Source organism: Xenopus laevis, chromosome 2S (genome assembly GCF_017654675.1).
Source record: "Xenopus laevis strain J_2021 chromosome 2S, Xenopus_laevis_v10.1, whole genome shotgun sequence".
Classification (NCBI taxonomy): Eukaryota; Metazoa; Chordata; class Amphibia; order Anura; family Pipidae; genus Xenopus; species Xenopus laevis.
In genome coordinates, this window is record NC_054374.1 from 100,060,678 (window position 1) to 100,128,979 (window position 68,302).

The 68,302-nt window shown below is 38.8% G+C and overlaps 2 protein-coding genes across 3 annotated transcripts; both read left to right on the top strand.

The window, feature by feature from the left end:
• The first annotated feature begins 1,805 nt into the window (after window positions 1-1,805).
• On the top strand, window positions 1,806-6,380 carry tasl.S (TLR adaptor interacting with endolysosomal SLC15A4 S homeolog). The gene is made up of 2 exons (XM_018249742.2): window positions 1,806-1,919; window positions 4,746-6,380. The coding sequence occupies exon 2, from the start codon at window positions 4,748-4,750 to the stop codon at window positions 5,639-5,641; it is 894 nt and encodes a 297-aa protein (XP_018105231.1). The 5' UTR covers window positions 1,806-1,919; window positions 4,746-4,747; the 3' UTR covers window positions 5,642-6,380.
• Window positions 6,381-17,405: 11,025 nt separating this feature from the next.
• Window positions 17,406-54,685, top strand: prrg1.S (proline rich Gla (G-carboxyglutamic acid) 1 S homeolog). Of its 2 annotated transcripts, XM_018249743.2 has the most exons (5): window positions 17,406-17,562; window positions 24,571-24,618; window positions 48,597-48,699; window positions 50,905-51,065; window positions 53,627-54,685. In XM_018249743.2, exons 3-5 carry the CDS (start codon window positions 48,615-48,617, stop codon window positions 54,140-54,142), a joined length of 762 nt encoding a protein of 253 aa, XP_018105232.1. In that variant the 5' UTR covers window positions 17,406-17,562; window positions 24,571-24,618; window positions 48,597-48,614; the 3' UTR covers window positions 54,143-54,685. The 2 variants fall into 2 exon arrangements, with proteins under 2 accessions (XP_018105232.1, XP_018105233.1); XM_018249744.2 differs by lacking the exon at window positions 48,597-48,699.
• The last annotated feature ends 13,617 nt before the right edge of the window (window positions 54,686-68,302 follow it).

Sequence of the window (68,302 nt, forward strand, 5' to 3'; positions counted from 1 at the left end):
ATACGCATTTGTGTCTGGGGTCTTAGGGTATCAGTGGCTTGCTTACATTTATTGACACTGAATCTCATTTGCCACTTAGCTGCCCAGATTGCCAGTTTGTCAAGATTCTGTTGCAAGGATGCTGAATCCTGGATGGAATCAATTGGGCTGGATAGTTTTGTGTCATCTGCAAACACTGATTCATTACTTACAATACCCTCCCCTAAGTCATTAATGAACAAGTTTAATAAAAGTGGACCCATTACAGAACCCTTGTATACCATTTACAACATACTGTACATACATAAAAGAATGCTTAATGTACATAAAAGGAGAACTTTTTAGTTGTATATAGTGCATCATTACTAAGGATCCTGAAAACTGTTGCATAAGAAGAGGATGTACTATACTGATAAAACACAAAACCTTTTATGTCAGCAAAATATCTCTGCTGACCTCTGCAAAACTGATTTGTTTTGTCTGGGTCTTGTGGGAATTCTTATTCTGGACAACCCTTGCCCGTCTGCTGCTCTAACAGTGTTGAGGTGAGTTTGGCTTTACCCTTTTAGCCCACACTTTTTAACTTATCACTCCGAAATCACTGCATTTTATGTTCTCTCTACCATATGCTTTTTCTATATTTCCCATTGGCACCCACTGCTTATACTAGGGATGCACCGAATTCACTATTTGGGATTCGGCCGAATCCCCGAATTCTTCGTGAAAGATTCGGCCAAATACCGAACCGAATCCAAACCCTAATTTGCATATGCAAATTAGGAGTAGGAAAGGAAAAAGTGGGAAAAATTCTACTTTTGTGACGAAAAGTCATGTGATTTCCCTGCCTACCCCTAATTTACATATGCAAATTAGGATTTGGTTCGGACTGACACAAGGATTCGGCCGAATCCGAATCCTGCTGATAAAGGCCGAATCCTGGCCGAATTCAGTGCATCCCTAGCTTATCCAGTATATCTCTCTGCCCTTTCATTCTGCAAACTAGAATTCCAACCCAGAAACTCAGCTTAAACTGAATGAACCTGAAAACCATTGCGTTTAGGTTACTTAAGACAAAGGAAGGGTAAACATTAGGGTAACTTACTGGAATGACTACAATAATGCACTGTATTTGCAGTGGTCCAGGTCTTTTTTTAATTTGTGGATGCTGGGCTTATTTTTTTCTACCCCACCAAAAGTCTTCTCTCACCTTATGTCAATTGCATTAGCAAATCCTGAGTAAGACGTGTTTCACAGAGCAGGGGGCCCTGTACTTTACTGCTTTAATCAAGTAGAAAGTACAGGGTTTCCACAAACAACTTTTTGTGCATCAGTAATGAAACGCAAGTGAGGCACAAATTGCTTGAGATAGCGCATCATTTGCAGTTGGGGCAAATGTTTGCACAAATTTTCCACCTTACAGAGGCAGACAAAAAAGCGGGAGCACAAAACTGCATTTTGCCCAATGTTTATAAATAAGCCCCCATCTGACATGCAATATAGTTTTTGAAAGAATGCATTGGTAAGTGAATATCACAATGTCTCTCTGTCTCCTCTTTGAAATGATTTTGGTCAAGGTTGGGTTGTGTGACTTTATGCAATATTATATCTGCTCCTTTATATACTTAATATGCTATATTATTACCGTACATCTTCCAAACCTGTAGATACTTGAATCTCATTTCTTTAAGCAAAAGAATACAGTGGCACATCACTCAGTTTCAGTTTAGAGAAAAAGAGGAAGTATCACTTTTTTTTTGCATTTTTTTTGTCATGTAATCAGTGTGGGCTTATAAACCTTGCTTCACGAACAGCCCTTCCAGTTTGAAGGTGCAGAAAAGAAAGACTGGCTGTGCTCTTTGGATTACACATACCATTTGGACATCTGTCTATAATTCTTTGGTGATCCCAACTGAAAAGCTACATTGTCCTAAAACAAGCAGGTAAGACATTTTGTGCTACTGTGTTTTGTTGTTTTTAAATGTTGATACTGCTATATGCAATATCTTTATGATACGCACTGATGATTTTATCTTGTGATGACTTCTATGCCATCTAATGGTTCAGTTTTACTGTTTATCAAAGGGAAACCACCTACTGGGGAAATTCATATAAGTAATTTTAGCCCAAAATTGGAGTAAAATGTTTACACCAAAAAAATGATCACACCAAATTTCACTCTATGGCAAAATATATTTTAATTTAAAAAGTTACAGTTTTTTCACCACTTTAACCCCATCTGTCTGAATTTGATTAAACAAGAGAAAAAAAGGAGGTAATAAAACAAAAAAGTTACACCAAATTGTTGTACATTGTTCTAAAATTTTACATGATTTGTAGATGTTCCACTGTATATGTAAAATGCAGAAAAGAATGACAATGTAGCAAAAGGTAAATCAAATACTGGATTAATTTAAACCAAAAAGGGCATGTGTTAGTTAGGGTCCATGTTTTCATGGACCAAAAGCATTTGGAGTAAATATAATTTACTACAGGAAGATACCTATGCAAGCCTAACACATTTTTTGTTAAAAAAAAAAACACTAAGGGACAGATTTATCAAAATGTGAGTTTAGAGCTTAGTAAATTAAAACTCACCCGTGTTCTATTCATTCCTAGGGGATTTTTAGAATCGTATTTATCAAATGGTGAGTTTCACCCATTAATAGAACACAGCTGAGTTTTTATTAAGCTCTAAAATCACATTTTGATAAATCTGCCCCTTAGTTATAGCTTCTATGTGCCTTAATCAAGGATAAGCTTGTATCTGGTTCCTTGTGATAAATGTATGTTTTAAGAATGGTTACTGGTTGTTTTTGTATGTACACCCATTTATTATACAGCTCTGCAAAATATGTTGTATATATTGTTTGGCTCCAGACATATTACTACTTTCTCCCTGCTTTAAAGGAATTGCTCAGTGTAAAAATAAAAACGAGGTAAATAGATAGGCTGTATAAAATAAAAAAATGTTTCTAATATAGTTAGTTAGTCAGAAATGTAATGAATAAAGGCTGGAGTGACTGGATGTGTAACATAATAGGCAGAACACTACTTCCTACTTTTCACCTTGGTTTCCACGGATTGTTTACCAGACAGTAACCAATCAGCGACTTGAGGGGGCCCACATGGGTCATAACTGTTGCTTTTGAATCTGAGCTGAATGCTGAGGATCAATTGCAAACTCACAGAACAGTTATGTCCCATGTGCTTCTCCTTCAAGTTGCTGACTAGAGCTGAAAAGCAGGAAGTAGTGTTCTGGCTATTATGTTAGACATCCAGTCACTCCAGCCTTTATACATTACATTTTTGGCTAACTAACTATACTAGAAACATTTTTTATTTTGCACAGCCTATCTATTTACCCAATTTTTATTTTTACACTGACCTGTTCCTTTAACCTCTTGCCTGTTTGTGAACTTGCCTCTCTGCCCGCTACTTGTTACATTAGCCTGCTGCATCCTCCTTTGTTATTTAACCCACTTGCTTCAACTGCACATTGTCTTAAAGTGTCGTCAAGTCATGCCAATCTTCGGTACAGGTTACTCGGCAGGGAAGCTCCTACAGACTACGTCAACTATTAGTGCTCCTGTTTGGAGAACAACAGTTGGACCTGGGGATTTCTCTAACTGTGTCCTCTGTCATATTTTTAGTATTTCCTATGGCTACCTTACAGCTATCTACACTTGAACATGTACAGTAAAACTGCACAATTATACCTTATACTATTGTGCTCATAAAGGGGCTGCAAGAAAGCCTTGGGAAATATAAGTAAGATGGTGGCACTAAACTAAAGAAATCTCCATACCAGTGCAACAGGTGCACCAGTCCGGTAAAACAAATAGTTAATGATTGATTACAGTGGGGGAGATACCTTACATATTGGTACCACGCAGGACATTGCCTTTTAATTGTCCCTTAATTTCACATATAATTTAGATGAACATATAAAGAGCATTTTAACAAGAAAAATGCAATTGACAAGTACTCCACATTTATTTATAAATATCACTTTTATCACACAAATTTCTTTGGAGCAGGCACTCAATGAAGGCAAACTTCCACCAGGCACCGGTCAGTTTAAGGTAAAAGGAGTTTATTGTGCCACAGCGTATCCCATAATACATTTGATAAGCATTTATAAACAACTACAGAATAGTTATCCTGTTCCATAGAAAAAAGCTACTTTTAGCAACTTTGTTATATACAATATTGAACATTATGTGTTCTCCAGTATTAGTTCAGATTCTCAAGTAGAGTAAAAATTGTCCCAGTGGTTACCATTTCAGATTATGCAAGTCTTCATTGCATAATTATTTTGAAAGTAGCTCAAGTAAAACTGTTTCCCCTATTTTTATTTCAATGCAAGCAGGTGGCCAAAACGTATGCATTTTCTTTTCTGCAGAACCGAAACTCTGTGGTAGCCTTAAGATAGTTCGACTGGAATGATAATGTTTCATGTTCAACTGATTGCTTCTAAGGCTTCTTAGTGCAGGGGATCTTTATGCTGGCACACTTCTCTAGTATCCATCCGTGTAGGCTAGAACATCACAGATGGCACCTGTAGCACATATTTTACATGGCCCCAGGCCTCATTTCTTGCAAGCTACTTGGTGGGGGGGGGGGGCTAACAGAATAAGAACAGTTGAAAGGATTGTTACCTGCCAGCCTGTAACAATGGCTTTTTATACCTTCATCAAAGTTAGAAATTAAAAAAAAGATTCATAAACTGTGAATTGATGATGCTGATCCTCTTTGTGCTATAACAGGTATGCTCTCTGAGGGATATCTTTATGGAATTCAGCAATGGTATGAGGATGACATGAATACAATCAGTCATAACAGGACAACAGATGCATCAAATGAACAAATGAGTGCTATGTGCAGTTTAAATTACGCTTCCAAATGTGAAACAAGAAGCAGGAGATTTTTCAGCAAGCTTGCTTTCAAAGGAAGGTGCACCCCTACTGTCCAGTCAAAGAGAATTTTACCAAATACAGAACCGGCAAGTGAATTGGAGCGAGGAATTGACAACCTGCTGTCTGAAAGGGAAACATCGCCCTCCTTAGCAATAACCGACTATTCAAACCCAAGCAAAGAAGCATTTTTGGTTCCATCCTCCTGCAAAGATATGTGTACAGACTATAATGATCTGCACATAGCAGGCGACCAAGTAAGGGCTATGAACTCTGAACTCAGTGACTTGACTTGCACGCGCAGCTTTGATTTTTGTGAAGGTCCATTTTTAGAGTCATCCCAAATACCTCCAACTATGGAATCAATAAATACAGCAAATGACATGGCAAAAAAGCCAAGCAAAGGTGACTTTTCTTGTTGGAAAGCAGGCAGTATTAAGGATAAAAGTATTATGCAACATCAGCAGCCACTCTCTAACTCCGTGTTAAACGAGTACTTGGAACGCAAGGTTATTGAACTTTACAAGCAATACATAATGGATATGAGCAGCAATACAACTGGTATTATGGCTTCAGAACTTGTTATGAACAATGTACAGCAGATTAGCATGCAGATTTCAAGGGAGCAAAATATGGAAACTACTAAGGCCAAAGACATGGTCATTAGTTTTTTGCTTAGAATAGCAAGTGAGAAGCAGTCCAATGTTGTCAGTACCCCAAATTTACAAATCTCTTCTGATGAAGCTTGAAGATATTGTGCTCTTGGGGCTCTGACCTCTGGCTTGTTTGAATGCATAGCAAATGGCTGCAACACCCAGCAAGGGGCTATAGTTGTAAATGTGACCAGAATGTGTTTTCAAATTGAAGGGCCAGTAACACCAACAAATAAAAAGGTTCTGTATATAAATCGTGAAAATAATAATGAGAATAAATACAATCCAGTTTCTCTTCACTAATATAAGCTGCTGTGTAGCTATAGGGCTGACAATCAAGTTCCAGTAGAGTTGTAGGGATCACATTTGCATAGTAGATACGTAACAGATAAGCTTTTAGAATATAATGGGTTAGTATTTAAGTGGCAATTAAAGGTCAAATACATCATTCTTGGATATCTTAGATGCCCCCTTCAAAGCAGTTTATTTGAAGGCTGGAAAGATTAGAATACCTTCAAAAATTATCTGCATTGACTACAATTCACCATTGTTCTAGTGATAATTTGAATAGATTGTTCACCAATTCTGAAACATTTGGTTTTCATTTTTTATTATCTGTGTTTTTTACATTTTTTGATCAGCACCTCTCAGATTGCTGAACAAATATATATACATGGTGTCCACTTACTAAAGTGCTTAAAAATCTACAGTTTGTAGATCCTATATATAGTCTATAAACTGATGAATGACGCTGCTTATTTTTGTGCACCTTAAAGGGATACTGTCATGGGGAAATTTTTTTTTAAAAAAATTAATCAGTTAATAGTGCTGCTCCAGCAGAATTCTGCACTGAAATCCATAAGAGCAAGCAGATTTTTTTATATTCAGTTTTGAAATCTGACATGCCGCTAGACATGTTGTCAATTTCCCAGCTGCCCCAAGTCATTGCTGGAGTAGCACTATTAACTGATGCGTTTTGAAAAAAAACATGTTTTCCGATGACAGGATCCCTTTAATTACCCACCTGTTTACTAAAGTGTAGCAGATCTATAGAGAGCTCCAATGAAGTCATTTTTAAAAAAGTTTATTTTTAGGGAATGTTTCACTAATCCTTTATGCCTACTTTAATTAATGCCAGTTTATATCACTAATTAATTATGTTCATATATTATTATCAATACATTTACGTCTAATGCATTTACAAGTATCATTCATCTGCCAATGGACTCATCAATGTTAGCTGGCCCTCTATGTAATGTCAGACATGATTTCACACAACCTCATTCTCTGGGTAGTGATAGAAATTGACAACAATTTTAGGTGGTTAATTCAGACTTTAGGCTTAAAACACTGCAATTAAGTTTTTTTAGAGGTATCTCAATATAGTAAACAGATACCAATGCTTCAAATATCCTTTCTTCAGATATTTTCAATTAACTCCTAATTATTTTGCATATTTGTATAACTAAATAAAGTGTATATAATATTAAGTATTGTCAGACATCTGTTTCCCTTGCATTCCACTTTGTTACCAGATTCTCTGTGCTAATCCTGTAAAGTGATAAAATCATTCATTAGTGTCATGGTTTCTCAAACTATGAAGTCAGTCTCACTAGTGAGGTTCACTTGCATTGTTGGTGAGGCCTGTCTAAATGGATATTATGGTTTCCATTTCTTTATTACTTACTCTGAATACAGAACAGGCAACAATACAATACAGCCCATTTCATTAGAAAAAAAGCTGTACATTTTTGGACAGAGGAAATAAACTGGACCTCTCATAGGAAACAAAAAGAACTGGGAATAAATAGACTTAATGCTGACATTGACCTGGGCAGAAACAAACCCAGAAACAAGCACTACTGCCCCCATGTGTAGGGGCCTGCAGAAAGGCATAACAAAGCGTTTTTAAGTATCTCCTGTGCCCACGGTGCATCATGACTTAAGCTAAGAGATTTTTTGGGAAAATTCTTAATAATGCAGGGCTTAACATTCATATTAACCCATTTCATATCTGAAACAACACTTAATATCAGAAGCGACACAACAAACAACTGGAGGATGTTGCTGATTGGGCACTGATAATATGCAAGAAATATATCCATTCATATATACCTGCATACACATATAGACCAGTGTATATAAACCTATATGTGTTGGGTTTCTGTTAAATAGGGCCTGCAAATGTTTAGTATATACATCAGTTATGAATTTTTTCCATTTTGGTTAATTCAGAAATACATTCTGAACCTTTTTTTCCTTAAAGGGGTTGTTCACCTTTAAATAAACTTTTAGTATGATGTAGAGATTGATATTCTGAGACAATTTGTAATTGGTTTTCATATTTTTATTATTTGTTTTTGTGTTATTTAGCTTTTTATTCAGCAGCTCTCCAATTTGCAATTTCAGCCATCTGGTTGCTAGGGTCCAAATTACTCTAGCACCCATGCATTCATTTGAATATGAATAGAATGACTGGAATATGAATAGGAGAGGGCCTGAATAGAAAGATGAGTAATAAAAAGTAGCAATAATAATACATTTGTAGCCTTACAGAGCATTTGTTTTTTAGAAGGGGTCACTGACTACCATTTGAAAGGTGGAAAGAGTCAGAAGAAGAATGCAAACAATTTAAAAACTATAAAAAATAAATAATGAAGACTAACTGAAAAGTTGCTTAGAATTTTCATTCTATTACATACTAAAAGTTAATGTAAAGGTGAATCACTACAGATTGCTACCCTCTTTTTCTTTTTTTTGTCTGTAAAGGGAATAATCACTCCATGTGTTTTCGCTCCATGAGGGGATCATGTCCGCCATCTTTACCCATAGCGTGTCTCCGTGCGTATCCTTCCTGTTCAACTGCGCATGTGCAAACTTTCACGTCCGTATTAACTGTATAACTGTGCTTGTTCTGGAGAGAGAGACAGCTTCAGGGAACAAAAGCATGCTCATGAAAGGAATGATTTGCTCATGTGCCAAAACTAAATACAAGCTATTGCGCATGCATTAGTGTGTTGGTTTTGAGAGCAGCGCAGTGACTTCTGGGTAGTGTTCCTTCTATACTTCAAGCTGTTGGGAAATCATTGGCTAGGGATCTTTTAAATAGGGGAACATTTCAGTAAAATTAATACACTGATAGCCTATAATGAGGTAAGCCTTTCCCTGGACTACTTATTATATTTAGCATTTTCTTGTCCTTTAAAGACTTATGAAAAGTAATGGCTTTCATTAACTTGGCAGGTTTCTACTGAAGGAGTGTTTAATTGCATGTCCCACTAGCCATGTGTCAAGAGGAATAATGGAAAATTCACAAATTAAAGTGTAGAGCCATATAATGGCCACACGGGGTCAGTATAACAGCATCATACATGAATGTAACAAAATTATGGCATATTTGCATCAGCCCTTTATACATGTGTAAAAGTTAATAAAAGACGGAAACCCTTACATGTGACAGCTTACCCAGCAGGTTTCATTAATATGGATCAGGCATTTTCAAACTGGTCAGACAGGTTGTCAAGATGGCGCCATAGTATACAAATTCCATCCAATGGACAGCACTCCTTTTTCCATAAAACCGTCTTTATTTTTCTTAGGACAGCAACATGCAACGTTTCGAGCGGCACTCCACTCTTTATCAAGCATAAATCACAATGTTAACACCTGGACTTAAATACCCTGGGGCACAGTGCCCCCTGGTGTCATCACACATTATAGCAAACATATGTCGACATCATAATTGTTACAAAAAATATATGTTTCTCTTCAATAATGGTTACAAAATATCAATAAACATGTATACATAATTTCCTGTTCTATTACAGATTCATTTATCTTAGTTGAAAATAGACCAACTTATCTGTAGCATGTCCAATACAGATTGCAACCCAACCTGGGTAAGGAAATTTAAAATGTCCACATAACGACCTATAAAAATAAAATCAACTTCAAGTTAAAATCATTTCAATAAAAATGGATGAAGATCATATTCATGGTTCAGACCGTTAGGGGCTAGTGTACCCAACCTTCTGATCCACTGGGCCTCCCTTTGTAATAGTTCTTTATCACGGTCTCCCCCACGTCTCTTTCTTGAGACTGTATCCAATATTTGAAATCGCAGTTGACTTATAGTGTGACCACTTTCATTAAAGTGCTTAGCTAATGGCTGGTTCAACCCATTTCTAATTGCAGATTTATGTTCAGTTAGCCTATCACGTATACACCGAATGGTTTTACCCACGTAAATTTTCCCACAGGGGCACTTAATACCGTACACCACATACGTGGATGCACAGGTAAAGAAACCCCTAATGGGAATGCGTGTACCTCTCAATGGATGGTAGATCCATTCTCCCTTTAGGACATTATTACAATGGCTGCAACCACAACATGGGAACGTCCCATTTTTTCTTGGTGCCAGTAAAGTTTGTGAATGTTTTATAGAAGGGCCCAAATCTGCTTTAACCAATTGTGTTCCTATTGTTTCAGCCCTTGTATAAGACATCACTGGTGGGGATTTAAAGATATCTTTATTAGGGAAATTCCTGGTTAGTAGACTCCAATCCTTACGTATAATCTTTGAAATGTCTCCACTCAACATATTGTACTGATTAACAAATGGAATCCTTTTAAAGTTCTGTCTACTCCTGTTGCTTTTTTCTCTTTTTCCTATGACACTTATTACAGGTCGCTCACCAGGATTATTTGGTAATTCTCTACTTTCCTGATCACCGCATCCTTTTTCTATAACTTTGGTGGGATATCCTCTAGCTTTAAACCTTTCCTTCATCTCCACTACCCTCTCTAATTGCTGTTCTTCATTTTTAACTATTCTTTTTACACGTAGTATCTGAGATTTAGGAAGGGATTTTTTCACATGCGGGGGATGAAAGGAATCATATCTTAACAGCGTGTTCTTATCTGTTTGTTTTACATATAGGTCTGTGTCCAGGCCTCCCTGTGGAGTAGTTTTAACCAATACATCTAAAAAGGGGATACTGACTTGATCACTGTGTGTAGTAAATTTAATTGTAGGAGTACATCCATTTAGTTCCTCTACAAAATCTATAAGGTCCGAATGTCGCCCCGTCCATATAGTGAAAATATCGTCTATGTAGCGATACCAGCATTTACAATGCTGCTGAAATTTTTGGTTGGTATAAACAAAATAATTTTCAAAGACGTCCATAAATAAGTTCGCATAGGACGGGGCGACATTCGAACCCATAGCCGTACCCCTAATCTGCAGGAAGAAATCATCCTGGAACATGAAATAATTCCTACCAAGTACTATCTGTAACAAAGTAAGCAGAAACTTTTTTTGAGCCCCATCAAGCGTATCATCTCTATCCAGATGATGTCTGATCGCCTCCACACCCCCATCATGTGGGATGGAGGTGTAGAGGCTCTCGACATCCAAAGTGACCAAGATGGCGTCAACAGGAAGATCATTGATCAGGTCAATTTTATTTAAAAAATCCCCAGTATCTCTAATATATGACCTTGTGTTGAATACATACTCCCTAAGTACTCTATCCAAAAATTTAGCAAGAGGACAAAACACAGAATTAACCCCAGCTACAATTGGCCTACCTGGGGGTTTGTCCAAACTTTTATGAATCTTAGGGAGTATGTACAACACAGGTGTGATTGGATTTGTTTGTATCAAATATATTGCCAATCTATTATCAATGATCTCCAACTGTCTGGCCTGCTCCACACATTCTTTAATCGCCTTCTGGATACTAAAGAGGGGGTTGGTGGTTAACCTTTGGTATGTGCTAGTATCATTAAGCATCTCTAATATTGTATCGATATAAAATTTTTTATCCATGACAACCACCGCTCCCCCCTTGTCTGCTGGTTTAATTACAATATCTTTACGATTTCGCAAAGATGAGAGTGCCAATCTTTCATCTTTAGAAATATTTTCTTTCGGTAGACCAATTTCACTTTTTTTAAATTTTTCCTCAAGTGCAATCATTTCATCTTTTACCCCCTGTATATAAGTTTCTACTACATGGTTAGTTTTAGCAGGCATATATGTACTTGTATTGTATAATCGCCAATCCTGTAAATAAAAAGTATTACAATAATCATTTATTTTTATATCCCTAGTATCATCAATATCATTTAATTCAGCAGATAATCGTATCCTCCTAAAGAAAGCTTCCAAATTTATGTCAATCTGAAAAAAATCTGGATAAGTAGTTATAGCAAAGCCCAGTCCCTTAGACAGTACCTTAATCTCAGTGTCCATAAGCTGTACTGAGGAAATATTCACCACCGCATTTTCCTCCTGCGGTATGGATGCCGTTTTTTGTCGGTGCTTTTTGCCTCCCCTCCTTCGTTTGCTCGGTCTGAGCCAATGCTTTCTTGCGAGCCATATAAAAAAGAAGACGCAGAGGAAGAATTGGATAATTCCAGGTCAGCGCGCTGTTCATGGCGTGTCCCCTCTGTCTGAGGTCCCGGTCTCCAATTGGGATCATGTAAGTTCCTCCTCCGCTCACCCGTTTGTGGGATCCACCTGTACACGCGGTTCTCCGTGTAGTCAGCCTCATCGCGGAGGAATTTCCCCCGTTTCCGTGACTCCAGCTTGAGTCGGAAGAGGCGCAGACTTTCGTCGAGTTTGGACTGTGCAGTCTGAAACTGCTCCGCCGCAACTGTAGCTTTCACTTTGCGTTCCGCTTCCTCAGCTCTAAGTGCCACTGTCGGCATCTCTTGTTGCAGCCGCTCCATAATCAGCAGCATTATATCAAAAGAGCATTTGTTGAGGATTGCTTCCCAGCGGTTTTTAAAGGTAATATCATCTGCAAACATCGTCGGTCTTAGATGGCACCTTAGTCCTCTCGGTATTCGGTGAACCTTATAGTACTCAGCCAAGGTTCGTAGGTGCAAATCAAAGGCAATTTTCTGCATATGGGTTTTTTCAATCAAACGGAACAAACCAGCATTATCTTGTTCAGTCAAGAAATCTCTTGTGCCAGTAATAGAGTTAATTATACGTGCTGCCTCCATATCTGAGTATGCAAAAGTCATTTTAATAATATTTCTTTTAAAAGGGGCTCGAGGTGCAGGTCAAGGTGAATAAATTCGTATAGAAAACAAATCAGACCGCACTCACATTTCTGCCCAAATTTTCAATATTGGGTGCGCGTCCAGTAGCCCATTCACATTGGCTGCTCCAGAGTATACAAATTCCATCCAATGGACAGCACTCCTTTTTCCATAAAACCGTCTTTATTTTTCTTAGGACAGCAACATGCAACGTTTCGAGCGGCACTCCACTCTTTATCAAGCATAAATCACAATGTTAACACCTGGACTTAAATACCCTATTGGATACAGTCTCAAGAAAGAGACGTGGGGGAGACCGTGATAAAGAACTATTACAAAGGGAGGCCCAGTGGATCAGAAGGTTGGGTACACTAGCCCCTAACGGTCTGAACCATGAATATGATCTTCATCCATTTTTATTGAAATGATTTTAACTTGAAGTTGATTTTATTTTTATAGGTCGTTATGTGGACATTTTAAATTTCCTTACCCAGGTTGGGTTGCAATCTGTATTGGACATGCTACAGATAAGTTGGTCTATTTTCAACTAAGATAAATGAATCTGTAATAGAACAGGAAATTATGTATACATGTTTATTGATATTTTGTAACCATTATTGAAGAGAAACATATATTTTTTGTAACAATTATGATGTCGACATATGTTTGCTATAATGTGTGATGACACCAGGGGGCACTGTGCCCCAGGGTATTTAAGTCCAGGTGTTAACATTGTGATTTATGCTTGATAAAGAGTGGAGTGCCGCTCGAAACGTTGCATGTTGCTGTCCTAAGAAAAATAAAGACGGTTTTATGGAAAAAGGAGTGCTGTCCATTGGATGGAATTTGTATACTCTGGAGCAGCCAATGTGAATGGGCTACTGGACGCGCACCCAATATTGAAAATTTGGGCAGAAATGTGAGTGCGGTCTGATTTGTTTTCTATACGAAGATGGCGCCATACACAGGACAATAAGCTGCCAACTTGGTCTGGAATAGCCAAATTGGCAGTTTTTAGTGGCCCCTTTATAGCCAACTTAAGCTGCCCATAGACGCAAGGATTCAGTCGTACAAATCTTCGTTTTTTTTGGATTGTATGTGGAATGTCTCGACATTTTTCGTGCCATGGCGATCAGTCGTTTAGGCGATCAGACAGGTTAAAATATTTGTCGCCTTACAATAAGATCTCTGCATGTATTGATTATCTGAGAATATCAATGGGTGACTGTCACTGTTATTTGTAGACAATAACTTTTGTACAATTGCTGTTTGTCAATTAATGGCCAAAACATTGTCTGATTTGTTCTTTTTCCTACTTATTTAATCTGAATAGTTACTTGTAGATCGGCAGACTGAAATGAACGATCGTTCGCCATGTAAAGTATAAAAAGTGCACGTCTATGGCCAGCTTAAAGGGGTTGTTCACGTTCCAAGCGCTTTTTTCAGCTTAGATGTTTTCAGATTGTTCACCACAAATAAAGATTTTTTTTAATTGCTTTCCATTTTTCACTGTTTTGTTCAAAATTGTTTAAAAAAAAAGTTTAAAGTTTAATGCTCATGTTAGTGATGTTTAAAACCCGACCCGAACCCGCTCTCCCTCCACCGGCAACCAGGTGCCCCGTCGATGACGTCACAAAAGGGGCGGGCGAGCAAGCGCGGCTATAAAACCAGTACCCGCAAATGGGGGTGCGAGGTCGGCCCGAACCCGATCCACCAACAGGTTCCGCGTGGATTGGGCCAACCCGCACATCACTAAATCATGTCTGTGGTGTCTGTCTGGTCAGTGATCCAGGAGCATTCTGAAGTGTTACAATTGGATACATTTAGAGGCAGATTTACTGACACCAGAAAATAACCTTTTTTTACATCCATCATAACATTATCTTTGAATGCTATTTATAATTTTGCCATAAAAGTATTTGCCTGATGCTTTTTCCATTGCCTTTCTCACCCCTCATGTTCCTCTATGAGAAGGCTGCCATATTTGTGCAGCACTAGTCTGTTAGCATTAAAAACTCTAACTGACAAGTTGAGAAGTGACAGTTAGGTTGGAAAAACATCCAGGTTTAGGAAATTCAAGTAACAATTACTTACAGAAGCAGAACGATCAGCAAAAAAATAATAGGGATGATCAGCTGTGAATATGCTGTAAGGATAAATTTGAGGTAGAGGACAGGTGAATCCGACATGTAAATGCCTGTATTACCAGATAAAAATGAGAGATCTTTTAGCTATATCTATGTAAGTGAATTTCTCAGATAGCACCTTTCATGCCTTTTTCACTACTTTTTTTTACAGTGTGGCAACACTAACTATGAATACCTGTGAGGATTTGATATTTTAGAGTCAGACATAGGCTGAGACTCAAAGTCATATTTTCTTATACCTAGAGCACTTGTGCATGTGTTGTCCCTCAAAATGTTTTACTGGTCTACTCAAAAATGAATGGGCTGCAAGTTATCTGACCAATATGTTCGCTGACAAGTCTGTTTAGCCAACTTCTGTAAAACACAATTCGAATGGAGTTTTAAGCCACAATGAAAACGATAATCCATCCTGTAAAGCAACTTCACTAAGGATAGAATGATGGGAGGTTACTTTTTATGTCTAATTGTAGCATATTTCATCTGCTCATATTTGGACATTTATTATTGTATGAGACATTGGATACTTTGCTATTGTCTTCAGAAAAAAAAACTGGCCTATAACTGGCCTAACGTGTTATTATGGCCCAGGGCTACTGGAGAACTTGCCAACCAAAATGTGCTATAATAGTAAACAGAAGAGTAACTCACTGTGATGGATTTGGGGTTTTGCATTTAATGGTGATCTACAAAGCAAGAATGTGGTTAATTATAAAGGGAGGAACGTAAATACAGAGGTAATTTTATTGATATATTTGGTTAAGAAAACAGTCAACTTATGGTGAAGTCAAATGATAATGCGGAGTGTGTGTTTTTTTTTAAACTATGTTAAAACAGCCATAAAGCTCTTTATACCAATTTTAAAGCAAAATGAAAGTGACTACCAGGTATTGGATTATCCAAGGGACTGCTTTTACCTTAGTGTCACTTTAATGAAAGCCTACTGTTTTTTCTATGAAGGAGGATTCATGACATGGCACAGGAAAGGAGAGGAAAGGAGGTCTGATCATTTGAAGAATTTCCCCATGTAGTTCGCTGTATTGTTTACAATGAATCTCTTGATCTTAATGCATGCAGTAAAGACATGAGATTGTTCTGTATAAGTTTTACACTTTTGAAGTGCATACTCTCATTATCTGCTTAAAAAGAATACCTAAGGGATGATTCATTACAAGGGAACAATGTGCAAAGTTCAATACAAAAAAACTAGACTTTTTTTTTAAACCTACAATCCAACTGCCCCTGGAATTTGTACCTGCCGGTGACAGGTGCTCCCATAATGGATAGCCAACTATTGCCCCTATCTTAAGCACCACTGCATACAGATAGCACCAAGGGCATGTGTAGAGTACTGGGCTTCTTTGAACACTGTGAAAGCAAAATAATGCTGCATCTGATTATATACAGACCCAGCAATATTCATACTACAGATCAACAGGCCAGAATACATACAGAATAAACTAAAAGACCATAGACTGTGGGATTTGTATATTTTAAATTATGTTATAATAAATACTTTTGTAATTTAAAAAAAAAGTGTTTTAGGAGTGCAGAATATATTTCTATTCTTGAGGCAACTATGGTGCTGAGAATTATTTTGGGTTGACAGTTGTTCCAAGGTTTGATCGACGTGCGAATGGCATATTGTGTGTCTTTATGTGTCAGGTCCAGATTAGGATTTAAAACAGCCCCTGGCATCTCAAGTACAAAGAGGCCCAAACAGCTCCCCACCAATCCACTAAATAGTGACTGTCTATTGAATCTTACGGCATTCCCTCTGGTATCTACCAAAACCCACAAATTGATAGTCCAGGCTTGTTATGGGTGCATGTGTACAGGGCACTGTGTGGCCATATGTATGGGTATAGGATCCATTACCCACAAGCAAGCTCCAAATTACAGAAATGCAGTCTCCCATAGACTCCATTAAATGCAAATAATCCCAATTACAAAATGTAGGCTCTATTAGCCTGTACCTTTGGTTGGGATATTTTTGCCCAACAACTGCACCAGCAATCATGTCATTGCAGAGAGAGCTGGAGTACAGAACCACAATTTTATCTGCCTGATGGCTCCCACCTTCTGTTAGTCAATGGCCTCTAATCAAAACTTCTTTTCTTTATTCTACTTGCTCTTTGCTTTTCACTTCTCTTTAAAGGACTTGTTTTCCATTCATTATTTATCACCATGTTGCCTCCTCCAATCCTTCTCTGGCTATTTATCCTTTTCTCCTTTTGGTAGCCTTTAGTTCTGTTCCCTGCCTTTTGATTTTAATGATTTTATTGTCTTCTACATTGTCTTACTCTTCCACTGTCCTCTTCCGTTCTATTTATCCCCTACTTATATACCAGAACCCCATTTTATTTTCCTCTTACTGTATTATTTTAACCCCCTCTCTGCCTGTGTTTTCTTTCCAGGGTTGTCAGGCTGAGCTGAAGCTATATATATGCTATGTTCCAGTCTGCCCCTCTGGGTTACGATAGAGAGCGCAACTGCACCGCCTTCACCAGAAAAAAAAAAACGCTTATAATAATATTTGTTAACAAAATAATATGAAGAGATAACATTTTAGGGGGCGGTCGAAGCCCGCGATCGTAGACGCTAAACTCAATAAAGATTTCATAGCTTGAATAGTTGTGGCACTTTACCGCGGTGGATGACGGGAAATGTAGTTCCCCTCTGTAATCTCTCCTCCCATCGGGGAATGTGTAGGATTCATTTCTCATGGATTGAGCAGCGGTAGCACCGAGAGGAGAAGTCTCCTGCTGGAACAGCTCTGTGACCCGCTTACTGGGAATAACGGAGCCCCTCCAGGTAATGTAAGGCCAAATCTTGCCTGCGCTTATTTACTATCTCTGGCGCAGCCTACAGGCTGAGCACTTCTTACATGGTTTTACCCTATTGCCTGTATCCAATTCCTAGCGTCCGGCATTGTTAGGGTTTGCTTTTATTATACTTTCTTATAACAGCAGGGACTCTCTATCCTACTCATGAATTCCGAATTCCCCTCTGATCGGCCAATATTCCTCTCTGTTCCATTGTGACTGGCAGTGTTTCCAATGAGCTGTAACATAAAACTTTATCTGCTCGTGCAGTCTTATCCTATACAGGGTAGGGGGCTATAGAAATATATCCATGGCCTCTATGCTTTTCATTATAGCCACACATACATAAATGTAATACACAGTAGACCATTTACTGTCTGTATAGCTCCATTAACACATGTGCCCCCTGCATCATTGCTTTAAATATAGGCATCCCGTGACTTTGTTTCATGTAATACATCTTTCTAATAACCAGATAAAGGGAATCTTCACCCAAACCATTTGGTTCATTTAAAAAGATAATAATTTAAAGCAACTTTCCAATATATTTTTAACTCAAAATATATTGAAATAATGTTTTCTTTCATCATGCAAAAAATATAAGGATTCCAGATACTAGTGATGAGCGAATTATTTTGCTCATCACTACCATAGACCTGTAATAGCCAGTAAAAAGTATATATCATATAGGCATTACTATTAATAAGGAAGAAAAATATCAAGAATTTAACATTATATATCCAGAAAATGGAAGCAACATTATTATCAGCTTGGCATTAGCGTTTGCTTTTATATGTTTATAATATATATTTTATCAAATATCATACCTTACACGTTTTTGTTTTTTTTCATGTCTCATTTTATAACAGAGGTGTTGTGCATGCTGGGAATTATGTGTGCTACAACAGCTGGTTTTATCACAGAACATTTCTTGGGGTGGTGGGGTGTCCAACAGTCATTAGTGTAAAAATATAACATTCACAAATAAATAACAATCTAATTTTGAATAATACATTTAATAATATATTTTTCTATTACAGTTCATAGTTATTCTATAGTTTTTGTCATGTAATAATGTTCTTTGTCTTGGGCAAAATTTTGTGTGTTTTGCCAGAACGTGGGTTTAGTGAAACTCCTTGCGCAACTGTGTCACCTCTAAAAGCAACTAATAAAATTGTGTTCTGTTGTCCCTTCTCCACCTTGCTAAACAGTTAAATATTGATCATGTGGAGCTCCTGATGACAGATCTGGCGCATGAGCGTCCCAATGCCGGACATCATTGGCTGAGTAAATCCACAGCAGGGATTTATCTGACTCCTAATGACTTGTGTCCTAGCCGGTTTTACCAGAGCTTAGGATAGTGCTTAAAGACGGCTAGTAATTCTCTAGGAGAAAGATCAGCCCATTACATGCTTGTGGAATTCACACTGGAAATACATTTTCTGCTTCAGAAAGAGCAACTGCATGCCTGCGATGCACAGATAATTTGAGGATACAAAATTGTTTTCATTCAGGGGACCAGAACAAATTTGTTCAGGTTAAGTTGCCACAGACACAAAAGAGACTCAGGCTTTATATGGGTGAATTGTAATCAGCATCAGCTAACTTATTGTCCTCTCTGCACCGAAAGCTGCCAGTTGGCACGTATTATTAGTGATGACTTGCAGGATTCTAAGCACATCAGAATGGAAGTTCTACTTTGATTATGCGGCTCCTGGCGATCCCAGCTTTGCGTGTTTTTATGACGTGTATGTATTCTGGTTTTTAGGAAATCTGGTAACCAGACAGTTAAAACCTTTTGAGACTGATGGCAGGACACATAGTTACATAAAGTTACATAGTTAAATCTGTTTGAAAAAAGACAAAGTCCATCAAGTTCAACCCTTTCAAATGAAAACCCAGCATCCATACACACACCCCTCCATACCCTCACATAAATTATGTATATGCATATCTATATTAACTATAGAATTTATTATCACAATAGCCTTTGATATGTCTGTCCAAGAAATCATCCAAACCACTCTTAAAAGCATTAACAGAATCAGCCATCACAACATCACTGTGACGTACCACCTACGCTGCTTCAAATGAAAGTTCTTTTCTTCTAGTCTTAAGGGGTGGCCTCTGGTACGGTGATCCTCTTTATCGGTAAATGTCCCCTGCTATTTGTCTATAATGTCCTCTACATATGTATTTGTAAAGTGTAATCATGTTCCCTCGCAAATGCCTTTTTTCCAGAGAAAACAACCCAAATCTGGACAGTCTAACCTTATACTGTAATTTGTAAACTCTCTCCAGCTCATTTATATCCATCTTAAGGGAAAACTGCACTGCATACCCTAGGGGAGGCCGCACTAAGGTCCTATAAAGAGGCAAAATTAAGCTTTCATCCCTTGCGTTAATGCCCTTTTTAATGCAAGACAGAACTTTATTTGCTTTAGTTGCCACAGAATGACACTGCCCAGAATTAGAGCCCTGCGGTACTCCACTAACAACACTGGTCCAATTAGAAAATGTTCCATTTAGCACCACTCTTTGTGGACTATCTTTTAGCCAGTTCTCTATCCAGGTACAAATACTATGTTCCAGGCCAATGTTCTAGACACAATAGAACAACTTGTAGAAGAAGGGTTCTTTTACTTAGCCTTAGGTGTAGGTATAAGTGTCCTGTGTGGTATGGGACCTGTTATACTCAATTTTGGGGGCCTTGGGTTTTACATAATTTGCACCTTCATACCTTAAGCTTGCTAAAAATCATTTAAACTTTAATTAAACCCAATAGAATTATTTTCCCCGCCATTAAGGTTACATTATATCTTCGATGGGATCAGGTACAAGGGACTCGTTTTATATTACGCAGAAATAGTAAAAAATTTTGTAAAAAATTAAAATCAATAACAATGGAGTCCATAATTTGGGGCTTTCTGGTTAAAGGGTTTCCGGAAACAGATCCTAAATCTTTATTTGTTTCTTGTGCTTAATCTTGATGGCTGGGGATATAAATAATTAAAATTCTCGTGCCAAGCTTTAAGCTGGCCATAGACGCAAAGATCCAATCGTCGAATCCTCGATTTTGCGATTTTTGGACGGTGTATGGAGAGTTCCAGCATTTTTCGTCCCACGGAGATCGGTCGTTTGGTCGATTTGACAGGTTAAACGATTTTCTCTGCATGTATTGCCGATTGTTCAATTTTCGTGGGAGACTGTCACGAGTTTTGTCTGACTTTCGTACGATTGCTGTATGTAGGGGCAGAACATCGGCTGATCTGTTCTTTTACTACTTTATTTGATCTGAATGGTTAGTGGCAGGTCGGGAGATGGGGAAGTCCAATCATTCGAGGATTCGAATGATCGGATCTTTGCATCTATGCAGTGTTGGACTGGCCCGGCGGGACACCGGGAAGATACCCGGTGGGCCCCGACCTTCAAGGGGCCCCTGCAGGCCAGACCCCCAATCGTAATAATTAAAAAAAAAAACGTAGGCGGCGCGATGCGCTGTCTGCGCATTCTCGTCAGCACGGGTGCCGTCTGCGGCGTGGGACAACACCAAGGGGGAGCGCGGCGCTGATGCCGCAGCAAGGGGAGGCGGGGGCTGGGGGGCCCTGGACAGCAGTCCCGGTGGGCCCCAGGCCCCCCAGTCCGACCCTGCATCTATGGCCAGCTTTAGTTAATAAGCCTTTTTTTTTTTTAATTTATTCTCAAACTGGCTGAAGCTGTGCGGCTTAAAAGTTTATAAATGGGTCAAGACCGGGTTCACCTTATCTGTTGCTGTGCAGAGTACATTTTGTGCTGCTACAACATTCTGATCCCCCGGGTAAGTCAGTATGTGGATGAATCATTATGACAGACCTTTTTGCATTACCGATCTATATGATTTTGCTGGAGACCGAGCTGGAAAAGTTCTTTTGGGAACATTGCTGTTTCAGTCTCCGCTACTGAGTATCTGTGATGAAAAACACAGGAAACAGGAAGCACATATTTAGGTGACCATTGTGGGCTTGGATTTCCTGTAGCTTTTCTCATTTCAGTGTGTGGAAGGTGACCTGCAGAGATTCCTTCCAGTTTGAGTAATGAATGTTAGTCAACAACGAAAAATGTTACATACCTCTAAAGGAAATATATGCATGTATGGAACCTGCTGTCCAGAATGCATGTGACCCACGGTTTTCTGGACCTTACCTTTAAGGGTTGAGCAGAAATATTATGCCCCCTATACCAAAGATGCGGGTTAATAGGGCCCGCACTCCATTTGGGGGTAACAGTAGTTTTTGTTTGTTTGGTTTTTTTAATTGCCCCCCCACCATCGCTAGGACACTCTCAACAGGAAGGAGATCCTGGTGCACACTTTTGGTAGGGGGATAATATTTCTGTAACAAACAAGGGAAAGTTGTGCTCACCACTATTTTTTAAAACCATTTGGCGGGGGTGCAATGAGGCTGTGACCACAAAATACATATAGTCAAATACAAGAGTCCTCTGCACTCCACCCATTATCAATATATTTAAAACAGCAACATTTTGTGCATACTGCTACTAAAAAATGCCTTACCCTTTAAACAAAACAGGGATTGTTTGTCCATATATTGCAATATATTTAAGCTGGCTCAGTTTTTGCCCAATAATATTTCTGCCCAATAATATTTCTGCCCAACAGGTACCCTGTAAGGCAAGGTCCAGAAAACCCTGGGTGCTAAGCATTCTGGACAGCAGGTCCTATATCTGCATATATTTTAGGGGTGTGTAACATTTTAACTTAACTCAACTTAAACTAATGTTAATTAAACCAACAAGATTGGTTTGCCTCCATTAAGCACTGATTATGTTTTAGTTGGGATTAAAATACAAGGTTTTCTGGATAATGGGTTTCTCCATAATGGATCCTATACTGTACCTTAATTAAAATAGTTTTCTAGGAGGCATATTTATTATGCTGTGTAAAAAAACACAGGGATAATATACCACACATCACCAGGCTTTGCCGTGTAAAAAAAAAAAAAGGCATAAAATTGTTTGTTTATTCTTGGAGTGACTTTTGCCGAAAGCAATGTAAAATAACAGCGGCAAATCTGGCTTTGCAAGGCATATTTTACATAGTTTTACACTGTCTGCACAGGATAATAAATATGCCCCTTGGTGTCATTTTGACTTATCAAATGTCAAGACTTCATTATAGGTTTATTAGTCACACATGGGTGCAACTTTTGTGGTTAAACTTCTAGAATCTGATGTAGTAATCATTCATCTATAATCATGTTTAGCCTCTAACTCGCTAACTTTTCCATTATCTTCATGCCAATTAATACTGATTGTGCCAATGAGACTTGGCACTTCCACAATTGCACATTGGCATTTCAGTTCTGCTATGCTCCGCAACATCTCTGCTGCAGCCCAATAGCGCCCCAGCTATGCTCTAATATGGTATTCGCTTTTAGCGATTTTAGCATACTTTACAGGACAAACCGCCTATATTTCATCCAAATCGGCAGCATTATTTCATAGCAAAGGAATGGCATTCAGATGGTATCAGCTTTTTTTTCTACTAGTGCAAAGTACACATTTTGTAGAATACAAGTAAATATTTATAAGTTGATGATATTTATAAGTTCAGTGCATTATGTGGTGTAAAACTTGCCGTGTTTAGCATCACTGAAACAAATTGCGGAATTTTACACACAACATGGTGAATGTTTTAGCTAGCTACAGTGTTTAGGGCACAAACAAAAATCATCTTTGGTATAAATGTTTTAACACACATGGATCATTATTGGCTTTTCGGTATGTTTTTCTTAGGCACAGGGAATCCATTTTAAAGACACAAGAAATAGTTTCTTTTTCAGATCTTGGCTCAATCCATTGCAGAAAGCTTTCACATGTTTCCATTTTGTGAAATATAAGAATGCTTAATTCTATGAAATGTGAAGGGGTTAGTAGGCTGCCGTGCTGTAACTAATAGGGGGCATTTTTCAGTATATTACTGTGATCTCTGGTAGTTAATGGATACTCTACAGCGGTACATTTTACTGACTAGGCTGCAAGACAATTGAATATATCCCTTCCTCCATGTGTCAGGAAATTGAGCAGTAGATCCGCTTTAAGCATTTTGCAGTTGCTAATGTTTTCCGGGGCTTTTACGCTCAGCTGGACTGGCCCTTCCTTAGGGCCTGGTGAAAGGTCCTTCCTTTACTTCCAGTAAAGTTACAGCATGTCATTTAGAGTTCCTTTTTTTTGTGGGAGCTGATTGTATGCTTGTTCCCATCATGTTTGTGCTTTGTATGCTTGTTCCCATCATGTTTGTACTTTGTAAGTTACAGTTCTTGCATTGATTGCACAAAATACCCAAGGCAGTTTTGATACCTCTTTGTTCTGCAATGCATTTTGTAGCTGTCATTGCCATGTATCAACCATTGTGCTACTGTTATTGTTGGGCACCTCAAATGGAATACCTGCACCTGATAGACTTCAGTATAGCTGAAGCAGTACACCTGTGTGTTTACCAGAAGTATCATTATTCACCTTTTTTATGTTGAAAGCCATTATAATAACACTGGAAAGATTGTGCTTGCAACAGATTTATTTAGATTGAACACGGAAGCATGGGAGAAGCATTGCTTTCCTGATCAGTGGTGATTTAGCTCCTTTATCTAAACCTTAGAGGCATGCATATTTAAAAAAAATAGAATTTTCCCTGCTCCCTATTTACTTGTTTAGAATTTTAGTGCCATTATTGTCAAATAGTAAAAAGAGAGCTAGCTGTCCCCACCCCCGTTGGTAAATATGCACTACAAATTGTATTCTACGAAATAGAGAGGTGAGTCTTTATTTCAGATAAACAAGACAGACCTATACCTGATTAATGGTTCATGCTAGTAGAAATTAAAAAAAAACGATTGTTTTTTAAACAAACCTGGGGAAGATACCTGCCCTTTAAGTTTAAAAAATGTTTTGTTTAGTTTGTTATGCATAGTTTTACATTGTTTTTATATATGTGTTGCAGGCTCTTTACCTTGCATCTCACTTGAATTAGCAGAAAACATGGGCAGTGGTAAGTAGCTTCATATTTTATGTTACCTAAACTAGCTGTCATTTCAATTGACTGTAAGGCCATGCTGATAGGAATACACATGGATAGAGATACATTTATCAAGGTAAAGATACTAACGAGAACCAAAATGTTGGACACAAGTGATATGTGCTAAATAAAGAAACTCTGTATTTTTTCAATACATGAGTGTTCTGTTCTTACTACCAGATGTACATGCTGAAAATGACCATGAACCTTAAGAAATTGTTTTTGAAAGAGTGATACTATTCTTTATCTATGTCTGTGGTCTACCATCTGACATTCTAGCCAAATTGTACAGGTATGGGACCTGTTATCCAGAATACTCAGGACCTGGGGTGTTCTGGATTACAAATCTTTCTGTAATTTGGATCTTCATACCTTAAGTCTACTAGAAAATCATGTAAGCATTAAATAAACCCAATTGGCTGGTTTTGCTTCCCATAAGGATTAATTATATCTTAGTTTGGATCAAGTACAAGGTACTGTTTATTGTTACAGAGGAAAAGGACATTTTTAAAATTTGGATTATTTGGGAGTGCCTAACTCTTTGATTCAAAGCTTTCTGGATAACCTGCTTTGGGATAATGAATCCCATACCGCTATCTTTCTTTAAAATATGAGGATATTAGAAGTAATCTCGGAGATCTACAACCTGCATAAAAGCACTTGGGCTACAACCCCATGAATTCTTGTAGTTTTGAATCTTCTTGTAGACTGCTGTTATTCATATGTTTTTGCATTCATGAATACATTTATCCATATAAACGTTCTGTGTTAAGTAATTAACATGTTTATGATCAGCGGATTTTTCTAGGCTTTAGATCAGTGTGGCTTATTTTGGTGCTTCAAAAGTAATAGTGTTCTAAAATGAAATGTATATCTAGGGGAAGCCCAGCATCTTCCTTGTTTAGAAGATGAATAATACATGAGACTGACCTTGCATATCTTTGCTTTTATTTAGCCTTAATTGTTAAGGGAGAGCTATATTTCCTATTAAATCACACACACCAACAATTTGCTGTTTTTGTGGCTTGTAATATCCCACATGTAGGTATGTTTTCAATGTATGGAAAGATATGCCTTTTGTTTATACCGGTAACTGAGTTAATGACTCTGCATAGTACAATTTGTTACAGCCTTTGGGAAATCCATCTGCTGGGTTGCATGTAGTGGGGATGATGACACTAATACTCACCTAAGAAATCTGTAAATGGGAATTAAAGAATAAATATACAGATATGGGACCTGTTATCCAGAATGCTTGGGACCGGTGGTATAATGGATCTTTCCATAATTTGGGTCTTCATACTTTGCCTACTAGAAAATCATATAAGCAGTTAATAAACCCAATAGGCTGGTTTTGCTTACAGTAAGGAGAAATTACATCTTAGTTAGGATCATGTACAAGATACTGCTTTATTATTACGGAGAAAAAGAAAATCATTTTTAAAAAAAATTGGATTATTTGGATAAAATGGAGTCTATGGGAGACTGCCTTTCGGTAATTTGGAGCTTTCTGAAGTAACCTTGTGTGGCCAAGGAAAATGTAGTTAATTCTTTCTGTTTCATGTACTTTGGATACGTCAATCTATAAACACAATATCACTATTATGTCCATATATCTTTAGTTTCAGCTACTCCAAAAGATAGGTATTTAATTACTACATTGTTATAGCTGTCCTTGGTAATATGGGCCCTACCTTGGGAACCCAGATGTTTACTTGAATTTTTTCTTTATTTGAAATGAAAGTGGTTGCAAACTACTATTTTTTGCACATATTACATTAGAGTTTATTCAGTCCAATTTAAATTCGATGTAATTCAACCTGTAACATCATAGTTATTTTTGTTAGTGTAACTGCACTACACAGATCAAAGTACCAATATTGAAATTACACTGTGTACATTGCATATAATTCATTCTACCATTTAAAATTTTAATGTATTTTTTTAGTTGTAATATTGGTGTGTAGGCAGCCAGCTCAGGCCATTTTGCCTGGTCATGTGCTTTCAGAAAAAGTAACAAGAAAGAAATCAGATGGCACTCACCATGGCAGAATGTGCTAGATTTTCCTAGTTTATTGAGAGCTCACAACCTTTTAGGGGGCTCTACCCCCTTTCTCAAGTCCTCTCACCGCATTAAACAGGAAAGCTGTTTCTCGTTTGTTGTGTGGAGAGCTCAATAAACCAAAAAAATCTAGCACATTTTGCCATCTGATTTATTTCTTGTTATTGTTGAGCATGGAACCCATGAGCAGCAGAGTTCCCAGATTGAGCAACACTCTATTTTGTTACACAGAACCTGGATTTTTGTTAAAAGTGCTTTTAAAGAGCTAGGATGTCAGAATGGAACTTCTTTCAAACAGGTTATTGTTTCTCCTACTCAAATTAAAAATCCAAGTCGGGCTAACCCAAGTTTCGACTACTTTCTCTGTTACTATTATACTAATTTTAGCAATGCATGTGTCAGGAAGCTGTTAACGTATTACCTTCTCATTGTTCTGCTGATGGGCTGCGGGGAGGGGGTGGGGAGAGAGGGAGGGGGGCTGATATCACTCCAACTTGTAGTGTAGCAATGGAGTGACTGAGAAACTGACAGCATGTTTAGCCCCATGTCACATTTCAAAATTGAATGTAATTTTAAATGAAGATAAAACAATCTGTTCATTTGGTAGATCAGCATTTATGGTGGTCACATCAAACTGGCTGAAATGAAAAGTTGTATGATGTCATGCTTCTCATGACATCATACAACTTAAAAAGCCTTCTGTATTTTCATTAATTGCAGCACAATGACCCAATGGTTAGCACTGCAGTCTTGCTATTCTGTGGTTTTATGTTTGATTCCAGCCAGGGCACTATCTGCCTGAAGTTTGTATGTTCTCCCTGTGTCTATGGGGCAAATTTACTAAAGGGCAAAGTGACTAACTTGGGCGAAAATTTGCCAGCGTGACATCAATTTGGTAGTTCGCCGATTTACTAACAGTCACTGGCGTAACTCCCTAACGCCTGGCAATTTTGCGCTCTGGCGAATGGACATAACTACGCAAATTCACTAAGATGCGGATTTTACTGAACACTACCTCTTGCGCCAGACTTGCCTTCGCTACCTCAGACCAGGTGAAGTGCAATAGAGTAGATAGGAGTTCCTAAAAAAAAAAAAAGGGTGATAGGCTGAACAAGAGCGTAATTTTTTTGGGGGGTACCCAGCTTCCCCCCTACATTACCTAACATATGGCACATAAACTATACACTGGGCAATATAACAACTCTATTTTCTTTTATTAAGGTTTCCCGGGCTTGTGTAGTGTAATGTATTTGCTGCAACGTATACGTCCATTCAACTTTAACTTCCCGCCATATGCAAATTAGCTAACACTAGTGCAACTTTGCTTCACTTAGCTCAGTAACAATAGCGCAACTTTGCCAGCATTCGGCGCCTGGACACAACTTCGGATTTTAATTGAATTTATTGTCCTGGCGAATCTAGCCTGGCGAAGTGTTGTGCTGTGAGCGAAGCCGACGCTGGCGAATTTTCGGAGGTTAGTGAATTTGCCCCTATGTGTCCAGGTATTCTGGTTTCCTTCAGCACTTTAAAACACACAGGCAGGTTATTTTATTTCTGAAATTGACCATAGTGTGTGTGTGACTATGTGAGGGAAGTGAGCTTCACTGGGACAAATGTATAATCTCTGTAAAGCACTACTGAATATGTCTAAACAATTTAAATAAAAAAATAATCTACACAGTTGGATTCATTTGTTAGATTGATGTATTTTCCCATCCAGTTTTTTTATGCTAAATGCCCATTAATCATTGAAGGCTCCTTCCTTAAAGGCCCTGATCAAAAAAAGCAAAATGGCACAATTATTGATGGTGACCATACCACTTACTGCAAGTTGTAGCGATCAAAACAAGTTAGACAGGGGCTATGTGAGAGAAAAAAGTGAGCTCTAAAATAGCTAGTTACAAACAAAAGGGTTCTGTAACTAATACATTACTTTTGTGGGTTCATTTCAATGTCTCATGAAATGAGAAGTGCTGTGAAATACCATTCCCAGTAGAGATGTGTGGGCAAAATGTGAGTTTCACAAAATAAAAACACAACCCACAAACAAGACATTTTCCAATTTATATAATGAAAAGACAAAAATGAGAGGATAGAATAAGGTGGGACTGTGGCCAAAGCTAATCCTAATATGAGTTTAGTGGCACAGTTGCATTAAGAAGTGTATGTGGTATGCATGCAGTGTACTAAAGCTTGCTGTGTGGTGTCTGACTTAAACTGTGGGTTTAAAATATTAATTAGTTATGCAACATAGACCTAATTGCTTTCTGCCAATGTTTATGACCCTTTTACAGGCCAGGACACATGTTTAGTTATCTAAATGCGATCAGATTTTAATCACTTTCTTTAAACTAAGCGTTTATGTTTTAATGAGAGTGAGAGCCAATGACACATGGCTTAATTTATCATTACTATAGGAAACCTTACTTTTATGCCATTCTCTCTTTTCCAAGGTATCCTGTTAAGCCTTTATTAACCTGCTGTAACATATAAGGGTATTAAATATCAGAAGAGTTTCATTACCATATAAAGGAACAAGGCCGCAGGCTTCATGGTTTTTGTACCATAGAACAAATATAGAAAACACACAGGCAAGAACTATAGAGGTGACTTCTGAATCCAGGATTCAATTCAGGATTTTGCCAAATCCCAGCACTTTTGCAGAATTTGGCTAAAAACCTCATTCTTTAGATTCGGTCATGTGACATGAGCTCTGGACAACGGAACGCACCAATTTTTTGTTTGCAGCTTATGCAATTTTTTTTATTTCAAAACAGAATATGTCAATTAATGTTCAGTATTCGGACAGATATTTTGTGGAGCATTTGAGATTTGGCAAAATCATAAAATTATGGATTTAGTGCATATCTACTTTGTTTTAAAGGGATGTGCATTATTTTTTATAATAAACTTGCTTCAATAAATTCTAATGCATGTCATAGCATAATATTTAAAAATTTGTTCTGCAGGGTTGTACGTAGAGATGGATATGAAACCCAGTTTTTTTCTTTGCCATTGTCTCTCTGTCTCTCCCTCACGACCTATTAAATGAGTATATAAACCTTTTCTGGTGCTGTAGGAACTTGTTAAATGTATTCATGTGTATGTATATATTTCCATGTGTACACAATGCAGAAAAGCAATTTAAAGAGGGTAGTGGAAAAATACATTTTTGTGAACAGATTGTGTGCGATGCTGACAGGTCAGGTGAACAGTTTTCTGAGAAAAGTGAATTGGCTGCTTTTACAAAATCAGCCATCTAAGAGCATATCATTTATATATAAGTGATGCTGATTTTCTGCCTTGTAAAAACTACACCCTGGATTTTGCTAAACTTAATTCTAGTAGTAGTTCTTGTTACACCAGCCAAAGGATGCAGAGACGGTACAGAGACTGTTCTCTGGGACTGATGAATGCTGGCACGGAAACGATGGTATCGGTCACAGCAGATGTCATCTGATAAGCCCTGGAGACCTGTCTTCCTGAGAAAATGTGATTCATAGGCTACAGATGTAGAGATCTGGGCAGAAAAGCGCGTGCAGGCTCTGAATAGTGGTGTTATACTGAGCTTTTGTGGTGCTTCTAGCGTGTGGCAGGGAAACAGTAACTTAAAGCGCACCTGGTGGGTTTTGTAATATAAGACACTTATGAGGGACTGTAATAAAAGTCGGTAACAGAATGAGGAAAATCTTATCATACTTACCGTGATTTTCTTTTCCTGGACTGTAACATGGCAGTGGGCACTAATGGGTTAACCCACCCTCGTCATGAACGGACAGGAAATTACATCAAAATAAAAGACCTCCCTTACCCCTGACTCGTCCTCCTATTTTTGACTGTACAGATAAACTCCCCTCAAGGGTTGGGAAGTCTTGCCCACTGCCATGTTACAGTCCAGGAAAAGAAAATCACGGTAAGTATGATAAGATTTTCCTCATTCCTGGTCCTTCACATGGCAGTGGGCACTAATGGGATCTTACCAAGCAGTAAAGACTCTAAGAGGGTGGGATAATGCTACCAAGAATTTTATTTATAAGTAACAGCTTGAAGAACTGATCTTCCAAAATTTGTCTGGCTTGAAGACCAAACGTCCAATTTGTAGAATTTTATGAACGTGTTCAAATTAGACCAGACAGCAGCTTTGCATAAATCTTCTGCTGACACTTGGGCTTGGAAGGCCCAAGACGCTGAGACAGCTCTAGTGGAGTGAGCCTTAATGTTAGGCGGGACTTGCACTGCACTTGACTTATAAGCCTCTGAGATACAGGCTTTAATCCATCTTGCCACAGTAGATTTTGACGCTTTACAACCAACCTTCATACCTGATGGAATGAGTAAGATATTCTTATCTTTTCTTACTTCCTTCACCCTATACAGGTAAGCTTTCAGGCACCTGATGACATCTAATTTGTGCCACACCGCTTCTTCCTCTGTTTTTGGAGATGGAAAAAATGCTGGTAGTATGATGTCCTGATTCATATGGAATTCGGATACAACTTTGGTTAGAAAGCTTTGAGGAGTTCTCAGAATTACACAATCCTCCTTGAAAATTAGGTGACTATCTAGGGCCAGGAGTGCTTGAATTTCTCCGACTCTCCTGGCGGAAGTTATGGCTAACAGAAAAGCCATTTTCCATGTGACGAATTTTAGGGGGGCCGTTTCCAATGGCTCAAAAGGCTCCTTTGTTAGGGCCTGAAGGACCAAAGACAGATCCCAAGGAGGAATTCTTTCTTTTTGTTTTGGTCTAATTCGTCTCAGAGCCTGAAAAAATCGAACAATCAAAGGCTTAGAAGTCCATGCCTCTCCATAAAGGGCAGACAGAGCTGACACTTGCCCTTTGAGTGTAGACACACTCAATTCTCTATCCAAACCTTCCTGGAGAAATTCAACAATATTCTCTGGAGAGGTGGTTTCATAAGCCCTGTTGGTCTTTGTGCACCAATTGAGATAGGTCTCCCAGATTTTGTAATATTTTTGAGATGTTGATGGTTTCCTGGCTGCCAGCAATGTATCTATCGCCTTTTCTGAAAGACCTAGACATCTCATATTCAGCCTTTCAGTCGCCAGGCCGTCAACTTCCAACTTTCTGGTGCTGGGTGAAACAGTGGACCCTGCCGTAACATCTTCGAATGCACAGGGATTTTGAATGGAGGGGCTTGCTTCATGTTGAACAACTGAGGAAACCAATTCCTCCTGGGCCACCATGGTAAAACAGCAATCACGTCTGCTTTGTCCTCCCTGATCTTCCTGAGGAGTTTGGGAATCAAAGGAATGGGTGGAAATGCGTATGCCAGATTGAAGTTCCACTGGACTCTGAAACAGTCTTGAACCAAGGCCCCTTTGTTCTTGAATCTGGAACAGAATACTGTCACTTTCTTGTTTCTTGAAGTCGCCATCAGATCGATCACTGGTTGGCCCAGAACCGCCACTATAAGATTGAAAGTGTTCTGATCCAATTCCCACTCTCCTGGGTGAGGATTTCGACTGAGCCAATCTGCCCAGACATTCATTACCCCAGGAACATGAAGAGCTGCCAGATCTGTAAGGTGAACTTCTGCCCACTGGAAAATCAGTTGTGCACTCTGCATTAGGGATCTGCTTTTCGTGCCACCCTGTTTCATCAGGTATCTCACAGTAGTCATATTGTCTGAGTTGACCATGACAGCTTTCCCACTGATAACTTTCTTGAATTTCAGAAGAGCTAGACGGACTGCCGTAAGCTCTTTCCAATTCGATGAATACCTCATCTGATAGGATTTCCATCTGCCCCAAACTGAATTCTGTCCTGTATGGGCTCCCCATCCTATCTTGCTCGCATCTGTTGTTAGATGTAGCCATTCCGGGGTCTTCAGAGACTTTCCCTTCAGCATATTCTGAAGATTCTTCCACCACAAAAGGTTTTGCCTTACCTCTTGACTGATCTCTATGACTTGGAATTCGTGTTTTCTGTTCCATTGTCTCAGAAATTCTGACTGAAGGGGTCTTATATGGTGTAAGGCCCAATCGACTGCATCTTTTGTTGCCACTAATTTTCCCAAGAGTTGTTGGCATGTCAGTGCTGTCGAGGCTGGGAACTTGGAGAAACTGGTCACTAAATGTTGGATTTCGACAGCTTTCTCCGGAGTGAGGAAAATTCTGAAGCTTACTGTATCCAGAATTAAACCCAAAAATTTTAGCCTTTGAGTAGGAATTAGAGAAGATTTTTCTAGGTTCAAAATCCATCCGTGTTGTTGTAGAACATTTTGTACTATCAATGATTGACGAATTAGGGTTTGAAGACACGATGCTTTTATCATGATGTCGTCCAAATAGGCAAAGATTTCGATGCCCAGGGACCTGATCAGAGCCAGTATAGGAGCTAGAACCTTCGTAAAAGTTCTTGGCGAAGTGGCTAAACCAAAAGGTAGAGCTGCATACTGGTAATGTCTTCCCAGAATGTAGAATCGGAGGAATCTCTGATGAGCTGGGTATACTGGCACATGTAAATAGGCGTCCTTCAGGTCTAGTTTTACCATCCAATCGTTCGGTCTTATCATCTGAGATATTGAACGAATTGTCTCCATGCGAAATTTTCTTATCTGTAAATATCTGTTTAACTTTTTCAGATTCAGGATAGCTCTGAATTCGCCTGAACATTTCTTCCTGAGGAATAAAGGGGAGTAAACCCCTTGTCTTATCTCGCTTGGAGGAACTGGTACAATTACATTCCCTTCTAATAATTGGAAGATGATTGATTCCAGAGCCCTTTCTGCTTCCTGATTCCTTGGTTTTCTTGAAGCTACAAAATTTGGTGGAGGCAAGCTCTTGAGTTCTAGACAATAGCCTTGAGACACAATTTGAATCACCCAATCGTCTGAAATAGTTTGAGCCCAAACAGCTTGAAAGTCGAGTAGCCTTCCCCCAACCTTGTGCTGCTGGACTCGCGCACCTTCATAAGTTTTGGTCTTATCAGGTTTCCCATCTTTTTGACTTCTTTGAAAATACTGACTTTTTCCTTTCCAGTAATTCTGTCTTGAAAACCCTTTGCCTGGTCTGTAGGATTTAGCTTCTCTAAAGGACCCTCTTGAAGTTCTATTACCAAAACCTCCTGTTTGTTTCTTCTCTCTTTTGTCCTGTGGTAAAAAGGAAGATTTACCTGCAGAAGCTTTGGAAATTATACTATCTAACCTCTGTCCAAACAGCAAGTTACCTTCAAAAGGAAGAGAACAAAGATTATGTTTCGAAGGAGTATCAGCCATCCAGTGCCTTAGCCAAAGAGAACGTCTGGAAGCAACCGCTAAACTCATCCCTTTAGCCGCGAACATAACTCCATCAAGAGAGGCTTCAGATACAAAATCATTTACTGCTTTAACTTTTTCTAACATCTTTAGAATGTCATCTCTGCTGGTCTTTACTTTCAGAGCTTCTTCTAGTTCTTGGATCCAGATTTTGTTAGCTCTAGCCAAAGATGTAATGGCTATTGCTGGTTTGCAAGAAGCCCCAGCCACTAAGTAGGCCTTCTTCAGAATAGTATCCTGCCTTCTTTCCATTGCATCACGAAGTGACACCCCTTCGTCAACTGGCAGCGTGGTCTTCCTAGCTATCCTAGTAATGGAAGCATCCACCTTCGGAGCAGAGTCCCAATCTTTTACTTCCTCATCTTTAAATGGATACATCTTCTTTATTCTTTTATTTAGAAAGAATTTCTTATCTGGAGAACTCCATTCTTCCTTAATCATATCTTTGATCACTTGATGCACAGGAAAAACTTCATTTTTCCTGGCGGAGGTTCTGAACATCAAATCTTCTGCTTCCGAAGTTTTCGCTGAACCAATCTTTAAGGTTTCCCTCATGGCAGTAATGAGGGGTTCCACCAAATCCACATTGAAAGAAACTTCTTCTCTGTCATCTGTTTGCTCATCCTGAGAAAATTCTGAATTACTTGAAATGGGAGATTCTGATAGAGATACACTGTGGCTGGTTGCGGTTGTTCTCCTGTCACACTTAAGCGCAACCACTTTAGACATAACATTTTCAGTTACTTTCTCAACCATATCATTCACAGTTTGATCAAAAGATGATTTCATCCATTCCATAAACATCTCTTGTGAGGTGGAAGGTCCTGCTAATTGGTCCAGACATTCCTGACATAACTTTTTATTTATCAAAGCAGGATTGTTGCAGGAAAGGCATTCCTTCCTAGAGGATTTACTTCTGACCTCTTCCTCTCTCCTTTTACCAGGGGAGCTCCTGCAACAATAACATCAACATTAGTATGATGATAACAAAAGAAAAAACACATCCAAGGCTCAGCTTTCACTGTCCACTCACCCCCTAGACGTAGAATGAGATCGCCTCCCAGAGCTCATAGCTGTTAGGGAACAGAGTAACAAGTTAGATTCTCATACCTGTTTAGCTGGTGTCAGCAGCATTAATTCCCTAGGGATGCACTTACTGCAGTGACTTAGTCCCAAACTGGAGGCTTTAGCTGTTCTCCTGTTATTTCTCTGAACGAGTAGCGGGGAAAATCCAAAGAGAACCGCTTCTTATGCGCCGATTTTCAAATCTCCCGCGATAATGACGTCACTTCCGCCCATGCGGTCCGTCTATGCGGTTCAGGATGAACCGCGACTTACTGCGCATGCGCTCCTCAGACAACCGGAGCATTGCGACTTACTGCGCTGGTTAGGCAACGAAAGGCCATGGCCCGGAGCAGGCCCTGCAGGGACACACAAGGCATTACGCAGGTCCCCCAGCATCAGTGGACAGAGCCCAGTATCCACCGGATTGGGTGAGTTTCCTGACGAGGGACAGGAAAAAATAGGAGGACGAGTCAGGGGTAAGGGAGGTCTTTTATTTTGATGTAATTTCCTGTCCGTTCATGACGAGGGGGGGTTAACCCATTAGTGCCCACTGCCATGTGAAGGACCAGGAAAAAAATATTCACAATGCAAAAAGTAATGCCTCTATGCGAACAAATTTGCATTTGGGCGAATTCAATATATCTTTTGCCAACATGGAAACTGTTTAGCGACGACTTCCGACAGTTGAAGAAGGTTTGCGAATTTTATAGTTTGCGCCAGTGCACAGATTACGACACCTTCAAGCACTTCTTAAAAGTGGGCAATGCGCAATTAAAATTCACAATGTGCAATTAAAATTTGAATGTAATAACCGCTTAAGGAAGAATATTACATTGCGAAATTAGACTTTTTATACTTATTTGTGCTAATTGTTTTGCTCTTTGCGACTTTTATTACATTCCCCCATTAGTGTGAGTGCACACAGGCTGATCAGATTCAAATCAATGGAGCAGGGGCACTGAACAGATCTGCTTCTCTCAGCCTGCAAAAATACACAGGCTGAGAGCAGCTGAGCCCTGCAGTCTGTGTGCTTATATCAATAACAGTCCAGGCTACCTATAACTCCAAGGCAGCCTCTACAATTATTCCATATAACTGTGAAATAAATTTGGTATATATACTGAACATACAGATTGCATAGAAAAATATAACTGATAGAAGAGGCAGCAAGGATTAAAATAAGCGTGGCTAAAAAAGAATTTCCTATTAAGGAGACAGTAAAGTGAATGGGGATTATGAAGGTAAATTGAGTCCTCCCTATAGTATTCCTTATTTGGAAAACCCAGGCAGCTCTTCTACAAACCGGGCTGTCCGGCTCAAACCTGGACAATTGGCAACCGTAAATGTGGCCCTGCCTTTGAAACACGTTTAGGTGCGCTCATCGCCTTACTATCTCTTCTCTCTGAACGAACTCTGAAAAATCATTGTGGTCCCATGAACACGGTTTATGACCAGTTCTACATCATTGTATATTCACCTCCAGAGAAATTGCTCAACACATATAAAAGACCCCGATTTTAACTTGGTTTTCCCCTTCCCCCCTGCCTGATGCGTGTTTTGCACTCAAACCAAAAGCTTTTTCTAAGGGTACCTTTTGAGAGAAGAGAGAGTGAGGTGCTGAGTTTACCTGGGATCCTAGGTTCCATTCCAGACAGGGCACTAAATGTTTGTATTTTTTCCCCATGCTTGAGTGTGTTTTTTTTTCTCCACACTCCAAAAACATACAGACTGGTAATTGTCTCCTGATAAAATTGTCCTCATGGTATGAATGTGATACGGACCTTAGATTGCAAAGTGCTGTCTGTGCTATACAAGGGCAAAGGGCACAAGTAGTGGATTCTCTGCTTCCTCCTCTTGCGTTTTATACACTGGCGAAGGACAGTGGATCTGCTTTCATGCACTTACCCCCAGCTTTATTGACAGGCCTGGCATCAGCTTGTGTGGAGCATGTTTCTGTTTTGATATCTGCTCCATGTAGCTCCACACAGGCCGATGCCAGGTCAGTCAATGTAACTAGGGGGTGGGTGCATAAAAGTGTGTATAAAAGGTGGCGGAAAGCAGACAATCTGCTCACTATTTGTGTCCATGCCCTAAATCTTTTTGGTTACTTGTAATTACGACTTCTGCGTTTTGGTGTATCGACCAAACATATGTATGGTATTTGCTGGGTAAATTCATATACCTGGTGCAGTTGTCACTGATAGCAGATAACATAATATGGAACCTGTCCCAACGAAATGGCCAGCACCGCATGGCTAGCGGGGGACTAAACAACAAAATATAAAGTGCATATAGTGTAGTAGTAAGTTACCCTTTAAACCCTTAAAAGAGGCCATGGAAGGGCTGTAGTGTGAGGATTTCAGTCATGCAATATCCTATTTGCCCAAAGCAGACAACACCATACCATCAGCCAAATTTCTTACTCAAAAGATTATACTTTTTCAGATGTGTATCAATAAATTAACTTGCTTCCCACGTGGATCCTTAGCAGCAATCTATCAATAAATTAAAATAGAGGTGCATGAGCGCTTTTGAATTGCTACTTGAAGATATTGTATCTGGACCGGCAGGAGGAGAAGGACTGAAGGTTTAGCAATCTAATCATTTTCTGTTTGTGACATAAAATGGAACCTGCCAGGGGTCAAGGTATTTCACCCATGGTTGACCCATATTGGTTTCCAAGATGTTGTTCCCTATTCTTAATTATCAGTTCTGAAAGCTATTGTTATATTCCTTATACATGTCTTTTCTAAAAAGCCATTAATGGACTGTATTGCTCTGCCTGTGATTTAAAAGCATAAAGGAATCTCTATATGAACTGACATGGATTTGGAGAGCAGGTTTGTCCTCCAAATGTGTCCTTAGTATTTCCTGAATTAGCAGATGCGTAATGTGATGCTATCTGAAACAGCCCAGCTCAAGACATGGAAGCATAACACTTCTAGAAACCACACTATCAAGGGCATTAGCCCACAGCCAGGAATACACAAATCTTTCCTAAACAAAGAATCCAACAGAAATTGAATTTTGCCTTTTGTTTTCTCTGCCGTAAAGAAAATCTAATGCAAAAACGCTGGGCACATTCCTATGGATTGTTTACAATGGTTATCTCAGTTTCCTTTAATATCTATACAGATGTTTTTGTAAGAGAAATTAGCAGAGCCATCTTTAGTCCTATATTTTTTACAGGGGACTTTTTGTGTTAAATTATTGTACAACGTATCGTTATTGAACTGAATCTACCTGAACATTTGTGTATTTTCCGGTTCTATAATATGATATAGGGCTCCTAAAATTCCTAAAACAAAATGTTTTTCACAATATAAAGACATATAAAAATACAAATAGTTTTATTGAGATATGTGACTTGTATAGATCAAAAACTTTCCGCAATACAAAACACTGCTTCTGTAACCAGCATTCTTTAGACAACGGAGCCAAAAGTTCCACTCATTAGGTTTGCCTGAGAAAACCATACTTTATTTTTGAAAAGTACACATTCTGGCAAACCTAAAGTGTCAATGTAGAATCATCCATTTGTCAATATAACATTCCTCTAAGGACTGGACTTTAAAGGGAGGGGGCTAAAGAAGGGTCGATAGGGCTATGCTTAAATGCCTAACATTGCCTTAGCAGCTCAGCTGCAGGAAAGTAAAAAAAAAAACAACTCACTGAACTGAGATGGTGCTCGAGATAGTGTTCGGCATCTTATGGAGAACAATAATGTTTTCACATCGTGCCTGGCAGTGCTGTGGGGAAAAAAAGAAAACATCCCTTTAACCATGCATTGCCTGATAAGTATGCATTGCCTTAACTAACGTGCAAGAAAGTAGCCTAAATATACTACTAAATGCTTAATTACTGTTATTAGTTGTTTTAAACATGTAGCAAAGACTCGCTTGCTATGGATTGTGTTGCCTACTAGTCTTGCAACCCTGTCACAAGGGTGTTCCCTCTCCTCTAATAAGTGCTGCTGTGCGGTACTATAAAACAGATTGACATCCTCCAGTGATGGGTATTGAAATCTCATGACCTTAAGAAGTCGCTGTAGTTGTTCTGCTATAAACTTCTTGGAATGCTTTTGAATACCTGCCTCAGGCATAGATGCGGGGCAGGTAATATTTCATTGACAGCTCAGATATTTAAACCCCTTTATAACAGGTTTGGCTGTTTTAATGAAGAAAATAATTTAGGTTCAATGTTAATTTGCACAAGATTTAGATTAAACTGCTTTTTATGTGTATGCGATAGGTCCACTTTAAAAGAGAAACAATGTTCAGTTGGACAGCCCAGCTTCAAAGCATCTTTTTATCCAGAACTGTTTTTTTACGTGTGACATTTTAATAGCTGCTACCATCTTGGCGATAACTCTCCATGCGTCTAGGCTACAGCTGAAACGTTGGTGATGGATCCTTAATAAATTCTTGCTGATTCATAAGTCCTTTAAATGCGGCTTCTTCAAAGATGTGTGTTAATTTCGGATGCTGCCACGCACCCGGGCAGGAGACAAAGACTTTAATCGTGAATGCTGATTCTTTGGAGAGTGTATATATTAATATATGTATTTGCGTATGTGTTTATATATATATATATATATGTATATATATATATATATATATGTATGTATATATATATATATGTATATTTGTATGTATATTTGTATATTTATATGTATATTTGTTTATATTTATGTATGTATATTTGTGTATGTATATGTGTATTTTATTATTAACATGTATTTATATAGCGCCAACATATTGCGTAGCATTGTAAAGTAAATGTGATTATACAACTAAATCACATGAATTCTATACATAGAACATATGGAGTTACATACATCACAATCAATACAGGTACAAAAGGTGAGGAAGGCCCTATGCATAGGCATACAGTCTAAAGGGAAGGGAGTAATACACAAGGTGTGGGAGTGGGCAAGATCGAATTAAGTGGGTGAGAAATGTGGTATTGTATGTGGTGTTGCGTTTGGTAGTGAAGCAGAGTGAGGGAAGGCTTCTCAAAAGAAGTGCGTTTTAAGAGATTTGTTGAAAGCAGAAAGGTTGGGAGAAAGTCGACAGTAGAAAAGAGGTCCTCTTTTAACATGTATTTAATAAAATGTACTTTTTAAAATTTACAAAGGTTCACAGTGTGCACCTTATCTTTTTGGATTTTGTATGCAGCTGTAATTGGTAGCACCTGGGTCGATTTTTTTCTAGTGGTGTGCTGAACTATTTGGATTGTGTGTATGTATGTATGTATGTATGTATGTATATATGCATCAACAAAGCCAGGCATGCATTCAACACCTTACGTCCCATCTGGAACTCCACTGCCCTTTCACAACAAACCAAAATTTGTATTTTTAACACCAATGTGAAAGCAGTCTTGCTTTATGGTTCAGAAACCTGGAGACTGACCATGACAACCACAAGTAAGCTCCAAACCTTCATCAACCGCTGCCTACGAGACATCCTGCACATCAGATGGCCAGAGAAAACTTCCAACATCAGCCTATGGAAAAGATCAAAACAGATCCCCATCGACCGAGAAATCAGAAGAAGAAAGTGGGACTGGATAGGCCACACCCTCAGAAAGAGTTCTGACAACATCACAAGGCAAGCCCATGAGTGGAACCCACAAGGGAAAAGAAAAGTTGGCCGGCCAAGACAGACATGGAGGAGGTGCATGGAGGCTGAAATGAAGGCAGCCGGATGGACATGGGCTCAGCTGAAGAAGACCGCTGTGAACCGAGTTCGTTGGAGGAGTGTAGTTGAGGCCCTATGCTCCCCGCTGGAGCAAACGGACTAAGAGAGCGATATATATATATAGATATATAGATATATAGATAGATAGATAGATAGATATATATAGAGATATAGAGATATATATAGAGATATAGAGATATATATATATATATATATATATAAGATATATATATATATATATATATATATATATATATATCAAGATATATAAAGATGAGTCAGGAGTGTGAAAGTAAGTGCTCTGTAACTGTAAACTGTTCTATATTGATACATTTAGTTGATACATTTGTTCTGTTTGTCCCTGCAGAGCAGAATCCCTGTGTTTCATTAAAGGCAGCTGTTAGAATTGATACAATAGTTGCTAATATTCCACAGATTCTGCTGAGCACTGTACCACAACTAATGTATCAGATTGTATAAATTCAAAATCTGCACCTGGATTACAGAGCTGCCAGACACCAGGAACATTATACCTAAAACTTCAGTTTAGGAAAAACTGGCAAAACATGGAAAAAAGTTTTTATTTCTGGTGTACAATCTGAAAACCACTGAACTGAAAAATGTTGTTGGAAGGTGAACAACCCTTTTAGGGTAAACAGCTAAATACTCTTTCAGTCACACAAAACGTACAGTTTGCTAATTAATATTAGTTACTAACTTCCAAATATTCTCCCAGAGAGAACTCTTGCTGGTTTGTATAGTCCAGAAAGCTCCAGATTAAATTCCTGCATCAGGTTGGGTACGTGCGAAATACCCGTAAAGTGGTTGGGTTTTGGGCAGAAAGATCAGGATTTCCTGAACATGCAGTTGATCTGCAGGTACCACATCTGACTGCAGGCTTGCAAAGTAATTTGTTCCCCCTGACCTGGTTGATCCACCTCTGGAGTGATATAATTTCTGCCCACCAGGCATGGCACTTCCAGTTTGTGTGGGGCAGGTTAAAGTTTTGGTAGTGGGACAGGGCCTTTATAGTAGGCCATCAAGCTCGAGTCGGGTTGTGAATTAGTGAGAACTGAACTCATGCAGAACAATTTATGGTAAATCCATTTGCTGTAGAGTTGATTTTATGCAAATTAAATTCCCATCCTCTCTGTAATAATAAAACAGTACCTTGTACTTAATTCTAAGTAAGCTGCAGGAATCAATATTGCTGGCAAAACAAAACCATTGGATTTATTTAAATTTTAATGTATTTGTAGCATAAATATGAAGTATTAACACACAAAAAACACAATCCTAGCTGGTATCATAAAGCTCTTTCTTTGTGCAGAAATTAAACAAATAGTATCCTGGCTGCAGATCTCTCCCCAATTTAAATTCTTTAGTCGTTCCTCTGTATAATGGGGAATTTATATAATCGTTCAGATGTGTTTTATCTAAAGATAAAAAAAAAATGTGAATTTACTATTTACAAAGGCAAAAGAATGGATTGTTGTGTGAGCTCTTGTCAAACTGAATATTGTTGCAGCTGAGGTGTTTGGGCATATGTAATCGATTGTAATTTGTAGCCACAAAACCCCATTTGACCACTGAAAGGAAACAATGAGTCTGTTTACTTTCTTTTAAATATTACTTTCCCCCCCCCCCCTTATTCTGTCTGATGTGTAGGATTCAAGTATTTTATTAGGATGGCAGTTCTTTGTCCATCCTCACATTTTTTCAGCTGGAGCTTGATCAGCTCTGCAGGATTATGGATGGTCTCTTTCAGCTGTTTATGTATCAGAAACTGCTGACTTTGCAGCTTTTCCTTATTTGTCTGAACTCTGTGTCATATAAATGAGTGTTCACTACAGTAACGGACCATTGTTTGCACACAGTAATAGGATGTGGTTGGCTTTTCTCACCCAAATGCCAATACCAGTGCAATTAGGTAATAGTGAATAGTCATATTAATGTATTATTATTTTATTATTATTATTAACATGTATTTGTATAGTGCCAACATATTGCGTAGCACTGTAAATTAAATGTGATTATACAACTAAATCACATGAATTCTATACATAGAACATATGGAGTAACAAACATCACAATCAATACAGGTACAAAAAGGTGAGGAAGGCCCTATGCATAGGCATACACTCTAAAGGGAAGGGAGTAATACACAAGGTGTGGGAGTGGGCAAGATCGAATTAAGTTGGTGAGAAATGTGGTACTGTATGTGGGTTTTGCGTTTGGTAGTTAAGCAGAGTGAGGGTAGGCTTCTCTAAAGAAGTGCGTTTTCAGAGATTTCTTGAAAGCAGAAAGGTTGGGAGAAAGTCGGACAGACCGTGGGAGAGCGTTCCAGAGGAGGGGTGCAGCCCTTGCAAAGTCTTGAATGCGAGCATGTGAGGAGGTAATAAGAGAAGAGTTGAGTAGCAGGTCAGTAGAGGAGCGTAGTAAGCATTTTGGTGAGTATATAGAGATGAGTTCAGAGATGTAGGGTGGGGCAGAATTATGAAGTGCTTTGAAAGTCCGTGTCATTAATTTGAATTTGATTCTGAAAGGTAACGGAAGCCAGTGCAGGGATTGACAGAATGGCGAGGCAGAGGAGGATCGGTTGCTGAGGTGTATGAGCCTCGCAGCAGTGTTCATTATGGACTGGAGAGGTGAAAGTCTCTGGAGGGGAAGGCCAATTAAAAGAGTGTTACAGTAGTCTAGACGCGATACGATGAGAAAGTGAATAAGAATTTTGGCAGCGTCTTGGTTGATAAATGATCGTATTTTGGATATGTTCCTTAGGTGGAAGTGACATGATTTTATAAGTGACTGGATATGAGGAGTGAATGACAGGGCAGAATCTAGGATAACCCCATGATGGATACTTCCAGGATGTTACTGGTGTTAGTTGGAGGAAAGAGAACCATTTCAGTTTTAGAGATGTTTAATTTAAGTTAGCGTTGCGACATCCAGGTAGAGATAGCGGACAGGCAGGAGGAGACGCGAGTTAGGAGTTCTGGGTTGAGATGAGAGATAGATCTGAGTATCATCAGCATAGAGTTGGTAGTGGAAACCATACGAGTTGATTAATTTGCCGAGGGAGGAAGTATAGAGGGAGAATAGTAATGGTCCCAGGACAGAGCCTTGAGGAACTCCAACAGAAAGAGGTAGGGGAGAAGATGATACTCCATTGTAGAAGACACTGAAGGAACTATTGGTGATGTAAGAAGAGAACCAGGATAGGGCTGTGTCACGAAGGCCAAGCAACTGGAGGGACTGGAGGAGGAGAGGGTGATCTACAGTGTCAAATGCGGCTGAGAGGTCAAGCAGTATTAGTAGTGTGAAATGATTGTTGGCTTTAGCGGTTAAAAGGTCATTAGTTAGTCGAGTCAGGGCAGTTTCTGTGGAGTGTTGTGGCTTAAAACCAGGTTGTAGGGGGTCCAGCAGGTTATTGTTTGAGAGGAATGAGGTTAGTCTGTTGTAGACTAGGCGCTCAAGTAGTTTAGAGATGAAAGGTAGCAGATAGATAGGTCGGAGGTTGTCAAGGAGGGATCAAGAGAGGGTTTTTTAGAATGGGGGTGACAAGAGCATGTTTTAGTTGAGAAGGAAACAGTCCAGTTGAGAGCGAAAGATTAAATAAGTGAGTTAAGGCTTTGATTAGACAAGGATTGGTATTGCGGAGAAGTTTTGAGGGAATTGGATCAAGCGGGCAGGTGGTAAGTTGAGAAGAGGCCAGAAGCTTTGAGACTTCATCAGTGACAGGGGTGATGGAGCACAGGAGAGACTGGGGAGGGTGGTGGAAGTCTAGGGGGGTTGAGTAGTGTAATGTCTCTTCTGATAGTGTCAATTTTGTTTTTGAAGTGCTCAGCAATAACTTGAGCAGAGACAGATGTTCATGGAGGGGGTGGAGAAGGGGAAAGGAGAGTGTTAAAGGTAGAGAAAAGTTGTGCTGGTTTTGTACAGGTATGGAACCTGTTATCCAGAATGTCGAGGACCTGGGTTTTCTGGATAAGGGTACTTACCCAAGGATATGCTAGGACAGTTTCTCCCAAATTGTGGGTACCTCTTGCTTAGGAGTGCTCATGTTTAGGATATTAGGACGTATTTATTAATGGGTGAAAGTTATAATTTGATAAAAATGCTCCTAAATGTGGAATGAATAGAAAGTGGTGAGCTCTAAACTTTTTAGTGCACAGGTAATGCCTTGCTAGAAACAGAGTGTCGGGGGGGGAGAGCATCGTCTTTGTCTGTTTTGCACAAGAAATAACAATAACCATAGATATTTTGTGATTCAATCAATAGGAAAAAAATATGTTTGTCAATAAAGCTTGCCACAGACACAAAGATGATCGGACTTCCCCATCTCCTGACCTGCCACTAACCATTCCGATCAAATAATGTACAAAAGAACAGATCAGCCGATGTTCTGCCCCTGACAGCAATCGTACAAAAGTTATGTCTGACCAAAGCTGGTCTCCCACTGAAAATCGTACAATCGGCAATACATGCAGAGATATTATTGGCAGCTGACAAATCTTTTAACCTGTCCGATCGACCAAACGACCGATCTAAGCCGGATAAAAAATGTCGGGACTCCACACATGGTCCGAAAATTATAAGAATTGAGGACTTGTACGATCAGATCTTTGCGTCTATGGCCAGCTTTAGCCGCAATCCTTGTAAGCCAATCCTTATGGTCAATAAGCCAAATGAGACTTGTGTTAATCCACTGCTTTGTCTTCACATAATGCTGGTCAGAATCCCTGTCTACACTAAACAAACACCAACCATGACAAATGTAGTCACATCTAGCATGACTAACCAGCACATTCCCAAGCTGCACTTTACACTAAACGTAGAATCTGTGGTCCCAAAAAAAAAACCCATATCCTGCCAGCTCTGTAAATTTCTACATTACATTTGATATATGCTGCATGCTTGCTGTCAACAGGTGGATTCAATAGAATTAAAGGCATTGGCACTTAAAAGAACGAAACCCAATGTTAAACATCAGTTTATAGGTTATTCCATCAAAAAAAGTGAAATGTGGTTTCTGTTCCTTCCGGATTTGCTACAGTCAGGATAAAGTCAGTGTTTGTGCTTTCATTTGAAGAGATGTTGATTCCATATCTAATCTATAAACCGTAGATTCTGTTAATTCAGCAGTCTTAGGCAAGCTCTATCACTGTAACCAGTTGTGCTGAAATAGGCCATAGACTACACTTAAAGGAATTGTTCAGTGTAAAAATAAAAACTGGGTAAATAGATAGGCTGTGCAAAATAAAAAATGTTTCTAATATAGTTAGATGCAAAAATGTAACGAATAAAGGATGGAGTGACTGCATGTGTAACATAATAGCCAGAACACTACTTCCTGCATTTCAGCTCTCTTGGTTTACACTGACTGGTTACCAGGCAGTAACCAATCAGAGACTTGAGGGGGGGCGACCACATGGGTCATATCTGAGCTGCATGTTGAGGATGAATAGCAAACTCACTGAACAGATATGTACCATGTGGCCCCCCTTCAAGTCGCTGACTAACTATAGAGTTATAGAGCTGAAAAGCAGGAAGTAGTGTTCTGGCTATTATGTTACACATCCAGTCACTCCAGCCTTTATACATTACAGTTTTGGCTAACTAACTATATTAGAAACATTTTTTATTTTGCACAGCCTATCTATTTACACAGTTTTTATTTCACACTGAATTGTTCCTTTAAGACAGCATTTGTTTTTTTCTTCCAATGGTGTAATATAGCTTCCAAATCAACTACCAAATCAATAGACTCTATAGGATCTGCACGTTCGAAACCAGCGTATTTTAAATATGGCGTCCAAATTCACGCGAGATAAATGACACATATATGTTTTTACAGTGTATTAGGCCGGTGACATAATTACGTTGCATATTGATGATCATTCCTGCTCCATTTTGCATGTAAATAGCTTTTCTATTTTTAAATAGCTTTTATATTTCTAGCCAGCGGAATTATGGGGAACGAGAACAATGAGAAGTGCATGTTGGGAAAAGAAACCTACGTGCTGAAAAAAATGCATGAAAAACTCATGTTGATGAGGTCGCGTGTGGTTTCAGTGACGTATTTACAACTGACCGAGCCTTTTTAATAATGCAAAATAAAAACGCCACGTCTGGCCTTGCACTTGCGAAGAAGAGGAGATTTGTCGCCGGGCAAATAATCTCCCCGAATCTGAGCATGTGCCCTGACCCTAAATTGTTACAAAAGTATCCAAGTTCACCTGCCACATATTCTGGGCTCTCTGCCAAAAGCCATTAAGCTTTAGCAACTTTGTATCTTTTTCTGGCTGTTCAGTGAAGGAGATCAAAGAGAAAGTCAGGACATTTCAGTAACAATCTGGTACTGCGGATTGAGCTGTCAACATTGGGACTGTCCTATGAAAAACGGGACAGTTGGGAGGTATGATTTATATAAAGGCAGCAAAAAGATATGGCAAGATGTCAATTGTAGTTTGGCTATATAAATCTCTAGGCTGGTTATTATAGAGACAGTAAGGTTAGTGAAAGTGCATAAATGATTCATAAATAGAATAGGGAGGAGGATGAGGAAATCAACAATGTGGTTATCGTTTTCAAGGCACTATGAATTACACAAAAAGCTAAGCTGTAACAGTGAGATAGTAACAAAACACAGCAGGTATTTTTTTTTTATCTGACTGAAATGTTATCCACTGCTCTCATTTTTCATTTTCTGGCAATATTTGTCTGGTTCCCATTCTGCCGTCAGTTATTTTTAGCTGTGGAATTTCCTCAGCTGAGCTCATAGGGCCTCTAGTGGGAGTAGCTTCTCTGCAAGGGAATACTCCTACTTCCCCATTCACAGAGGCCTTCAAGTCATTGTCTTATACCGTTACTGTCAGATTGGCATTGTATAAAACCGTAGCTCACGCTTATTGCAATCTGTTCCTCAGCAAAGTGTTTTATTACTAGCTAATTTGAATTTTGCAGGAGGGATGCCATTTAGTCCATATTATAGTTACACTTGTATGTATGTATGTATATACAGTTGTGCTCATAAGTTTACATACCCTGGCAGAATTTATGATTTCTTAACCATTTTTCAGAGAATATGAATGATAACACAAACACTTTTCTTTCACTCATGGTTAGTGGTTGGCTGAAGTCATTTATTGTCAAACAACTGTTTTTATTCTTCTACACAACTACACAAATGACCCTGATCAAAAGTTTACATACCCCAGTTCTTAATACTGTGTATTGCCCCCGTTTAACATCAATGACACTTTGAAGTCTTTTGTGGTGGTTGTGCATGAGGTTCTTTATCTTCTCAGATGGTAAAGCTGTCCATTCTTCCTGGCAAAAAGCCTCCAGTTTGTGTAAATTCTTGGGCTGTCTTGCATGAACTGCATGTTTGAGGTCTCCCCAGAGTGGCTCAATGATACTGAGGTAAGGTTCTGAGATGTCCACTCAGAACCTTCACTTTATTTTGCTGTAGCCAATGACAGGTTGACTTGGCCTTGTGTTTTGGATCATTTTCATGTTGGAATGTCCAAGTACGTTCCATGCGCAGCTTCCTGGCTGATGAGCGCAAATTTTCCTCCAGTACTTTTTTTTTTTCACCTTATTTGTGGGTTTTCCTTGTATCCAGAACAATTTTTCTGGCAGTTGTGGCTGAAATTTTAGTTGGTCTACCTGGTTTGGTTTCAACAGAACCCCTAATTTTCCACTTCTTAATTAGTTTGAACACTGCTGATTGGCATTCTCAATTATTTTGTTTTTTTCTTATTTCCCTTTCCTGTTTTATAGAGTTCAACTACTTTTCCCCGCAGATCCTTTGACAATTCTTTTGCTTTCCCCATGACTTAGAATCCAAAAAACATCTGGATGAAAGATGCAAAGGTCTGTCAGGAGTCCAGAAAGTCATTGACCTTTTATAAATACCCACTAATTACAAGCAAACAGATCACAGGTGAAGAAGGTTACCTTTAATAGCCATTCTAACCCTTTTGTGTCAAGTTGTGTGCATGTTATCAGGCCAAATCACCAGGGTATGTAAACTTTTGATCAGGGTCATTTGGGTAATTTGTGTAGTGAGTATGATATAAAAAGAGTAAACAGTTGTTGGACAATAAATTGCTTCAGCCAACCACTAACCATCAAGGCCGGATTTGCATCTCCGGCGCCCCGAAGCCTTGCGGCCCTATCGCCCGCCGTCCGAGGCATCAGGGTCCTAGCGCCGCGCATACTTACATGCGCTATTGCGCTGGGGAACACTGTGTTCCCAATGCCAATGCAGTATATGTATGTATGTGTGTGTATATGTATGTATATATATATATATCTCTTTTCCAGGTGAGTATCCGCACTCCAAAATCAATCTTGATAAAGGCAGGGGTGCACGGTAAGTCTTGTATACACCAATGTTTCATAGACCAGCACTCCCTTTGATGTAAAACAAATAATCTTTTATTGCATCTTTATCCAATGTTTCGGTCCCTCAAGGTTAAACGTTGGATAAAGATGCAATAAAAGATTATTTGTTTTACATAAAAGGGAGTGCTGGTCTATGAAATATTGGTATATTATATATATATATATATATATATATATATATATATATATATATATATATATATATATATATATATATATATATATATATATATATATATATATATATATATATATATATATATATTCATAAGCTTCAGTGTTGCCAAGTGACAAATATTTATAATTTAAGTAGCTGTGTGTCTGTGATTTCCCACTGCACTCTCTCCTGGAGAAAATGTATGTATTCCTTCCATTTTATTGTTGGTGTGGTGCAAAAACTTTAAAGATAAAATGACCAGTGTATCTTATTACTCATAGCTTCCTGAGAGTTATATGGTACCATGCTGCACTGGGGGGGGGGGGGTTCTGGATTATATTCCAGATTACGATCTGCAAGAATTGAGTTCTTTCCATCTCTGTATGGGTTTCCTACAGGCTCCTGTTTCCTCCCAAACTACAAAATCATACAGGCAGGTTCATTGGCTCCTAATACATTTACTGTAGTGTGTGTGTGATTGTAAGATTTGCTGGGGCAGAGGCTGATTGATGTATAATCTCTGTAAAGATAAAAGGAATATGTTGCTGCTATAAAAATAAAGGAGAATAATAGAAAAGTATAAAGCAAGCTTACAGTAAAATATTGTACAATGCACACCCTAAAATAGTCTGGTAGAAAGAATACTTTGTTTTTGTTTTTTGCCTACCCTGTAAAAGGAGAAATATGTTCTGTTCTCCCCCTAGTGGCCTACATACCAAAATGCAGTCTGTATTCCAGCACTGAAGCCTGCTTGCTTTATACAATATTATTATTAACATGTATTTATATAGCGCCAACATATTGCGTATTTTACCTATATGAAAAATCAGGGACGCTTTCAGGAAACTCAGCAAACAGAGCTTTCTCTGAGTTGGGCCATCATCTATAGCTCCATTACCACACCAGTTATTTCAGCATCAGAATTATAATATGGCTAGCAAAAATATTTGTCAGTAAGTATAGGACTTTATAAAAACATTTTTATCACCTTTAGCTTCTCCCTTTTTCCATGTTCTAATCTGGCCCTAGTTCCCTTTGGTTTATAAATCTTGCACCAAATCCAGGATTTAGCTCAGGATTTGGCCTATTTCAGCCGGATTTGGCTAAATCCGTGTCTTGCCAAACTGTGCACGTGGCTCTTTTTCCCAACCTGCCTCTAATTTTTGGTTCGGTATTCAGCCGAATCTAGGGTTTGGCCGAATCCCAAAATAGTGGATTCTTTGCATCCCTACATCACATACAAAATATAACTTATAAATACAAAAGGTAATCGAGGTCCTGTCCCTAAATCTTACTAGAGATGCCATTTGTTTCTGTATATTAGTTCATGTATAAATGGAGGATCAGCCGAAATAAATACAGTTAACCTTTATATAAGTTTAGGTGCCCGGTGGCCCAGGCCTTAAGAAGCCTGTCTGACCCCAATTATTTAAATGCTGGTAGTATACTAGCTGTCAGATTGGGGTATGTTGGTTATTCATTTGACTGTACCCACAATATGCAGCTCTGTAGGATACATGGGTGCTGTTTTAATTAACAGTATTAATACCATATTAGTAAATTGTGTTTCCTATTTGTTTTCAGTGTTCCTGACAGGAGATGATGCCAACTCTGTCTTAAAACGATCTCCTAGAGCAAACAGTTTTTTAGAAGAAATTAAGCAAGGGAACATTGAGCGGGAATGCAAGGAGGAATTGTGCACCTATGAAGAGGCAAGAGAAGCATTTGAAAATGACGAGAAAACTGTAAGTAAACAAGTATCTGTAAAGCCCTGTCCGTAAATATGTTGACACTTTAAAGATACCAGTAAATAAATAAATAAATATTATTTCAGTACAGCAGCTTATTCTACATTCCAAAGGGCTACTAAATACTTAAAAGACTAAAAAAATTAAATATTAGTTGCAAATGGATCTATTCTTAACTTTTTAAAGGACAAGGCAGCATAAAAGTTAATGTAGTCCAGAGTGAAAGGTCATTAGTAGCTATAGTAATTGTACTCAAGTTTTTATGCAGTTAGGTTCAGTAATTTTTAACTTGCTCCATGAAGTAATGGTCTTAAAGCATGAGTAAACCTTTAAGATGAGTGAATGTTAAATTGATGAGTGTGCTATTCTAAGCACTTTTGCAGTTTACATTAATTATTTATATTTTTTTAATTCAAAGATATTAAGGGATACAAGTGCTATTAATATAAAGAAATCTTGTTACAACAGCACCGCCTGCTGGTCAGACCATGACGTAGTCAAGAAAGTTGGCAAAAGAAAGAAATAGATCTGGTCGGATGTTTTGGTTAGGAATGATGTGAAAAAAGTTATCCAAGATTTCTAACATTATGTCAATAAACAGTGATACAATAGATACTTTTTAGAGGAGGGGCAAAATAATCTAGTGCCTGTTTTTTTAGACCCAAGCCCAACCTGTAATTGCTTACCCTAAGCCTGACCTGTACCTGTATGAAGTGATATGACATGCTAATCATCTTTACGTTATAAAAAGAAGATTTTCATTTGTTTCACCCTTAAATGGGCCGCATGTAGCCCCCCCTCCCACTGTAGTAATTGATCGCAGTACAGGTGTTGGACCTGTTATCCAGAATGCTCGGGACCTAGGGTTTTCCAGATAACCGATCTTTCCGTAATTTGGAACGTCATACCCGGTCTACTAGAAAGTCATGTAAACATTAAATAAACACAACAGGCTGGTTCTGCATCCAATGAGGATTACTTATATCTTTGTTTGGATAAAGGACAATGTACTGTTTTATTATTACTGAGAAAAAACATTTATTTTAAACATTTTGGATTATTTTGCTAAAATTAAGTCTATGGGAGACACTTTCTGTGATTTGCAGCTTTCTGGAAAACGGGTTTCGGGATAACGTGTCCCATACTTGTGTTTGTATATTTCTATGTTTTCAAGCTCAGATCTCCACCAGGAATATTATTATTAAGCTGACTTCTGTTACATTCTTTCAGGAGTCCAAACCAGTAGACTCAAGAATCAAAACAGACAGACAGATACTGCTTTCAGTAGCAATAACACTTGCAAAAAATGTCTAAGCAATTGAAATTTTGCAATTTTTTAAATGTTGGAAAATTGCAGAGAATTAAATTTTCTTTCACTGTTCACAAAAAAAAGCTTTGGCGTGGATGGTGAGCCACTTTATAAAAGCACTTTAAAAATTCCAAAAACAATGGAAATACAGTATGTAGGTTACATATAGGACTCAAGACAAAGTGTATGGATTTGGGTTGTCATTCATGTTGATATCTTAGGACAGTGGCACACTAGGCTTTTCTCTGAAAATAAAAAGATCGATCAAGTAAAGTGAGCTCCTTATGTGACATGTCTGTGTAAAAAATGTCTGATGTGCTACTGGCCTTAGTGAAAGGGATGGGCTGCCAGTTGTAATCTTACATTGTTGTAAACATTTGAAACCACTATGTGCCAGTTTCCCAATCTTAAATACAATAAAATGCCCAGTTTTACTTTTCCCATGGGGCACTGTCAAACCACCATCAATTCCAGTAAAACCTGGGATTCTCATGTGATCCGTTATTTGGAAACCCTATTATCAAGAAAGGTCCAATTTATGGGAATGCCATGCTACAGGTTTTAATTTTAATCAAATAATTCAACATTTTTAAAATGTTTTTCTGTAATAAGGAAACGCTAACTTGTACTTGTTCCCAACCAAAATATGATCAATCGTTATCGGAGGCAAAACAGACCTGCTGGGGTTATTAAGCATTTTTGATAACCATACCTAAAGTATACAAAGCACTCATTGAAACGTTAAATATCCATTATCTGAAAACCCCAATGTCCCAAAAATTCTTGATAACGAGACCCATACCTGGACTTTGCATGTTGTTACATATTAACTTAAGTAACATAATTACTGCAGCACACTGGAAGTTGTTAATTTGCTCAAAAGAAGTGATTTATTGGCTCAAAAATAGACATATCAAACAGGCAACGTTTCGGACCTCACCGGGTCCTTTATCAAGCTAAAATTTGGACCCTAGGCAGGCTTGGGTCGTCATACTGTACTAGCACCTGCTACCTAACAGGTATGATAGTAGGTAGAGCACTCTATTTTTGAGTGGAACTGTTACATATTAACTAGACTTGTATGTAACAGTGCTTTTTATTATTGTTGATTTAGTGATGTACCTCCATTAGCCTTAGCTGGATTGACTGTACCACAGTAGTCTGCTCCACAATTATCTACCTTGATTCCATGTCTTTTATTTATTTATCAGCTTTCCTTCTCTAATGATATGTTCATTGTCCTGTCTAGAACGAATTCTGGAAAGAATACATTCAAGGACAACAAGGAGATTTGAATACAGGAAACAACTGGTACCCTTTTTACCTTGCCTTTCCTCTGATCATTGTGTTTTTCATCATCCTATTGGTCATTTTACTCGTGTGGAAGTGTGTGTTTAAAAAGAAGGCACGCAGACAGACTGCTTATGCCCCTAGAGGGGTTCGAGAAAATGCAACAGAAGTGGCGATTGACCCAGATGGATTTGCAATTTCACCTCAGCATGGCACTGTCCTATACCCCATGGAAGTAATATTTGATAGGGGAAGACTCCACAGTGGATATGATTATGATGTGCATTCTGACACTCTTTCAGCTGGTCTGTCGAACTGCGATCCTCCCCCCTCTTATGAGGAGGCCACAGGGGAGAGGGGTGTTCGGCTAAATGAACCAACACTAAATCCCACAGATCCGCCGCCCGAGTATGATGAAATAGTCACTTCAGCTGCAGCTGTCACAGTACCTCACGGAGCTACCAGCACTAAATAACACAAACTGCAGGAATCCTATGTAAATTGTTTTGCAATTCATTTTATTGCAGATGAAGTATTTTAAGCACAGTTTTGAACCTACATATTCTTTGCCTTTGGATGACCTTCACCTCTTCCACCTTCCTTCAAGTTACACGTCTGCTTTCATGAATATAACTGGTGAATTCTTTGCACAAGTAAACGATTAGCTCTGTTTGGGCTTAATGATATTCTAATCAGACATTATCTATACTCTTATACATGCAGCTGAGAAACCTTAGCTTAGTTACCCCTGCAAATGTACTGGGTAACTTTCCTTTGATTCTTTGCAATAACTCTACCATTTCTAGGTGGTGCTGACGTAACAATATAACCACTATTAACCAGAGTGCATTTTGAATGAAGACCTATAATAAAGTATGTATTTGTTTTTTTCTTAATTGTAATATGTGCCTAATTTCTCCTTATCATCTAAGAATGTCAACAATGTCATGAAATAGAAATGAATAATAAGCAATACACTGTTACTCTATGATTGAAATGAATAAAGACATACTTGAAATTTTCTATCTTATTTTAAGATTCAACTAGGTGTTTACCCTTGCTTTCTTATGCATGGAAATCCAAGCGGGTGCATGTATTTTCTTCATTGTTATGCTCCGCTTCTGAATAACCCTTTGACTAACCAAAATTATTTTTCATAGATTTGTTATTTATTCTAAACTCTTAAACTGTATTTTCTGAAAAATGAGCAATGATATAGATATTGATATTCTGAGACAATTTGCAATTGTTTTTCATTTTTTTTATTTGTGGTTTTGCATTTTTATTCCCTGCACTCAAATCAATGGGGAACTATTTTGAGAATGAATCGACGAATCCTTTAAAAATTCTGTACTGTTTTTTAATAATCAAGATACTTTTTAGTATCCTCATCTTAGGAATCTTTCTCTCTCTTCACAAATTTCTTTTTTTTTTTTTATTTGACAGGTAACAAGCAAGTTAGCACTACTACAATACATTGTGTAGGCAGAGAGGGTGCGCGCCTATTATGTGTCTAAGCTGTCAATCAAACTTCTGCATGAAGAGAAGTCAGTGACTTCATTATTTCAGAAATGATAAATAATTATTTGATTATTTTTAGAAAGATTCTTATGTTGACGGGTTAAAATCAGCAGTGGTTTTCCAATTTTGAAAAAAATATTACTATTACATTATATTTTACTATTTGATGTCCGTATAGTCTTCACAGCCACATACGAAATATATTCCAAGACTGTTAATTTGATTTTTGAGGGATCTTTGTACAAGTGATGTTTTCGTTAGTATAATAATTGCTCCCATTCGAACAGGAGAACCGGTAATTGCTTTTCTGTTTTCATTAAGGGAGAATGTAAAAACGTTTTCTTTAGGTTTATGCTTGAGAACCACCAATTATGAATATTGTTGCCTGACCTGTGTTTCCTTGTAGATATATGGAAAGCATTTTGCAAGCACTTTTGTGGTCTCTAAGGATTGCCATTTTAAACCTTTAGCTAAAAATCCTGTAAAAACACGTAAAGTGCTCACTTGGTCTGACATTGAAAGCACCGAGGGGAGAACATCACATGCACATTAGTGTGAACCTGTAGACGTGGTTCAAAATATACTCCCCGGAGAGGTAACTCTTTACTGCTGCACTGCATGTTGGAGGGATGCCAAACATGGACAGGACAAAGGGAGGGTAACAAGATAGCCTAAATCTATAGCACCTCCATGTTACCCTGCTGCTGCCACTTTGGACTAACAGCACATGCTTGTGTAGAACCACTAATGTATTACCAAGGAAAGCACACATACCAATACTGCTTTCCATTCTCTCTTCAATAGGAAGCGTCATAGGAGGTTTCAGGCATTTCTATTCTGCTTTGTTCAGACCAATGTTCAGTAAAGCTGATTTTAGTACATTTACCCCCATATGTAATAAAAAGCAGTAAGTTTTCCCAGGAGCAGTAACCCATAGCAACCAATAAGATGTTTGCTTTTAAACAGGTGACCAGTAAATCCTAACTGCTGATTGGTTGCTTAGGGTTACTGCTCCTGGGCAAACTTAGTGCCTTTTATCACTTTTGTATTTGTAATGTTTGTCCTTGATTGGCCATCTGCTGACTTGTACAGCTAAAAGTGATATTGATAATTTTTATTGTACTACACAGCTTAATGGTCCGATCATAGTAGCTTCACCCATATGGAGACCCAATAGTCCCACTTAATGGTGGTCCTGGAAGGCAGGGTTACACACTCCTTTAAATAGATACCAGCTTTAAAAATAAAAAAGTATGTGCCTGAAAACAAGTGCATGTTAAAGGAGAGGGAAAGGCAAAATTAAATACTTATCTCCCATTAATGTACACCCCAAGGCCTCTACAATCGCTAAGTTAGCAACTCACATAGGCCACTGTCGGGCACAGCGCTTATTTAGGCAGGCAGGCGCCATCTTGGAAAGGTAACGGACTCTTCCTTCACCTCCATCTTGGTACTGCGCATGCACACAAAAAAAACCAACTTGACTCCGTGAGCGTGTCAGTACTGACGTAGCGCTCATTACAAATCTGAATATGAATAGGAGCAAGGAGGCGCCCACAGTACAGGACACACGCAAGCAGTGTACAGCGTGACATCACCTGAGTCCACGGCTGCGGTCTGCGGTCTGCCTAACAGCGCTACTTCTTCCACTACATAGAATGGAGAAGACTTTTAAAAGTCTACGTAAGTTGCTTTGCCACAAGCCTCTGATTAGTATCTTATTTATAATTTGCCTTTCCTTCTCCTTTAAATGATTCAGATTATTCAGCTAATGATTTTTTAGACAGGTTACACTGGGCATGCACACACTGTTTTAATATTTTATTGTTGTAAAAAAAATTTTATTTTGTGTTCAAATTATGCTATTATAGTTACATAGTTAAATCGGGTTGAAAAAAGACCAAAGACCCTCACGTTCAACTCCTTCGATTGAAACCCAGCATCCATACATACACACGTCAAACCCTCCATACACTCACATAAACCATATATACTTATGCATTAACTATAGAATTTAGTATCACAATAACTTTGGATATCATCTAAGCCATTCTTAAAAGCATTAACAGAATCAGCCATCACATCATCACCCGGCAGTGCATTCCACAATCTCATTGTTCTCACTGTGAAGCACCACCAACGTTGCTTCAATTAAAGTTCTTTTCTTCTAGTCTTAAGGGGCGGCCTTTGGTGCTGTGATCCACTTTAGGGTAAGGGCACATACTGCTATTTCGGGACATAAGTCGCCCAGCAAAAAACGATTCTTCTGCTTTCCTGCCGGCTAGAATGTAAATCACCGGCGGGCTGGCATCCTGAGAGCTTTGTTTTCCGAAGTTGCCTCACGGGGAAGTGATCTGCCTGCCATCCTGCCAGCAATTTACATTCTAGCCAGCGGGAAGGCAGTTCGGGGAGATTAGTCGCCCGAAGAATAAACGTTTTGTCCCTGGGCGACTAATCTCTGTCTCTCTACCTGTTCCCCTGGTCTCTGAAACCGCTGCATTAGCAATGCCTTAGCCCCTCTCTGAGGAATCTCTGCAACTATGGTCGACTCTCGCTAGAGATAAAGGCTTGGGAACCGTAGGACTATGCTTGCACTGTTGGACCAAGAGCACTTTGTGAAGTCTTGTCAAGTCAGGTAACTTTTCCAGCTATGAAATAGGGGGGAAAAAAATACAGGAATGACAATTTAATGTACTGTTGACATGCATTGGTAAAACTGGTGTGTTTGCGTCAGAAACTCTACAATAGTTTATATAAACAAGCTGCTGTGTAGCCATGGGGGGCAGCCATTCAAATACAGGATACACAGTAGATAACAGATACCTTCTAAAGAATCCCATTTTATACGACAGAGCTTACCTGTTTGCTGTGTATCCTGTGCCTTTTCTCCTTTTTCAGCTTTGGCTGCCCCCATGGCGACATCGCAGCTTATTTATATAACCTATAGTAGTCCTTTTAAAGCAAACGCTCACTTCTAACAATGCTGGGCAACAGTACATTATATTTTAATTACTTTAAAACACTTTCATTTTTTGGTGTTTATTGTTCCTTTAAGTTTGCTCACGAGTTCGTCGCTTGTTTTTTAATTTTGTTTCTAATATTCTTTCTTGCAGAATGCCATGCCTCTTGCTCCCATTCTGGTTGCTGGTCACCCAGTATTGGGTGCTAAAGAAAGTCCAGGGGACCCAAAAGGAAATCCAATGTCACCAGTTCCTGCAGTGCTCTCCAGCCATGTCACAGCAGTCAGTGTGACATCTAAATGGTTTTTTTTCTGTCCCTAGAGGCCAGAGCATAGAACCGTTACTATTTTGGTCAGTCTTGTGTTTTTCCAGCTGCACTTAAGCTTAAATGTTATTTGCGCAATAATAAATCATAAACCTACTAATTACCCAGTGTTGCTGTTTTCAAAAAAAGTGGCTTTACAGTTTGTTAGTAAATCTAGTAGCCATAAGGGGGACTTTATATCTCCTCTTACAGCTCTTGAAAATGATAGCTGCACTTAGAGAAATCAGTTTACAACTGCCATCTACCAAATAATGTTTTGCTTGCAATTACCTACTTTGAACACTAGATGGAATGTTTTAGTCTCACCAAGACATTTGTATCATAAGGTAACAGTCTTTGCAAATTGCTCAATAGAATTTCCGAAATATTTCTGTCCATAAAGTTGTGGAAAGAATAATATCTCTTTAGCAGCTGATGCCCATGAATAGAAATTAAAACTTGTGAATCGTATACTAATGCGGCTTTGTTTTTATTATCTCCATGTAACTTTCAACTCCCAACAACAAATGCAGAAAGCAGTAAGGAATAATCGAGCCGTGCATTTAAGAAAACAAAAATAACTCTACAAATAATTTAAATTGGCATATGTACTCTGTAAATGCTGTGTGTGTATTTGTGTGTTTATATATATTATAATATATTATAATATAATATATATATATATATATATATATATATATATATATATATATATATATATATATATATATATATATATATATATATATATATATATATAGCAAATACCAATCAACAATTATCATTATACATTCTTTTCATTAACAAGAAAAGCACCAATTACTATTGGTTTGTCTGTGGTTGCAAACAATTAAAATGGTCACTCAAGAACAGAAGGGGGTGTTGTACTGTGCCAAATACACAATGAGGATCCACAACCTCCTTTTCATGAAAGGTGCAATGCTTTGCAATTCATTTTACATATATAGCCTTAAGTTTACATATGTATTGGTTTTCAGCTGTAGAAATTGTTGTGTAGATGCACATCATGTGGGAAATACGATGCTGTACAGAAGAGTCCTGTCAAACACATTGAATGCTTGTGGCTAAATACCCTTTAGGATCATTAAATCAGTTTTTTTCCCTTATTGCTTTAAATCTGCTTTGCTTTGTAACTACTACACAACACAAACTTTAATAGAATGTAGATCATTCTCGCTTCCTACTTCCACACACAGCCCCTCTCCTTTCCACAGGTGATGACTAATCAGTCTCCCCACAGAGATAAAGGAGATCTCGATTATTTGGATAAAATGGAGTCCCTGGGAGACAGCCTTTCTGTAATTTGGAGCTTCCTGGATAATGGGTTTTCGCATAATGATTCCCATACCTGTATATAGCTATAGGTAAGCATAAGCTGGTGCACATAATTCTTCCATTACAGTAGGACCCCCATTTGACGTTTTTCAGGGGCCTGAAAAAATGTTGTACAATCTGGTTAATTGTAAAATCAAAGAAATGATTTTACATGATTGCTATATTATTAGTTTTGTTGCCTTTTTTACTCAGTCTGTCTTACTTTCATCCTCCAGCATATCATTTAATCAAGTGCCTGATTGCTCCTGACTGTGAGGCCCTTACAGCAAAATAAATTTGTAGTTCTAAAATGGTGAATTGCAAAAAAAGCAAAACAAATCTGACAATATATTATTAATATAATTCACTAAGCTACATTAAAAGCTGTATTTTTCAAAGTACACTTATAATACTTTTAATATTATGCACTTCTGTACATAAAACTGTACTCCATTAAAAGACATTCCATATCAAGTCTCGTCATTGCACAATAATGTGTAGCCTAAAATAGGGGTATTTTTTTGGTGATGGGACACAGAAATTGTCAGAATAAATTAATTAAAATATCCTTTTGAGAATTATTAATGACTATAGGATTCATTTAACATCCGTACGCGCAGTTGCACGTGAAACCGCTTTCATTAATGGTACTTGTGTCTTAAAGGGGTTGTTCACTTTTAAATTAGCTTTTAGTATGACGTAGAACGTGATGTTCTGAGACAATATGCAATTGGTTTTCATTTTTTAGTATTTGTGGTTTTTGAATTATTTAACTTTTTATTCAGCCGCTCTCCAGTTTGTGATTTCAGCAATTCAAATTACCATAGCAACTATACATGAATACATATACATATGAATAGGAGAGGCCTGATCAGAAAGATGAATAATAAAAAGTAGCAATAACTATATTTGTAGCCTTACAGAGCATTTGTATTTAGATTGGAGTCAGTTACACCCCATTTCAAAGCTGGAAAGAGTCAGAAGAAGAAGGGAAATCATTTAAAAAGTATAAAAAAATTAAAACGAAGACCAATAAAAAAGTTGCTTAGAATTAGCTCTTCTATAACATACTAAAATTAACTTAAAGGTGAACCACCCTTTTAATGTACTCCACACACTTCTGTAGAGTTAATGCTGTTCGTTCCTCCTTGCCTTTGGATCCAAATTGGGTGCAGCTTGACACCTTCTGACTCGGCTCTGACTCCAAGGTTCAATTTGCAATAGCCAATTGCAGAAGCCACAGCACAATTGTGTGTAGAGAATCGACCTTTTGTATGCGCAATGATGCCGAAATGCTGGAGGAAAATAGTGCATTTTTGGGAAAAAACATGCTGATTTCACTTTGCATACTGCACCTTGGTAAGTCAATGCACCCTTACCTCTCCTTGTGTATGTGTTAGGGGAAAACCATATAAGAACTTGCTTTCAAATGAAGTTATACTGTATATAGTAAGTTTATGGGAAACAAAGAGACAACAAAAGAACATTACTGTACATTAGCCAGTTCATTATATTCCTGCTCAGAATGGTTACATGATGTCTGCTATCACAATACAGAAGTACTGTATTTATAGGGAATATTGGTTTAACTATAATTGTATATTCTCAGCACTATCATTTTCATTCCTTAAATTACCACCTGACTCTGCGAGTGACTGTGATTTAAAGAGAACGTTTGGGCTCATTAAGCATGGAAGCTGGACTTGAGCTTTCTGGTAACTGTAATACTGTCAGTGTCTTGCCGTTTTCTTGATGATGTGTAATTCAGAACATGTCGGCATATGTTGCCCCCAATTCAGTCATCATCATTTAGTTTGCACCTTCTCACACATAAGAGATTCTGTGAGTAATTTGATTTCTCTTATAATGATTCTAATGCAGTCATGGATTCTGGGAATGAAAAGCCATTATGAATGTCCTTATGTGCATTTTTGTGTAGTTAGCTTAAATAGACATTCTACTGCTCGGATATAGATGGGGGGGGGGAATATAATGCATTAAAGAAGGCTACTACTTTTCACTACAATGTTGTACAAGAGGTTTCATAGGAAACAGGAAAATATTTAATTTTCAACCAAACAAAGGAAGTATGGAGTCTTCCCTATTTATAAGAAAATACAAAAGGAATATAATGTTCTCTGTAAAAAATATCTAATATATTATACTAATGTAGGGGACCAATAAAGGAAATCCCCATACATATTGCCATCCCCTAAAGTTTGGCCATTTAAAGGGGTTGTTCACCTTCCAAACACTTTTCTCAATTCAGTTGTTTTTAGATTGTTCCCCAGAAATAAACATTTTTTTCAATTACTTTTAATTATTTATATTTTACTGTTTTTCCAAAATCTAAGTTTAAAGATGAATAACTGTGTCTCTGGTGTCTGAGTCTGGCAGCTCAGTAATTCAGGTGTAGACTCTAAACAGTTACAATTTTGCAACATTGAGTTGATACATTTCTCAGCAGCATCTCTGGAGTATTAGCAACTATTGTATCAATTCTAACAGCTGCCTGTAATGAAACCCAGAGATTCTGCTCAGCAGGGACAAAGTTAAGAGATGTATCAACTAAATGTATCAATTCAGAACACTTTGCAGGGTTGGTGACCTCCCCTCCCAGAGCTGCTTTAGAAGGTGAAAAATAACACTTTACACTTCAATATTAGAAAAACTGTGACACATAGAAAATAGAAAGTCATTGGAAAAAGTCGTTATTTCTGGTGATCTATCTGATAACAATTAGTTGTTTGAAGGTGAACAACACTCTAGGAGTGGCATTTAGCTGAGCATCTGAGGATCCATTGAGGAGTGTGAGTGGGATTATGATCCCGGATACCAATTGCCCAGAGTAGGGACTAGGCGTTGGAGTTTGATCTGTTTAGGGAAAAGGCTGAAAGCTGGGTATACCTCAGTAGATGCGGTTTATTAGGTTGTTCTTGCAGGAACTTACAGTATACTGACCAATGGAACTTGTGAGTATATGCCTATTCACTGCTGTTCTATGTTCCTGCTTATATCTGTTTGAACTCCTATGTGGATAATCTGTTCTGCGGTTAAGTGTTCAACAACCACTGGCACCTAGTTATTGACTGTTACAGTTGTACTACACCCTGCTGCTCCACACAGTTGCAAGGGCTTACACCCCAAGGATTAAGGTCTCATCCGAAGCCCATATTGGGGTATAGCTACTATTGTAGAGCAATGGTGCCACTCATTTTACTGTAAGCTTACACTATTATACTATACTAGACATTAAGCCCATTAAATTAACGGGCGCTAGAACATATGTAGTCAAACATTTATAAAAACAATTGTTCTAGGTCTGCGAACGGTAACTTATTTACGTTTTTCAGACTATCACCCACAATGGTAAAACATCCCACAGCTCGAGCTGCTCACGCTAGCGTAAATTCGCCAGAGATGGTCCGTGGGGCACATGCGCAGTAGCGCAATCCCACGGACACGGACTGGACGCAGAGACACTTTGTACAGAGGAGTCACACACAGATCTGATTGTACAGAGGAGTCACACACAAGTCAGTGGATCACACAGGGAGCTGCAGGAGACTGGGAGTCACGTGGGTGAAGGAGACACATTGGGCCTGGGCCACTCACTTTCCTGTACTTCACATGGCAGTGGACACTAATGGGTTAATCCCTCTCGACACCTGAAGGACAGGAAATGAGCTAATAAATTCCATGCCTCCCCCCCTCACCTCCATTCTCTTTCCTGTCCTCGACGAAGGAAGTGAAGGAAGTGTTTTATCACCTTTTACTGGCACCAGAGGGGGTTTGCCTCAAAGTCTCCGGAGCCTTGTCTTTAGGAGAGATCTCCATTAGGAGATAATGGCCTTTCGTTGCCCATAGCTGCAGTAAGACGCGAAGCCGTTAGGCGCATGCGCAGTAAGACGGTTGCAGAGCTCTTCCTGGACGCGTTGCTTGGATACGCGCCGGTGACGTCATCACGCTGTGTTTTGGCGCCAGCGTTTTTAAATCAGCGTCTGTGTTCCCCATTTGCTGCCTGTTATCCAGACGCTGTTTTGGCTGTTTATGCCCTGAGCCTGCTACTATTTGCCTCCACAACTGCAGTAAGTAATCTGCCTACTGGGGATGTTTGGTATGTATTACCTTTACTTATGGGTGTATTCTGCTTATGTTTTAGCTGACCCATGAGTTCTAGACGATCTAGATCCGCTGCCAGTGGGTGAGTTGCAAAGGGGTCTCCCCCTATCTGAGTGCTGTTGCACTTTTCATATGTTTGGTATTCATTATGAATATTTTTGTTTATTTTAAGGAGTCCACATCATAGGCATTCTGATAGAAGAAGAGATGATGATCGTGGGAGGGAGAAGTCTTGTAGAAAGGAATGTATTTTCTGCTCTTTGCCTGCACTTCAGGATAAAAAAGTTTGTCAGAGCTGTTTTGATCAAAATAATACCTCCCAGTCTTCTGAGCAATTCAATAATTTCATGTCATGGATGAAGGATTCCTTTAATAAATCTATGTCTGACATGGTTGAAAAAGTTACAGATAATGTACTTGCTAAAGTTTCTGCCAATCAACCATTCTCTTCATATGCTACAGCAGATTTAGCTGTTCACATTCCTGACGATAGTGTCTCCTCTGATTCACAAGAGGAAGGGGAAGTGGATTCAGATGATGAGTTGTTTAATACATCTTTCATAGAGCCTTTAATTCTGGCCATGAGGAAAACCCTTAATTTGGATGTTCCTTGTGAACCTTCTTCCCAACCAGACCTGATGTTCAAATCTTCCAAAAAAAGCAGTGTCTTTCATATTCATGATGTTGTCAAAGCCACAATTAAATCTGAATGGGATGTTCCTGATAAAAGATTTTTTCTGTCTAAAAGGATGAAAAAGATGTATCCTTTTCCTGAGGATCAAGTTAAACAATGGGTATTACCCCCTAAGGTTGACGCTTCGATCACCAGGGTGGCAAGAAGAACAACCTTGCCTGTAGATGAAGGGGTCTCCCTAAAGGATCCTATGGAAAGACGGCAGGACTCCATCCTTAAAAAAGCCTATAGTGTTTCAGGATCTATTTGTAAACCGTGTGTGGCTATTACCTCCTTAGCTAGAGCTAATAAGATCTGGTTAAATAACGTTGTTGAAGCCTTACAGCAAAAGGTCAGCAGAGAGGAAATTCTAAATTCCCTTCATGAGATTCAATTAGTAAATGATTTTTGTGCTGAAACTTCTATGGATATCCTCAAGTTGGCGGCTAAGGATATGAGTCTGGTGGTGGCAGCTCGTAGATCCCTATGGCTCAGACATTGGTTTGCTGATACACCATCTAAGCATAACCTTTGCTCCCTCCCCTTTGAAGGAGATCTTCTTTTTGGTCCAAAATTGGAGAATATTATCTCTAAGGCGTCGGCTGGCAAATCAGCCTTTCTACCCCAAGATAAGAAAGAGAGAAGAACAACTTTCAGGGGTAACAGACCTTCATTTAAAGATGTCAAAGCTTACCGCCCAGGCAGAAATTTTCAGAGGCAATCCTGGAAGACTAAGCCTCAGCCCTTTCAGGTTAAGAAGGATTCCAAACCTGATAGAAATAAATCCTTCTGAAGGTTTGCGAGCCCTTCAGTTTCCTGTGGGGGCCAGGCTTTCACAATTCAAAACTGTTTGGGCTCAAACTACGACAGACCTCTGGGTATCAGAGGTAATTTCAAGAGGATACCAAATAGAATTCATAAAAATTCCTCCTTTTTCTCGCTTCCAAAAGTCAGCAGTTCCAAAAACAAAGGAGGCTCTGCTTGCCCTCAAGGGTATTCTGAATCAACTTCTGGTGAAGAGAGTGATTATCCGTGTTCCTTCCACCCAAAGAAGGAAAGGAATTTTTTCTCCTTTATTTCTTGTAAGAAAAAAATCGGGAGATTTCAGAGCTATTCTAAATCTAAGGTTCCTAAATCAATTTATAATAAAAAAGACCTTTCGTATGGAGTCAGTAAGATCAATCGCACAAGTATTAAGGCCCGGCGATTGGATGGTCAAGATCGACTTGCAAGACGCCTATTTACATATTCCCATCGCAGCAAGTCACCAGAAATATCTTCGGTTTTATTCCATGGGGATTCAATACCAGTACAGAGCCCTGCCATTCGGTCTCGCGTCTGCTCCAAGAGCTTTTACGAAAGTTCTAGCTCCCCTTATTGCTTCTCTAAGATTACAGGAAGTGGAAATCTTTTCATATCTGGACGACATTCTAGTAAAGGCGAATTCCTTGGAAAAGATTCAACACGACGTCAAGTTAGTGTTGAGGTCCTTGCAGGATCACGGTTGGCTCATAAACATAACAAAATCTTGTCTGTCTCCGACTCAAGTTATCAACTTTCTAGGAGTCACTTTCGATTCAACTCTTTTTCGAATATTTCTCCCTCGAGAAAGAATCTTAGATGTTCAAAACCATGTACAGAAACTTCTCAGTTTTCCGATAACTACAGCTCTATTCTGTCAAATAGTCCTGGGCAAACTAACAGCCACGATAGACGCTGTTCCATGGGCCATGGCTCACATCAGGCCTCTCCAGTTGTCATTTCTGACCCAATGGCGCAAAGAACGTTCACCCGATCAGTACATTCTGGTGAGTCCTCCGGTTCTCGAGAGGTTGAGATGGTGGCTTCAGACACAGTATCTTCAGAAAGGTATTTCTCTTTTCTCCCCCCAGTGGATCAGGTTGACCACCGATGCAAGTGGCTCAGGTTGGGGAGCCCATCTACTTCATCTGTCAGTATGGGGCAAATGGAATATATGGGAGACAAGTCAGTCCTCCAATTGGAAGGAATTGAAGGCTGTTCACCTCGCACTAATTCACTTTCTGGAAGTGATCAGGTCCAAGTCGGTGATGATTCAATCAGACAATTCCACAACTGTCAAATATATAAAGAAGCAAGGAGGAACAAGGAGTATAAAACTCATGAAGTTGACGGAGGAGATTCTTGTATGGGCAGAATTTCATCTGCAGGATCTGACTGCAGTCCATGTGCCAGGAGTGATGAATGTTCTAGCCGATCGTTTGAGCAGGTTCCAGCCTCATCCAGGGGAATGGGAATTGAATCCAGAAATATTCAGATTAATTGTGAAGAAATTCGGGATTCCACAGATAGATCTCATGGCTATGAGGCACAATCGGAAGTTACCGAGATTTTGTTCCAAGAATCAGGATCCCCTAGCAGACCAGGTGGATGCCTTCAGTATCCAATGGAATTTCAAATTGGCTTACCTGTTTCCACCTTTTCCTTTAATTGCCAGGTGTCTGAGGAAAATCAGAGAAGAGAAGTCATCTGTTCTGATAATTCTACCTTGGTGGCCCAGGAGGTTTTGGTTTCCTCAATTATTGCAGATGGCAGTGAGGAGACCGTTCAGACTCCCAATCCAGCCTCAACTTCTAAGGCAGGATTGTCTATTTCATCCGGATCCAGGCCACTTCAAATTGACTGTTTGGAAGTTGAAAGGCAGAGGATGATGGGAAGAGGTCTATCTTCTAACACTGTTCAAACACTCTTGGCTTCTAGGAAGCCTGCCACTTCTTTGAAATACTCCAAATATTGGAACAAATTTTTGGAATGGTGTTCTTTATCTAACAGATCATCTGTTGAAATTACAGAAGAACATATTGTGGAATTTTTGCAGTCCGGATTTGAGAAGGAGCTCAGTCCAGCAACTTTGAAAAACCAAGTCTCTGCTCTTTCTGCCATTTCGGGAGTTGCTTGGGCATCCTCTCCATTAGTGGCAAGATTCTTCTTGGCGTTAAAGAAATTAAAACCTAGGATCATATCTAAAGCTCCTCCATGGGATCTTAATTTGGTATTGCTTGCCCTTACCAAGCCTCCCTTTGAACCTCTGGAATCAATTTCGTTCAAATTCCTTTCTTGGAAGATTGCCTTTTTGTTAGCTATCACAACAGCCCGCAGAGTAGGAGAGATCCAAGCTCTGAAGATTAATCATAACTGCATGTTTTTCTGTCAGAATAAATTGATTTTTCGTTTACCTCAAGACTTTCGCCCAAAAGTGATATCTGAATTCCATATCAATCAAGAAATAGCCTTACCTGCCTTTTATCCGAATCCTAATTCAGAGGAAGAAAGATCATGGCATACTCTGGATGTTGTTCGCGGTGTTAAAACCTACCTTGAAAGGACTGAATCAATAAGAAAATCAGATAATCTACTGATTCTATCTTCAGGTCCAAGATTAGGCTCTCAGGTGGCTAAATCAACAGTTTCATCCTGGATCAAATCATGTATTTCAGAAGCCTACAGGGTCAGTGCAGTTCCTTGTCCTCAATCTATTAAGGCTCACTCTACCAGGGCTATTGCTGCATCTTGGGCATGCCGGGCCCAGACATCAACCGAAGAAGTTTGCAGAGCAGCGGTTTGGTCTTCTGCCAATACCTTTGTAAAAAATTATCAGCTTGATCTTCATGCTGCTGATCGAGATTCCTTTGGAAATTCGGTCCTTCAGGCTGCTTTGCTGATTAAATAAACTTATATTAC

Bases quoted from the DNA above. Each gene is read 5' to 3' on its own strand.
- tasl.S (XM_018249742.2), top strand. From the start codon at position 4,748: ATGCTCTCTGAGGGATATCTTTATGGAATTCAGCAATGGTATGAGGAT.
- prrg1.S (XM_018249743.2), top strand. From the start codon at position 48,615: ATGAAAGATGCAAAGGTCTGTCAGGAGTCCAGAAAGTCATTGACCTTT. The intron at 48,700-50,904 runs GTGAAGAAGGTT...ATTTGTTTTCAG, and splicing joins TACAAGCAAACAGATCACAG to TGTTCCTGACAGGAGATGAT. The intron at 51,066-53,626 runs GTAAGTAAACAA...TGTCCTGTCTAG, and splicing joins TTGAAAATGACGAGAAAACT to AACGAATTCTGGAAAGAATA.